The sequence below is a fragment of the Lycium barbarum genome, chromosome 6 (assembly GCF_019175385.1).
Source record: "Lycium barbarum isolate Lr01 chromosome 6, ASM1917538v2, whole genome shotgun sequence".
NCBI lineage: Eukaryota > Viridiplantae > Streptophyta > Magnoliopsida > Solanales > Solanaceae > Lycium > Lycium barbarum.
The window spans coordinates 131,137,120-131,209,208 of NC_083342.1; the positions used below are offsets into that span (position 1 = coordinate 131,137,120).

The 72,089-nt window shown below is 36.1% G+C and overlaps 4 protein-coding genes, 1 long non-coding RNA gene and 2 pseudogenes across 6 annotated transcripts; 3 read left to right on the forward strand and 4 right to left on the reverse strand.

Annotated features, from left to right (window-relative positions):
• Positions 1 to 2,008: 2,008 nt before the first annotated feature.
• LOC132599016 (scopoletin glucosyltransferase) lies at positions 2,009 to 3,745 on the reverse strand. Its single transcript, XM_060312215.1, has one exon. It carries the CDS (start codon positions 3,565 to 3,567, stop codon positions 2,134 to 2,136), a length of 1,434 nt encoding a protein of 477 aa, XP_060168198.1. The 5' UTR covers positions 3,568 to 3,745; the 3' UTR covers positions 2,009 to 2,133.
• A 21,615-nt stretch (positions 3,746 to 25,360) lies between these two features.
• Positions 25,361 to 25,975, reverse strand: LOC132600226 (uncharacterized). Its single transcript, XR_009567160.1, has 2 exons — positions 25,805 to 25,975; positions 25,361 to 25,724 (listed from the first exon to the last, which is right to left on the reverse strand). It is a non-coding gene; the product is annotated as an uncharacterized LOC132600226 (long non-coding RNA).
• A 1,223-nt stretch (positions 25,976 to 27,198) lies between these two features.
• LOC132644676 (uncharacterized) lies at positions 27,199 to 28,469 on the reverse strand. The gene is made up of 5 exons (XM_060361274.1): positions 28,071 to 28,469; positions 27,967 to 28,002; positions 27,699 to 27,922; positions 27,529 to 27,604; positions 27,199 to 27,486 (listed from the first exon to the last, which is right to left on the reverse strand). Exons 1-5 carry the CDS (start codon positions 28,467 to 28,469, stop codon positions 27,199 to 27,201), a joined length of 1,023 nt encoding a protein of 340 aa, XP_060217257.1.
• Positions 28,470 to 33,663: 5,194 nt separating this feature from the next.
• On the forward strand, positions 33,664 to 35,058 carry LOC132599019 (scopoletin glucosyltransferase-like; annotated as a pseudogene).
• Positions 35,059 to 37,399: 2,341 nt separating this feature from the next.
• Positions 37,400 to 39,235, forward strand: LOC132599020 (scopoletin glucosyltransferase-like; annotated as a pseudogene).
• A 152-nt stretch (positions 39,236 to 39,387) lies between these two features.
• On the forward strand, positions 39,388 to 41,791 carry LOC132599018 (uncharacterized). 2 transcript variants are annotated; one of them, XM_060312217.1, is made up of 3 exons: positions 39,388 to 39,557; positions 39,654 to 41,147; positions 41,404 to 41,791. In XM_060312217.1, the coding sequence occupies exons 1-3, from the start codon at positions 39,518 to 39,520 to the stop codon at positions 41,406 to 41,408; spliced, it is 1,539 nt and encodes a 512-aa protein (XP_060168200.1). In that variant the 5' UTR covers positions 39,388 to 39,517; the 3' UTR covers positions 41,409 to 41,791. The 2 variants fall into 2 exon arrangements, with proteins under 2 accessions (XP_060168200.1, XP_060168199.1); XM_060312216.1 differs by having other exon boundaries at positions 39,654 to 41,791.
• Positions 41,792 to 43,448: 1,657 nt separating this feature from the next.
• On the reverse strand, positions 43,449 to 51,159 carry LOC132599021 (CBS domain-containing protein CBSX1, chloroplastic-like). The gene is made up of 8 exons (XM_060312219.1): positions 50,801 to 51,159; positions 49,724 to 49,811; positions 49,535 to 49,599; positions 46,740 to 46,788; positions 45,199 to 45,251; positions 44,473 to 44,588; positions 44,130 to 44,187; positions 43,449 to 44,035 (listed from the first exon to the last, which is right to left on the reverse strand). Exons 1-8 carry the CDS (start codon positions 51,017 to 51,019, stop codon positions 43,961 to 43,963), a joined length of 723 nt encoding a protein of 240 aa, XP_060168202.1. The 5' UTR covers positions 51,020 to 51,159; the 3' UTR covers positions 43,449 to 43,960.
• Positions 51,160 to 72,089: the final 20,930 nt, after the last annotated feature.

Consider the following 72,089-nt stretch of genomic DNA (forward strand, 5'->3'; position numbering starts at 1 on the left):
AGCCGACCGCCCTTCGTCAAACTCATTTTGTGTTTATCTTGAACTCATTTAAGATTTTAATAATGTATTTTTATTTTCGCTCGTATTATACAAACTCAATTTTCATCTTCTAGAATCATCTAACACAACAAATATTTTCAATAACTCTAAATTAATACTACAACATTTATAACCTTAGTTTTGAGTATATACACATATTAACCTAATGATCAGTATATACACATATTAACCTAATGATCTTACAAAATATTAATAAACAATAATTAAAGTACATCAATAAAGTAAAAGATTTTAAAATTATGCTTAGAAATAACTTTAGGACATATCTTTATAAGCACATATGAGCTCACTAAGAAGTAAAATATCGGAGGTTGAATAAAAGATATAGTAAAACCTAATAAATGTTTCAGTTGTAAAAAGAAAATTTGACTCCAAAGTTGTGTTAATTTTACCTGAACGTATAAGGGCAAATAATATATTCCTTGCGTTCCAAAATATTTCTCGTGTTTCGTTTTTCGAAAGATAATTTAATTAATTTTCAAAGTTAAATTGGATTAGATTAATTTAAAATTAAAATTTAGATATTCAAAAAGTGTATGAAAAATACTATAAATTTTAATTCTCCTTCGATACAGTGAATTTTCTTGAGTAATATTGGTTAATATTTATGCAATTTGACCCTACGCGACATTCAAATGGAGGAGTAAAAATTAATTTAATAAAGGAGCAAAAAGTAAATTCACAAAAAAATAACTACAATATCAATATAAACCAATCCAAAAGCCGACGTGGGAAGTCTTAGGAAAGAGAAATTTAAAAGGGAAAAACAACAGTGAAGTATGCAACGTTAAGGTTTAATTAATAAAAAAAAAAATTAAAAAAAAACGTTATTCCCCTGTGGGTCCCTTTGAGTTGTGAGGACGACAAATTCTTTGAATCCTTGCTTATATATATTAGTAATAATAGAAATATACGTGTAATTCTCGACAAAAGAAGCAAAAACATTACGTAACGGAAAAGCACGCTTGTAGAGCAAATGTGGTCAGAAATGAATGACAGGAATTGGTAGACCCAGAATATGACCTAATTTTGAATACTTCTATTCATTTTCAAGGAAACACGAAACTTCTTTGAAGTTTATAGTCAATACATTGTTGGGCGACTTATGACAACTTAAATAAATGATCCAACTAAACTGAAATATCTGGCGTCTCATAATTTGGCAGCTTTCACAAATATCTTCGGTCTTTTGAATGTGTCCAAGTTCAGAGACAGATCTAGAATTTTAAGCTTGTGGATTCCTAGTAAAATGAACTTATATGCAAATTAGGACAAAAAGACTCCAAGGGGAATTGATCCTACGTCAAGAACATGAGCGCTGCCGTTGAGCCAACAACTTCTTTTAGTAATGGATTCCCAAGTAGCAATTTGTTATATAATTAACAGACTCTCAATATAAATAAAGGGTTCGGGCTATCGGGTGTGGGTTCCCGGGAACCCACATCCATTACACTGGATCCGCCCCTGAGTCCAACTACGGGAACCCACATCCATTACACTGGATCCGCCCCTGAGTCCAACTACTGCTTGGAAATATTTCAATCAATCAAATAGTGTTATTCAATTTTGATTTTATTAGTTATTCACGTTCCAAATTCAGTTTCTGTGAAGGAATTGACTACAATAGGAAAACATTGACCAGCAGTAGCTACTCGTCTTTGGAACAATTAGTGAAGACTGAAGAGTCTCTTTTTATGTCATAAAGAGATCATTTCATGCAGAAATGGACAATAAAACCACTGCTTCTTTCTTTTACTTACCAGCACGATCGTGGCATTAAAATTTGCTGGAGTAGTTTGTTTTACTAGCATGGTACATACATCATCTTCGTATAAATCAATATGCAGCGCGACGAAAGTATAATGCTGATAATCAAGATATCTGGTACGTTGAAAATATCAGTAATGTTGAATTTCGGGATAACTGATACGATGATTTCGATCTCATCTTGGGCAGAAATATTCTTTTTAATTCATTAATCATTAATATTAGAGGAAGTGACAAAAAGTAATGCTCAAATTAGTACACAGAAAACGTACAAACACACAGTATGGAAACCATACATATTTTTTTTCAATCACTACTTAATGACTCGTATGAACTTATATCTTCCAGCAAAGTAGTCAGTCCAGTGTAAGATGATCCTCCTTCTTCAATAGCTTGTCTTGCCATTTCCTTATACGCCCTAGCTCTGTTTCTAAATCCCTCTGCTTCTTCGCTCACCATTACTCTCTTTATCGCCTTCGCGATTGCTTCTTTTTCCACTCCTTCACTGGCTGATCTCTTCCATTGCACCGAACCGACGCCAGCCCCAGTTCTCATAACCTGAGTCACCAACTTTTCATTGAAAAATTGCTCAGCAAACACTGGCCACGTCACCATCGGCACCCCTGCCGATATTCCTTCAAGCGTCGAATTCCATCCACAGTGAGTCACAAAAGCTCCCACAGATTCGTGATCAAGAATCAGCACTTGTGGGGCCCATCCCCTTATAATTAATCCTTTTTCTTTCGTTCTTTCCTCGAATCCTTCAGGCAACCAATCTTCGTTATCTGCTCTAACAGCCCAAATGAAATCCAGTCCAGAAGCTTCGAGTCCCAAAGCAAGTTCTCTCATCTGAGTTACAGTAAAATTTGCGACGCTTCCAAAACAAACGTAAACAATCGAACTAGGTTTCTTCGAATCAAGCCATTCCAAACACTCGTGTTTGTCAATAGAGGATTTCTTCCCTCTTTCAGCTTTATCTTCAACGTCCCTGTTGCACAACGAAAGCGGGCCAATAGCCCAAGATTTTCTACCCATAACCTTGGTATAATGTTCAACATAATCTGGTTCAAGCTCATAGAAACTATTGAAGATAACTCCATAGCTCTTCAAATCCGATTCCCTGACTTCTTTTAGCACACGAGACATAACTGACTCTTCATCCGATTGCTCAAACGGAGACACCTGAGTTCTAGTCAGCTTGATTTCATGAGGTAAATTCGGTACAACAAAAGTTTCAGAATCAGATGAGACATTCTTGAAAGGCTTATTACGCCTCATACTGTCTCCAACACAAAGGGCAAAGTAGTTTGTACCATGGAAAACAATTCTTGGAATGTTAAATTTAGCTGCAGTATCAGTTGTCCAAGGAAGGAACATATCAGAAACAAGACAATCAGGGCGACATTCTTGAATTAGCTGCTCTAATGGTTCTTGCATCATAGCTGCAGCTTTGAAGAAGTTGGGAAGATGGGCTTCAGTAGGGATGAGATCAAGTCGCTCGCAATCTTCAGGCAAGTCATTCTCCAAAGCTGGGAATTTTATCAAACGGATTTCGATTTCGATTTCGATACCCAACTGTTTGTTTCTTTGAATTGCTTTGGAGAAAACGGATTCATTGAGAGGGGTAGTGATTATAGTGGCCTTAACACCACGAGAAGCGATGAGCTTGGCCATGTCAAGTGTAGGAATCATGTGGCCTTGAGCCATCATGGGAAAGAGGAAAAAATGGAGCTGACCCATTTTGTGAAAATGTTTGAAAGAAAGAAAAAGTGTATTAGCTGAAAAACTGAAATAGAAATAAAGTGTGGTTCTTTCAGTTCTTGTCCGATGATTAATTGCATGAGGGTCTCACTTTTTATATACGTGGAGTTCTTTGTGACTTTCGTTGAAGCTGCAAAAGAGTGGCTTGGCCTTGAAGAAAGTTTCATTTTTTCTAGTAAGTAAATTATTTTGGTTTAAGTAGAGTTCCTACGTAAGCACTCGCATGATTGATTTCACGGAAAAGAGTCAAAAATACCTCTGAACTTTGAAAAATTGTTCATCAATATCCTTCGTTATACTATTGGGTCAATTATACCCTTACCGTTATACTTTTGGTGCAAATTTGCCCCTAATATAACGGAGTGACACGTGCCAGCTTTAGAATAAAATAACCCATCCCCAATTTTAATCAAAACCCACCCCTCAATTTGACCAACTACCTGACCCAATTAACCCTAAAACTCAGTGAATTAATAACAAACAACCAAACACATCTTGGAAAATGTGGGACCCACAATAAATCATCATCTCCTCGAACTCATTCCCACCGCCGGCTCCACCACCACATTCTTCATTTCTCAACAATTTGTTCAAAAACGGAAATAAGAGCAGGACATTCAAATCAACAAGATCATCTCCTGGACCACCTCCTCCACCTCTAGCTCCACCGCAATCAGATATGTCACTGAACTCTGTTCGGCGATATTCAGTCACTGCCAGCAAACCTCCGTTACCAACAAAAACAGCCACCAGTTGAATCAGTGGCTCTCAATCGCCGTTGATACCTATGCCACCGGTTGAATTTATGTTAACTTGAATTCAGGGGAGACTACCTAGCATGAGTCAAATTGATAATTGTGAGCCATGTCTTAGTAGCAGTCAGCAAGCACTATTTATCCCCCTCCGTCTCCGGCGATTTTCTTTGGGTACGGAGCACCCACGACTCCCGTTGCAGCTCGCCCTAGCTAGAAGATGTCGATGGTGAAATTAAAATTTGTTTGGTTGCAAAGGATTGATTGTTGATATCATCAAATATTGTTCCTTGATTTTGGGCTGCATAAAGTGAACGAATTTCAGGTTGAAGATACATTCAGGATTGGCAATGGTGGGGAATTTTGAAGAGATGAAGAAGAAGATGATGTTTTTTTGTGGGTCCCACATTTCCAAGATATGTTTGGTTGTTTGTTATTAATTCATTGAGTTTTGGGGGCAATTGGGTCGGGTCGTGGACCAAATTGAGGGGTGGATTTTGATTAAAATTGGGGATGGGTTATTTTATTCTAAGGCTGACACATGTCGCTCCGTTTATATTAGGGGAAAATTTGCACCAAAAGTATAACAATAAGGGCATAATTGGCCCAATAGTATAACGAAGGGTATTGATGAACTATTTTCCAAAGTTCAGGGGTATTTTTAACCCTTTTCCGTTGATTTAAATGGCGAAGTCAACCCCTAAGAGAAAGTGGGAAATCTGTATTTTTTGTCACACAATTGATATTAATAGCATGAAATTTCTTTTTGTTTTATAAGTTGGAGAAAAAAAATTGGTTTGTGTTTCGAAAATATAAGATTTGGATTTATTAATTTGTGGGACAAAAGAAACTTAGTACCATTTAAGGGGATGTGTAATAATGTTTTCGAGAAAGTATTGGGGCCCTTGGTGTGGAGATCCCCAATTTCTTGAGATGCAACTTACAGAACAGAGCATTGTAATAAGACCAAGTGCAGATGCAGGTGACATATGCTCTTCCGTCACAACTCACAAGTCATGACAGACCCAATTTTGATAGTATTTCTTCACCTTTAAGACCCGTGTTTTATTCAATTAGATTGTGACATTGGATCCTATAGTATGTAACATGTACAGTCATCTAGAAGAAGCATTTTGTTTATTACTGTAGTTGCTAACTTATAGTACTAGAGGAACCAATAACTATTATGAGGTGGAGCATTTGACAGTGTATCGTGTATCCACTGGCCAACTTGACACTCTTGTAATTTAACGGCGCTTTCACTATTAATTAAGTCGGCTACGTTCTGAAAATCTTCTAGAACCAGTGATGAACATTTACACTGCCGAAAAGAGATCTATGTTACAATTATAAACATTTCATGATTTTTTATATGGGATATCTGTATCAGAGTTGGCTCTCTTCAATTGTAAGATTGTAAATGACTATGCTTCAGAAGGTTATGGCATAATGGTAGGAATAATAAGATTTCAAGTTCAAAAGTAGATTGAGGCCAAAATAATTGGTGATTTCTTTGCATCTTTTCAAAATTTTAGTAGACATAATTACCCGTATCTATTTAATGGAAGATAACAAATACCTCATGAAATTAATCAAGATGCAATCAAATTAGTTCGATATAAAAAAAGACATTTTTGTTGTGACTGCCTTAACCAATATTTAAGATGGCTTAGACTCAAATGGGCATATGGCAATACATGGACTAAAATGGGCTGCGTCATGACCCGCCCAACTTGACCCAGTTTTTTGAAGGGTCTATTTTTTAGAAAAATATTTTTTTGGAAAATATTTTCTAGAAATACATTTTTTGCAAAAAATATTTTCCTGAAAATTATTTTTACGGATTTTTCGTGGAAAATATTTTTTAAGAAAATAATTTTTGTGGTAAATATTTTTCGAGAAAAACATTTTTCATGAAAAATATTCCCTTCATATTGAACACACCACAAACTTATAAGATACATGATACAAGAAAAGTGTATATATTAAACAAATAAACTAAATCTCAAGCAATAAACCTAAATTTAAGTAAATCTTAAAATGGGCTTGTATTGGGCTAAGTTGAAAATCACTTTAAAATGGGCTATGTTGGGTTGGGCTAAATCAGCCTAATATAAAATTTTCTTGAACCCAACCCATAAAAATTTGGGCAGGTTGGGCGAGTCATCACTTCTTGGGCCAAATTTGACACCCTAACACGGACTATTAAACGGTTAACATCCTATTATAAGAACTAGTATCTGTGTACGTGCATTGCACGTGTTAATAACTTACAAATTTTATACGAAAAGAATAAATTATGTGAAATAACAATGAATGTTAAAATGATGCTAACATTCACTTAAATGACATAATAATATTATTACATTGACTTAGTTGCTGAATTACCGGTAATTATAATAAGGATTTAGATTTTTCCTCGAGTCCTTTGATATGATAAAATTATAATCTTAAATAATATATTTCTTCTTCTCTAAGGTTAGATACATTTTGAGAAAATGAGAATAAATATATTTATCTTAAAAAATAATACTTTGTGTAAGTATTAGATGTCTTACCAATAATAATTTGACCAACGATTTTCGCATTATGATAGAATTTATGTAATTGATTATTTCATCAAAGTATAAAATTTAACTTCTGGATATAAAGATATTATTTGTTTGTTTATTCGTATATACACTGTGATATCTCTAAATATTTATTTCTTGAAAATTTAATCTATTAAATCCTGCAATTTAAATATTCATATAATTAGAATCTTGATAAAAACAATAATGGGTTAGTGCACAATACATCAAATTAATAACATGAACAAAAACATAAAAGTTGAGAGTGTTATATTATTCACGTCAAACATCAAAAAAGAAGTTCAATTAAAGAAACATGTCTTGGTTAAAATATTTCTTTTATTTTTTTCTCTCGGGTTGGTTCTTATTTTTTTTTTCTTTTGATATTTATATGTCTATTCTTAACATGGTGAAGAAATTTGTTCATTGTAACCTATGATGCATAGAATGCTTGTTTGTTCATTCAAAGTACATCAAAATCATAGGTAAGTTAAGTTGACATCTTGGTCCACTTATTTACACCCTCTATCACATTCATCCTAGATCAAATAAAATTTTAGGCTACCCTCAACTTCGAATCTTGAACCTCGATGGACTCCGCCAATACACAACTTTAAGAATTCAAATGTTCACATTGCTTAGGATGATTTTTCAAAATTATGAAAAAATAAAATAAGAGATTTATAGTCATTTCAAAGCTTCAAGTATTAATTGTAGTTACAATCTTACATAAAATGCTTGTCGCTTAATTCATCTTTTAAATTACATGTATCGTGTTTGTTGACACCCAATTTTGTCCCACCTTTCCTCCAAAATATCTATTTACGGTTCTAATATTTTTGGCAACTTAAGAAATAATTATTTATGCTTTACTATAATTATTAGCTTTTTATTAATACCGGCGTTTCGTTATCCTATTGCGGTCACTAGCTGTTATTATTTTTATTACTACTACCACTATTATCATTATCATTATCATTATCATTATTATTATTATTATTATTATTATTATTATTATTATTATTATTGTTATTATTATTATTATCATTTTTTTTTGTTATTATTATTATTACCAGTATTATTATAATTCGCATTATAATCATTTCAGCATTTTTTACCATCCTATGCACACGCATCGCATTTATTTTCGCACAATTAAATAATAGCGTTTATTTACTGTTGAACTTTAAAAAAAATATTATCGCATGGCTATTACGACGTCATTTTTTATCTGAATACTAATAAATACATACTTTTATATTATGTAACATTTTAGCACATGTTACTATATAGTTAATTAAAATGGGTCCTTTATTTAAATTTAAAAACCCAAATTGGTTCTTTCATTAGCCAAATTATTAGCCCAAATCCGAACCCAATTAACAACAAACATTTTCGGACCAGCCTACACAATAATTGACCCAGCCCACACTTTAAATTCACCAACCCAACCCAGCCCACATTTTAATTCACCCATCCAGCCCATTATCCATCATCCGACCCGGCCCACACCACTATTATTCATCCCTAAACCTAATACCCATATGAATCCGCCGCACCCTCCCATTTCTTTCCCCTTCCTCTCCTCTCTCCATTCAGAGCAAAACCCTAATGCCCTTTCGCCGTGGATAGAGTTGTCCATTCCCCCTTCAGTGGAAGACTTGTTTGTTTTCGAACCCTAACAGATGCGCCCTTTTCTCCTTCCTCTCTCTCTACTCGACGAACTTGGAAAATTCGCAGAAAACTTTTGCAAATACAGGCCATGCATGACCATTTGAGGGAAAGGAATTAATGACCTCGTCCCTCCTCCTTCAGATTTGCAGCCGTTGACAAGCTTTGTTTTTGTTGTCTTCCCCTCCCTTTTGCTGTCAATCTGAAACCATTTTTAATGGGTTTCGTCCGCTTGTAGGTTTGAATCTGTTCCCTTTTGCACTTTTTCGTAGTACAAGTTTTATGGGATTTGTCTTCTTCATCCGTTTCTAATCGAGGACAGAGAAAAGCCCCTAACGTTTTGATTTGAAAAGATTTTGACCAGAAATCCCGCCCATTTTTTTTAACCCTAGAAAAACCCTAGATGTTTCCTATAAATGAGGGCTTATTAATTCATTTGAAAAAAGTTGGTCAGCCGCCTCAAATTCCCCTAAGAAATATTAAGTTTCCATCAGTCTTATATTCTTTGATATCAATTAAAAAAATTGAATCATTTTCTGTTTTCTTTCTGCCCTTGGTATTACTTCGAATCCGAGTGCAAGAAAGCTCGGATTTCATAGAGTGCGAGTGTATATCGGAGACCTCGAAGCCCCTGTTCGCTGCACCTGAAAAAGGTCAGCAATGTCCCCTCTTCTTTGTAGTTCATTTTTTATTCCCTATTTGATGTTTATGTGAGTTATTTTCTGTAGTTAGTTAATCTTAGTATTACTCAGTGTAACACCATGCATGTTCAGTGTGTTAATCGTGTTGTTTGATTGGTAGTTGATTCAGATTAGGCATCAAACCTGTTTGTATGTTTAATTAGGTACCCCTGTTTAGTGTTGATTCGTATCCATCTGCTTAGTTCAGTGATTATCATACTTACTGTTTAAAATTCTGAGTCAAATACGTTTGATATGTCCAAACTTGTTTGTAGAAGGTTATGCAGAGTCAAACTGCGACCATTATAGTCTAAAATGTGATTTGTGTATAAATGGTATGTTTTTCTTTTAAGACATTTGTTTGTCTTGAGCATCGAAATAGAACTGAAGATATGTTAAATAAATAAATGCATACATCTCTTAAGTGTAAACATCTTGTTCGACATATTTCAACAAAAATAGTAGTTCCAGTACCTTTTTTTATAATATCAGAAACTTTATTTTGAGCCAAGTAGAAATTCTGGGAACTATCTCATATATGGATTATAGTCAGCCTTTCATAAGGTTTAAGTAATAGTAATGATACTGCTGCTTTCCTCTTCTCTTTTCTGTCACCTTCCTGTCTCTGTTAAGAATTCCTAGATCATGTCTGGGATCTTATTTTGTTTAACATGCTGAACTAATGTTTTTGACTGAATTGTACTGGACCATTGAAGTCCATGATCTTTGCCTAAGTGCGGAATTTGCTTCAGTGATTAGTGTTATTCCTTTAAGTGTGCGAACTTCTGAAATAAGAAAGAAAGGTTTGGAAAACACTAGTTGAATTGGGATTCTGTTTGAGTGTAGAACCGGAAATGTTTTGTTTGAGTACAGTAGTGTATCGCAATTTGTCTCTGCTTCTAAAGTGGCATAACAAATCTGCTGTTTTTCCCCTTTTCCATTCCTTCCTAAAATTGATCTTGAATGAGAACAATAACAAGTTCAGTGATCTTTTTGCCTTTAACTAGCTCAGCTTGCTCCTCTAATCTGTTATGTGCTATGTTAAAATCCCTTTAAGTAAAGTTCTTGGGAAGCATGCATTTTCAAATCATGAAATAATCCTGTTTTAACTGTTGGTGTTTCTTTGACTTTAGTTGTATGTTTTCTGAAGACTGAATCTAACGTTCAAGTGATAGTTTAAACTGGCTAAAACCAATTAGTTGTCATAGTAGAGTTTCGCTCAACTTTCATTGTGAGACTCTTCCTTTTTTTTTTTTTTTTTATTTGATTGCTTGACTAACATTTACCTTCTCTTTATTTTTTTAGTTTAGATGGATCCTAGTAGAATTAGTGGGGATAAGTTTAGTGATAATGGGTAGAGGTGTTTGAGTTTGCTTTCGAAATAACATACTTAAAGGTTTAATAATTTAACCAATAACGGATTCAATTGCTTCTCGCTTCGGAAATGGACGTTATTCCGACATAGTAGCGGAAATGTTTTAAATTCAATTTTCACGAAGTATTTATGTATATCTTTGAAGGAAAGTGGGCATTATTTCTATATGATAATGGAAGTATTTTGGTATTTCTTTGAAAAGGGAAAAAATGAGTTTTCAATGTTTCGAAGTCTTTATTTTCGCCAAATCCCTAATTTAACCATGGAAAAGAATTCGATTATGAAATTATTTTCTTTCAAATTCACACTGTCTATTTATTTTGTCTGCACTCCTAAGCCGCAAAAAAAAAAATGAATTAATACCTCGCCATTTGATTTATTTCAAATATTTATAAAAACGCTGCACAAACCCACACTTTCTTTTACTTATACGCAAATTATTATATTTTCTACAAGTCTTATTTTAAATAGCATTTATAAGTCTCATTTTAAATAGCATTTAAAGTCTTCTTTTATGCAAATTATTATATTTTCTACAAGCCTTATTTTAAATAGCATTATTATTTCCTTTAAAACCTTAGCAACATTTACAAGCCATTTTCTTAAAAAATTTAAATGCTATATTTGCATCTTTAGCCTTAATTAATTAACCTAAGTTTGACCGGTTAACCGTAGTTGACGGATTTTAAAGGATGCCTAACCCCTTCCCTTTAGGATAATCAACAATGTCCCCTCTCCTTTCCTTTATTCTTTCGTGCTTTCTTCATTTCTTCCTCAGTTGGCTCATATCCCAAACCAAATGTAAACTGTTGCGCAGGGAGAACCACAGGCTCAACCCGCCCATTTAATGTCTTCCCTAGCCCAAATCCAGGTTGGTACCCATTTTTCAGCATTTCCTTTGCAACCATAATTGCGGCGCATGACCTTTTAAACTCTTGAGTTTGACACACTTCACCCACTTTAGTGACATTCACAACCTCCCAAGCATGGTAAGTTGCTCCATCGAACCCTCCTTCTGCCTCGATGAATGGGATGGATTGCTCTCGATAGATAGACGAGTCCCCTTCTCCATGTATACATATTTGCTGTTGATCCCACTCGAATTTGACAGTTTGGTGCAAAGTAGATGGTATAGCTCTAGCCAGATGGATCCACGGTCTTCCTAACAGCATGTTGTATGTCGTGGAAATATCAAGTACTTGAAAATCCATAATGAACTCAACAGGCCCAATCAACACTTTCAACTCTATTTCTCCAATAGGACGCCTTTGAGCCCCATCAAATGCTCGAATATTCACATCACTTGTCTTGAGCTCGCTAACATTATATCCGATCTTCTTCAGACTTGTTAATGGACATATATTAAGTCCAGAACACCCATCAATCAACACTTTAGCCACAAACATGTTACGACATTTGACAGTTATATGGAGCGTTTTGTTATGATTGCATCCTTCTGGCGGCAGTTCTTCATTATCGAAGCTGATTCGATGACTGTCCAACACGCGCTCGATTATCCCAGCTAACGTCTCACTAGTTGTTTCGCTTGGGACACATGCTTCACTCAAAATCTTCAAGAGTGTATTTCTGTGCACATCCGAACTCAAAAGCAAAGAGAGAATAGGAATCTGGGCATTGGTCTTTTTTCAACTGATCCACAACTGAGTACTCACTAGCCTTAATCTTCCTAAAAAATTCTTCTGCTTCTACTTCTGTCACGACCCTTTTTGGAGGTACATTGGTTTCCTTAGTTTGCCCCAATCTAGCTAGCTCTTCTGGAGTATAGCATCTTCCAGACCTTGTCATTCCTGACGTCTTAATCTTGTCAGTAATCGCTTCCTTTCCTCGACACTCCATCACAGCTGGTTGATAATTCCACGATACGGCTTTAGTATCGAGCACTGGTAACTGATTTGGTGCTTGAACTACTTCCACAGGCGTCGACGAAGCTCCTAATATCTCGATAGGTACACAACCCCTTATCACTACAGCCGGAGAAGCAACGGCTACAAGACCATGATCTTCCACGCTATCCACAGGCACTATGAATTCGGCTGGATCGTCATCATTCTCATCTATTCCAATCATATTTATCATGGCCCCATCATGGGTCGAGAGTGGATTGTTAACCACATTTGGTGCCGGTTGTTTGACCATGATCTGTTTTGCTTCAATAAGATCTTCAACCTTATGTTTCAGTGCGTAACAACGATCAGTGGAATAGCCTTTTACCCCCGAATGATATGCACATGTTTTAGTGGGATCAAAACTTCTAGGTAGTGGATCCGGAATTCTACCTTCCACAGGATATACTAAGCCTGAAGCTTGCAGTCTTTCAAAAACAACGCTCAATGGCTCTCCCAATGGTGTGAAATTGCGAAACGGTTTATTTGGGCGAGGTGCGGATGCATTGTTTGGATGATGAGATTGTGATGGTGGAGCTGGGTACGTTGGTGGTCGTGGAGCTCGGTATGTAGGCTGGGTGTTGTAGACGGGGTAGGAAATTTGTGATGATTGAGGCGGGTAAGATGACAAAGTTTGGTTGTATGGATGTGACGAATATTGGAAATATGGTGAGTGGAGAGCGTTAGAATTGTATCGCGGAGGTTGTTGATGGTGGTATGAGGTGCTTCCTAGAGCCATTACCGCTGCCGCGTCCTTTTCTTTTTTCTTTCCATTTCCGAGAGCACCAGTTTGTATAGCCCTACTAGTAGACTGTAAAGCCGCTAGACTTGTTATTCTCCCTGTCTTAATGCCATCTTCGATCATGTCTCCAGCTTTGATCACTTCTGCAAAAGTTTTTCCGCCCATTGTCACCAAACGTTCGTAGTATTCTGGTTCTAGTGCTTGAATGAAGAAAGTAACCATTTCCGTTTCCTCCATAGGCGGGTGTACCCTAGATGCTTCCTCCCTCCACCGTATAGCATATTCTCGGAATGATTCGATTGACTTCTTCTTTAATTTTGTAATCGAGATTCTGTCAGGAGCGATCTCGACATGAAATTTATAATGATCCACAAAAGCATTTGCCAAGTCATCCCAAGTACGCCATTTGGTTGTATCTTGCTTAGAATACCACTCCAAGGCTTTTCCACTCAAACTCTGATTGAATAGCTTGACTCTTATCCCTTCGTTCTTCCCCACACCAATCAACTTTTCACAATAGACCTTCAGATGGAAGAAAGGGTTTCCCGACCCATCAAATTTCTCGAATTTTGGAATCTTATAACCTGGTGGCAATTCAACCTCAGGAAATGCACATAATTCTTCATATCTCACGCTTTGGTTACTACCAAGTCCACGCAAACTTCTCATGGCATCCTCCAAACTTTTGAGCTTTCTATTTATCATTTCATCATTAATTGACCGTGCCTCATTTTCAACTTCGACATAATGATCAACATCTGTGCGACATTGTCCTTGAATTTGTGTCATGGGTGGAGCTGTGGTATAAGTATACACTGGCGGAACTTGATATGTATTGGTAACATCATGTGCCGACGGTATGAACTGAGCTTTTGAAGAGGTGGCTGTAAATAAAAAGGGAGCATTTTGAGTGAGGGATTCGGAACGAACCGGCTGAGAAGTGGTAAAATAATTTGCTTGGTTAAATTCATCCAAATTTGGGAATGGAGGTGGCATAGGCAAAGTCTGACGAACCCCGTGAGATGGAGTCGTATGTGGCGGAGTTTGAGAAAATGACCGATTTTGAAGTACCATATGACTTAATTCAGCAACTCGTCGCTCCAGACGAGCAATGATCTCCAAATGTGTTTCTGGTTCATTAGAGGATGTGGGATCACTTGTGATCGGTAAACTAAGAGATGGCTCAGATGAAGTGGTTGCATTGATCAAAATTTGCTCCATTTTAGAACGAGTCTTTTTGGTTAACCAGGTGATTAGTGATGAGCCAGAGTCTAATTTATTGGCTTTAGACTGTGTGAAATATGAATGTTCCGCCAGTCCCCCTTTAGCGCAAGTCAACCTTTTGGTTTTGAAAATAAGTTTAAAAAGAAAAAAGATAAAACAAGAAAAAGAAAAAGAAAGAAAATGAGTCAGTATACGGTAAGGACATATTATTGCATATAAACACATTATTGCACATAATACATCGCGTTTTATAATGCAAGGGACCTCTTTATGCCAGAGGTAGGCCTAACGAATATTTGAAGGACAAACATGTCTTTTATGTATCATTCCCAACTCCTCCTAAAAGTAATTTACAAGAATAATAAAAATTATTACATGTCAATCAATAATACATCTCAACATTAATCTAAGATATCTAATACTTCAATCTTCACTAATTTCCTTTCGTTGTCTTCAACCTCCGGCATTAATTGAATGCTCCACGCAACCTGCAACAAAAGGTCAGTTTCCTTGAAATGTTTATCTATAGAGTACTAGGTCCACATATTCCACATATTTGTCCTCCAAATAATGCACATAAATAGTGAGAAGTGTCACTTAGAGTCATAGACTCATTTGGACGTTTGGTAAGGTTGACTAATGAACTTAATACACCAAGGGTATTAAGCCTCCAAGGTTTAAAATGATGCATGTCCTTACAAGGTTTTTGGTTTTCGCTCTACCCTAGGTAGACTAAGAATGAGTTTAGTAGACATAAGGTTCCCGAGCGGACTGCTCGAGTGAGAAGGCTACGCGGTCCCCGTTATTCGGGCACCCCGCACATACGCCGACTCTCCTAAAATTTTGGATTTTTGAAGAAATTTGCGGGTGCGCAAAACACACCTCGCGTGTACGTGTGATAGTGTGGGTTTTCCAAAAATGGAGGAGATATGAACGGAGCCAGTTTAAGGAAAGCAGTAATAGACATATTACATAGAAAAATGCACATAAGGAATGGAACAATAATAAAAATACTTAAAAGCATATAAAGCAACAATATAGGCAAAATAAAGCAAAACAAACAAAACCTCCAACAAATTATTTATTAACCTAAGTTGTTATGGTTAGAGCCTAAAGTCCCCAGCAGAGTCGCCAAGTTGTTATACCCCATTTTAACCGGGTTGATTTAGAGGTACAACATATTGGTGATTCCTATTTGTTTTATTTAAGGAGTCGCCACCTAATTAATTTAACGGTGAATTAGGACACCTAAATGTTAACTAAGGTAAAGTTAAAACTAAACCTCCATTAATAGTCTGCTTAACCAGTGTGATTCTAGGTAAGGGCTCTATATTATCCTAAAGGGAAGGGGTTAGGCATCCTTTAGAATCCGTTAACTTACGGTTATCCGACCAAACTTAGGTTAATTAATTCAGATTAAATATAATGCCTAAATCTTAGGAAAATAGGTTGTAAATGTTGTTGAGGTTTTAAAGGAAAACATAATGATGCTATTTAAATCAACTTGAAGAAATACATAGTAGTCCACTTAAAAAAAAAAATTATAAATGTTGTTAAGCTTAAAATAATAATTTTATTTGAAAAAATGAGACTTGCAAAATGTAATGATTCGTACATAAATAGAAGCTTTTAAGAAAAGAACTAACCAATTTAAACTTAGAATAAAATTACATCATATGAGTGTAATGGCGTAGAAAATCATAGACTTATTTCATAAATAGAATGCAAAAGATGATGAGTTTTCCTTTTTTTAAACTTTATTTAATTATGCTTGGTTAAAATATATATGATTGATTCAAACTTGAAGAGTTATTTATAAAAATAATACTTGAATTTATATTTGCATATTAATGACGTTTTGAAATGTTTAGATAATAAGAATAAAATATGATTCTCTTCATTTAAAATATATATAATCATTCTATTTTGTAAATCGATTTTCAAATAAAAATAAATGTTAGACATTGTAAATGATTTTAGTATGGGAAGAAAAGAGTGATACTTATGAAATTAATGTCAATATCCCTCTTAAATTTACTACCCATTATACTAAAGCTAAACCCACTAAATTCACTAAAGTTTATTCTAGCTAAATAAGCTAAACTAAGAGGAAGTGTTAGTCAGACAATCAAATACACAAAGATAATAAAATGACGGAAATGTAAAGGAGTTCAAATGGGTTTGGCCCATTTGGGACGTTGTTGTTGTCGCTGCTGTTATGGGCCTTGGCCCAGAATTCCTTTTTTAATTTTTTCGCTGCAAGTGGGCTGACTCGGGAGGAGAGTTCACGTTGGGCTTCCAGCCCAACACCGGATACGAACAGGGATGAGTCCCTCGGACTCGTATACGACAGTCATGCACAAAAAAATAAAAGAAAAGGATTAGACATCTATTAATACGATTAAATAATCTCAAATGGGTAACTAATCCAATAACACAAACCAAACAAAATGCTTAAACATATAACTAAGCTCTAGATTACCTGAACACATCACTAGAGGTTAGCTACTGTTTTAAGAGAGATTATATTTAAAAGGAGTAAGGAGTGATTCAAAACATTTCTAGCTATCAAACATGATCCACACAGCCCATGACAACCTTTAAGAAGCCAAACCATGCACCTTAAACCTATTTGAAAAAATCAGACGGAGAATAGGGAGAGGACAAGCATGAAAAATGAAAGAAATGCCAAATAAATTCATGTTTCATATTGAGTTAGATGGTAAAGTATTCTGGTTCTTATAGCATATAGGCATGACATCATACATATTTTAATTCGATTTTAACTCAACCATCTGGACAAAACCCAGAATAGATGAATGATTTCTTAAACATGAAAATCTAATTCTAACATAAGGAAAAAAATCTAAAGGGGACGGATGTTACTCTTCTACTTTAACATAATAGAGGTTTGACATTTAAGATCCAAACACATTCAGACTCATGAAACAAGTATTGGGAGTAAATACAGACTGAATCGCATTAAAGCTACATCATAGACTTGACCTAAAAAATAGTGTGTGCTGCAAGTATAGGACCAGTAAGTTTAATGTTTCAACCAGCTTAATCATATATAGCAGGACATCCAAACTAGGCTACGATTGCTTGACTTAAAACAAAGCAAATGCTTAGCACGCAAAGACTCAGAACAGGCAATATAGGGAAACGTAGGCAAGTTTGCAGAGGCAGCACCAGCACCAGCAAGACTATCTGTAGATGAAGCAAAACTGAATGCATACTGATCCTAAGATGACAATACTAGCATGATCAGAATTGAAACGAGCAGTTTTACACAATGCAGGGTAACAACCTGGAAACTCCGAATCGAGGCTTAATCCCGACAGTTGTCTGACTTCACATAACTTAGTGTTATCACTTCAAACTTCCAAGGTTAACTCCCAGAGAACTTATAAATAACATCAGATGAATATTAGTGACTAGAGCAGGATTAGTCATGGTTTAAGGTTAAATCATTTTTTAAAACCTATCTAGACTACAAAACGTGTAATGGATTGGAAACACACAAGTTGAGTTGGAGTTAAGATCACCAGTTACTGTTTTGTCACTATTCTCATTTAGGGTCATAACAGGGATAACTGTAAATGTATTTCAAATCTCCTTTTGTTCTTTAACTGTTGGGATTATGGAGGGTCTCATGATCTTGTGATTTAGTATGGAGGAACCCCAGTTGTCCAGGGCAATTATTACTAGGTTGAGTGGGTACTCAAAGCCTTTCTTAAGACCTTAACTCTAGAACATCATTCCTTATCTCTTCACAAATCAAATGACAACCTCCCTGACCCCTTTCACAGTTAGGATGCATAGCACTGATTCATTTTAACACCTACCATGTCATGCTAGTTAACTTATCATGAGACATTAACAGTACACACTTTGAGTTTTGACCTCTTCAAACCTGAATCTCCATTTAACCAACCAGGCAAAATTGCAACAAAACATATCATACGAACAAACTCCAACAAACTCTTACCACAAAAACAGTCCATGGACCCCAACAGTTGAAGCTAAGTCAAGTTCATCATCATTTTTTGAATAAAGCAAACAGTCATGCAATATGTGTAGGGTATTTGTCATCTTTTTAAACAATCACAGACAATGCAAAATGTGCTAATAGATACTGTTAGCCACAGTCTTTACAGGTTTCACTTAACTATGAACAAGTCCAAGATAGTCCCCTTTTATTTAGACTACTCTCATATTGCCACTTGGTTAATCTAAACAGGATGTCTTATAGGGATTTAAATACAATACATAGATGGTAATCGTTTAGAATAGATCATCTCACATAATCGACCATATGATAAAGCTGCTGGTTGATTAGAAGACCATAACCAAAAAAAAGATCACATAAATCAGAGGGTCATTACAATTAACACATATTTTTACTACTGTTTTAGGTCACAAAATGCGTAATCAACTATGTTAACACATCAAAAAGCCATCATGGTACTCCTACCAATATTACGCTGAGCAAACATATGCTAACACATATTCATTATAATCAGATAAATCTAAAGCATACCTAAAACACATACTTGCAATTACATAAGGCTAAGCAAACATAATCATATGATAATATTTATTAACTATGATTAGACTAATCTAACAAATACCAAACTAAACACATGATAACAAATACTCGCTAACCGATATTAAACCAAAAAAACATAAATACATGCCAACACAGAAAATTACTCATACAAACAGAGAATTAAAGAAAATTGCTAAAAGAAATAAACAGAAAAAAAAGGAATTACGGACCTTCTTCGGGTGCAGCGAAGTGGGTGCGGGACTTCGATATCCACTCGAACGCTGCAAAATTTCGAACTTGTGTATGCTCGGATTCAAACGAACATCTACAGTAAAGGAATAGGATTGAATTTTGTGACGATATCGAACAATTAAAAGCCGGTATTTTGAAGGAGGTTTCTGAATCGAAAAATCCCAGTTTCCTGGGGGAATTTTCTGAATCAAAAGCCCTTCTCAGTTCTTGGGGGGTTTTTCACCAAATCAAAACCTCTATTTCTTGGGGTAATTTTGTGAACCAAAAAAAATCCTCCCCTTTGAATCTACTCCACCACTATTTATAGGGTTTTTGTCTTGAAGAAAGAGAGAGAGAGAGAGGAGCGGGGATAGAGTGAAGTGGGGTGGCAGAAGCGTGGGGGAACAAAGGTAGTGGAGAGGAGATGACGATGACGATGAAAGATAGGAGTGGGGGACAAGGCGGAGTGGTGGTGACAGAGGGTACGGTGGGAGTGATGGGTGAAAAGGGGAAAAGGGAGAGAAGAGAGAGAAGGGAAGCGGGGAGGGGAACGAAGGGGGAGTGCGGCGCTGTTGAGGAGAAAATGAAGGAAACCCTAATAGGGTTTCCTTTGTTAAGTGAAAGAGGCAGGCGGGTCGGGTCACGGGTATTGGGTCGGTTTAATCAATTTTTGGGTTGGGTATTAAAATGTGGGTTAATTGATTTGGGCTAGTGAATTAAAAGAATGGGCTGATTGAATTAAAAATGTGGGTTGACTTATGAATTGGTCCGAAAATAGTATGAGTTGATTTGGGCTACTTCATTTAAATAAAAGACCTATTTAAATAACTTGTGTTAAAATATTACTTAATATAAAATATGCAATTATTAGTGCTCAGATAAAAAATGGCGTTGTAATAGCCGTGTAATAATATTTCGAAAATCCACAGTAAATAAATGCTATTATTTAATTATGCAAAGATAAATGCGATGCGTGTGCGTAAGCTGGTAAAATGCCGAAAATGATAATAATAATAATAATAATAATAATAATAATAATAATAATAATAATAATAATAATAATAATAATCAGTGCGGTAATAGAATAGTGAAACGCCGGTATTGATAAGAGGCTAATAATTATAGTAAAATATAATATATATATTTTTTATTTTCCAAAAATATTAGAAGCGTAAATAGGTATTTCGGAGGAGAGGCGGGACAAAATTGGGTGTCAACAATAGTGATCCGCGAAAATCTCTAAACAGAATTTCATGGACTAATATGGAGATATAGGGATACCTTAAAATTCCATGACCTTTCTAATCCTTGTTCTATTAAAAAATCTGGCAAAGAGATTAATGGCAATAGCGTAGGCTCGAACGGTAGCGACAGTTAGAAGAAGTACGATGATTGGATGTGTGATGTTTGCAGACGGTTTATTCTTTTATGGAATCAACCATACAAATATAACCTAATGTAAATTATTTAAATAAGGTAACAATGAAAAAGAATACACTACAAAAAAACTCTAACCTTTTCTGCCTTCGAGCTAGGTAGCAAGGTAGACGAAATCAGCAGGCTGGAGCAATAGAATTTGTGACATGAATCAACCAATCTATGAAGAAATAAGAAAATAGTCAGATCATTAATTAAACATCTATCCACCATAGACAATATTAACACATGTAAATTATAAAAAGAATATAATTGAAAAAGAACACTATTTTTTTTTTTTAAAAAAAGAAGAAGCTAGGGCTTGATACAAGGTCACATCTAACTTGCCTATTGACTATGTCACAGTGTGTGGTATTATCAACTGCTCAGCCTACTATGAATATGACAATAGCTGAGAAGGGTGCTTATCTTGTTATAACACAAGGAGGAATAAATTGGATGGACAAGGAGGATCAAGATCTGATCTGGTTTTCTAAAGAACTGGGAATCTACAATAAGGCTGTTATTGTAGGTACAGCACTGGTGGCAAATACCACAAGCAAAACACATGCTAAGGGAAGCTATTGCTGCATCACATATGCAGTCTATAATGCAAGCCATGCACAGAGGGACCTTAGGATCTGCTGGATGTTTTATGAGAAAGTGGATACATTAGTTAAGTTATCATTTCATTATTTGGTCATTAGTAATCATAGATTAGGATTTATTATAGATCCTAGTTTGCTCATTAGATTAATTTTAGCTTTTCTTAGCCTTTTGGCAACTATGTAAAGACGTGATGTGCTTTGGTTTTGAGAAAAAATTATAAAATCAACCCTAGGCCCACAAGCCTAGTGAATATTGCCTTAAAAAAAAGAAAGGAGATTTTCTTTCTCTATTATTTCACTCATTGATAAAATTCTTTTATAGATTTACAAATGCACTTTTCTAACTCTAATAGGATTTTATTTGCAGATGCACTTTTCTAACCCTAATAAAATTTTATTTGCCATCAAAATATGAAAATAGTACTCTATAACAATTCTATTCCTTAATAATATATGGAAATAACAAAAAAATTACCTTCAGTCCTTCACGTTGTATCAGCACGCCTAGCTTTACCTTATTTCTTTATTTACACAAACTTGCTAGCAAAATTATAGGAATAGGAGTCTTGGATGGAAAGTAATTGAAAGCAATTTTTCCTTTTGTTTTTCTTTTTTTGATTTAAAATTTTGAAATTATATAAATGGAATGTCAAAGTGGCACATTTTTAGTTGAATTGAAAATACCAAAAATATAAGTGCACGTTGATTTTTTAGAGTTTTTTTTTTTGGGACTTCAATAGTTTATATGATACCTAAACGAAAGGCTAAATATTAGGAAAAATCTTAAGTTACATGGAAATTATTCTGAAAAAGGTCACGGACCACTTTCTAGAATTTAATAACCGAGATTTAGATGGTTTTGATGTCCTAAATATTAGGTGAATAATAAATGTCTTTTTAAATAAATATAATTTTTATTTTGAAAGGACTCCTATCAGTGTTAGACTGCTAGGTGAAATATCATATAATTAAATAATAATTTGAAGAAAATAGTAAATGACTATTTTGTCTATTGCGGAGTCTTTTAATGAAGAGCAAAAAATTTAATCAATATTTTTAAGGTCTTTCACACTTTTAATATAATATGGATTAACGGCTAAACATTTATTTTGGACGTAACACTTGCGAATTAGGTGACCACTCCAAAAAAAAAAAAATCTCACTATCGAGCTAGAATTGCAACGAATTGAATCTATATATATCTTAAGAAAAATTGCTCTTACCCATGACATTAAAGAAATACTGATTCAGACTTCAGGTACGGCATTTTTGGATTTGTTTTTTTTATTTCGTTTCACTATGTATGCAAATTTATCTTTTTTCCATTTAGATTAAATTCAACTACGATTTCTTTCTCATGGGACCCCCCTTACGTCAGGCCTTACATGGAAGTCACTAACTTTGGACTTGAAAAGTAATCATTTATTCATGCATTTATAAGATATCTTAGGTGGAATGACCACACTAGAGAAAGTCCCCAAACTAGTAATAAGTTGGCATCGAAAGTTGCATTTAAATCGCACCATTTGATGCTTTCAATCAAAATATGGATGAGTGGATGACAAAACAAGGAAATCAAATAGTACTAGAAAGGATTGAAATTCTTGAATCTTCATTGAAGAGTTCGGCAACAATACGTACAATAGTCATTGCTGGTGCACGCAACCCAACAAAAACGTGCCTCCAGAAAATGTCATGTGACACCCGAAACTAGGCTGATAACTAGATTTTTCATTTTTCTACAGAAGATTCCCATTGGTGTATTATCTGTTTCATTTTGTGTGCCCTTTTCTTCCCAAATCAGTTTTAAAATATTCTTTTTTAATATTTGAGAATAGGTAAATTTTGAAACTATCAATTATTTTAACGTACGGTAGTATTCTCACGACGATTTCATGTGTTTTTATGTTTTACAGGTATCCTAGAAAATTGGTCAAAAGAACATTTATAACAAATTATGTGACGCTGTTTTCTAGGAGATCAGTAAAAATATAACACATCGTAATGAAAACATGAGTGAACGATAAATAATGCACTAGAAATCTTTATGAAGTTATGTATACCGCTCTAAATTATAATTGATTAAAGGAAATCACTCCTTATAAATAAAAAAAATTAAAGTTAAATTTAAAATATAGAAAGGAGAAAGAATGTTATATAAACAGGGTAGTTCAAGTGGAGGCTAGTTTGCCTTTGCTTTAGGCCTTAAAATTTTTAGGGCCCCAAAATTTTTTTATAAAATAAATTTTATGATTTTGTTTTTGCTTAGAAAATATTGAAGTTTGTAGGAAAAAATTATAAAGAAAGGAAGAACGATTGCATATTTTTTTAACTGTAATTGTTTTGTAGAATTTTGAATTAAATTATCCAAATCTCCATATTAATAACTAATATTTTATACAACAAAGATAATGTATTACAAAGACATGTCAAATATCTTATTCAATTAAATTAACTCTTACCAATATAAACAATAATATTACTATAAGTAAAATATGACACTATAAACAACAAGTACAAAAAAATGATTTCTCTTGGGGTTTACGGTCACTTCCTTTATTTTGCATTTTTTGTAACAAAACTTGTTTTAATGATAAAACTTATCTAACATTTCAAAGTTGTCATTAATTATTGAATACTAAATTTTGGGACATTTTTTTTTTTTTGTAATAATATAACTTTAGACCAGAAATATTCTACCTATAATCCTACATTGCTCATCTCCGCACCATCATTCACGAGATACATTTATTTTATTTTCGTTTAAAGTACACAATTTGCTATTACTCTAAACATATTAAATTTTGAGACGTAATTTTTTTCCACTTATGTATCATTATTTTTAGTATCAAAAGTTGTTAATAATTTTATCATAAGTAAATACAATTTAGTACCTAAAAAAAATCACGAAATATATTCACTGAAAAATCAGCAGAAAGACACGGCAAAGTCGTAACCTAAGACAAAGAACCGTCTCATCTTTCTCTTTACTGAAGAACTGAACAATGTCAAAGCAGTGAATCCATGAAGCATCAGCTATGGAGAAAATAACCAGCCACCATTAGAACACACTTGCATACAAACACAGGTCAATGAAATTCATACATAAGCAAGAGTAAAAATCAAAACCAGTAGTGAAGAAATAGGATTCTGTACTGGCCATGGCGATGAAATCTACCGGAGAAAATACTCAAAATACCCCCCAACGTTTGATCAAAATCCCAACTACACACCTAATCTTTGCGGGGGTCCTATTACCCCCCTGGACAAAAAATTTCAGTAGCAAAATGACCCTTTTTTGCTGATGTGGCAGAGAGCGTGAATGCACCGCTCAGTGGCGCGTTATGGACTTCAAAAATCTGCATCTGACGTGTTTTTGACGCCAACTAAGCTGCCACATATGATGCCACGTAGATAAAATTTGAACTCCCTCCATTTTTACACCAAACAGCTATGTCATCTTCTTCTTCACCCATTTAACACCCATCTCCATTATTTTGTCAAAAACAGCTAACAACTCCATAACTTCAACCACTCCAATCGTTATACTCCAAAAATCAACACCTTAATCGCTCCAATCGTTGGAAAGAGGTTCGTTAGTTAGGGTTTATTTCTCATTTATTTCTCTTTAAATTCGTTCATGTGAAATTTATTGTTTTAAATTTCTTGAGTAATTCTTGCTCATATTTAGTCATTTTGTCATTTCTTAAGGTTTGTTATGGAAATAATTGACATGGGTTTGGTCAAGGTTGATGGACCAAAAAAAGAAGACACAAGGAAGACTAAAGGGGGTAGGTTCCATAGGAATTTCGTTTTTTGTTTTGTTGTTTGTATTATTGTTGTGTTCATAAGTTTTGTATTCCGTAGTGGCAATTCAAACAATGGAAAAATCAAATTGCCATAGATAGCGGTAGTGGTGGTAGTGTCTCGGCTATGTTATGTTTTGTTTGCCTTTTGTTATGGCAAATTTTGTAACATATACATCTATTTTATCATGTATGAATGAAGAAGTTTGATGTTAAGGTGTTTTGAAGTGTTTATCCGAAATTAAAATCAAAATCACATCCACATAACATTAATCATTGTCTTAATCAAAATAGTAGCATACATGGAGATGTTAAACATAGACAATTGAATAATAGAGATCTACTAGTCAATATTTATGATCTCTATCTCTTTTTTAAATACATGAAACCCTATGCCATCTCCACACTCACATTTACACACCCAAATCTCTAGCGTGTCTCCCTCTTTCAAACCTTTTGAATCTATAAATTCCTTCCACCCTTGGCATAAACGAGCATTTTTTTTCAATTTTGAACGTCATCTTGTGAACGGTGTCATCCTGATACTTTAACACGGCATGCGTTGTTCTCGTTGGAAAAATGTCATGATGTTCATGTGGAAGTATCTTCAATAAACAAAAAAGATAGTTTACATCATCGGTTTTCACGTTATTGAAATAATAATAACAAATATAAAAAAACTTACAAAATCATCGGTTTGCACGTAAGAACGGGTTAACTTTTTCTGAAAGAAAGCTAGCATCTTATTTTGGTATGATGTAGATGTTATATGTTGTTGTGTTTGTTGTGCTTGCTGCTGTTATGTTGTCGTGTATGTTGTGTTTGCTGCTGATTGCACGTTGATGTTGTTGTTGTAGTTTAGTGTAGTGAATGTGTGATATGGTGTGTGTGTGTATGTTGTGTTATATAGATGCCTTCCAACCGAATTAATAGGCCATTTAATGGTCCTTGACCATGTCGGATTTAGTGCCATTTAATGGTCCTTGACCATGTCGGATTTAGTGCCTTGAATAACCTTTGATTAAACGTTAAACGAACAAGACAAAATGGAATTGGAACACGTTAAACAGCTATGTATTGTAATGGCATTGGAACACGTTAAACAGCCACACTACTGTAATGTTTTTTTCATTAAACGAACAAGTCAAAATACTAAAATGTCAATCCATAAATGTGTACATTTAAGAACTGGAGGGACAATTTTCATCATAATTAGATTTTCCATGGCTGCTTGGACTGTGAACAGGTGCTTTCTTGGCTTGGGTTTGCTGATTTACCTCTACCTTTTGTCATTTTCTCCTGTATCTCTTGTAGTTTCCTAGTTGTGATTGCTTCATTGCCTCTCCATTTCAGCTTACTATTTGCACTTGGCTTGTAGCCAATGTCACCAGTTACCTCTGCTGATCTGTTGACCTTTGCTTTACTAGTTGACACAATCCTGCTGCTTGACATGCCAGGCTGTTCACACAAATAATAACAAGGAGTTAGTAATGGAAACAACACATAAAATAACACTTAGTAATGGAAACAACACATAAAATAACACTTGTGCTTATTAAGGCACTCATATTAACAGCTTTGAACCCATTTTCTGCCTGGAAAACACCCACTCCCATTACTCTAGGCCTTTTATATGGTGCACTAGTGCCACTTCCTCTTCCTCTTTTAGCAGTGGGCTGTGCACTAGTTGCTACAGGGGCAAAACATAAAACATGAACTTCAGCTGGTGCAGGACTATTTCCTACTGCCTGGGCAGTTTTCCTAGGTCTTCCTCTTGGCCTCTTTTCAACAGGTTTCTCTGGTCTCCCCATGACCTTGCTTGAAGATGGTGATTGTGATGTGTTGGCCCTTCCCCTGCTAGAACTTGCTGGTTCTGTCCATGCTGCTGAGTTTTTTTTTTGGACACCCTCTCTTGTTGTGGCCCCTACTATGGCAGTTGCAGCAAGTCATGGCCATTCCAGTTCTTGGCATCTTCCCAGACTTTGGAATTTCACCTGCCTCCTTCCTTCTGGCCTTTTGAGGCTTACCAGACATGTTTTTTATGTCCGGTGGAGCCACACTAGGGTGGGTAGAGACAGGCTATATTTCCATGTTTGTGACTGGTTGAAGAACATGCTCATATGTTCTCATATAAGTCTCTTTGCTGTAGCAATGGTCAATGTAGCCAAGTGGATCATACCTTTTGAACTGAATTGCAGCTAAAGCATGTGCACATGGAATGCCTTTTAGCTGCCACACCCTACAGCTGCACTGCCTTCTAGAAATATCCACAGTGTATTGATATAGTCCTTCCCTAATTTCAAAACCAGCAACTCCATTAAACTCAATGTTACATTGCATTGAAAGTTTAGCATTTTCCTCTAACACCTTCGTACACATTGGAGATTAGTTACATCTCCAATTGTTTACAAACTCCCTCAATGTTCCAATCCTTGCCATCATTTTCACCCTAATCACCTCAAGCATTGTTATTATAGTTTTGTGCCTACTAGTTAGCCAATAAACAAACAGTCATATTGTTATCTACAGACAGTTTGTAAAAACAAACACACAGCAAGGTAAATATGCATTGCTCATACCTGGCAGCCAAGATCCAAGCATTAAAACACTCAGCCATATTGTTATCTACAGAATCTACTTTTACATTAGTGTTGAAGTAGACCTTACACCAATAATCTATGTTGTAATACATCAGTTTGTCCATCATTTTCGTTGGACCAAGAAACTTCATCAGCTCAATATTTCTCCTTAGTTGAGACTCAACCAAAACTGCGGTCTTCTCTGTAGCCCTCTCCATTCTTTGCTGAAGTTAGCCAAGATGTGCCTAGCACACTTTCTGTGTTCAACAGCAGGTAAAAGATCTTGAATAGCAACAAATAGTCCCTGAAACAGTAACAAATACACATGAGTTTTCATGAAAAAAAGTTGCAACAAAAATCAAGGAAACATACCTTCTGCATATCTGTTATCAATGTTAAATCTGTCCCATCTCCAAGTGCCAAATCTTCCTTCAAAATTCTGATAAACCAAGTCCAAGTGCTCTTGTTTTCATACTCCACCACAGCCCATGCCAAAGACAACATTTGGTTATTACCATCTTTACACACAGCTACCAATAACTGTTCTCTACAAACCCCTTTCAGAAAACAACCATCTAAACCAATACATTTTCTACAGTGCTGAAATGCTTTCTTCAAAGCATCAAAACAGATATAAAAACTCTGAAAAACAGGCCGACTATTAGCATTTGGTTCAGCAAGTTTAACTACACAAGTGGAACCAGGATTGGTCCTTAACAATTCATCCCTGTAGTCAAGGATTTTTCCAAACTCCTGAATGTGATCTCCCATGATTTCTTTCAGTACTTTTGCTCTTGCTCTTCTAAGTGTGGTCTTACCAACATAAAGATTAAACTTTGTCCTAATTAGCTTTTGCAACTAAACAACTTTAATGTTTGGCTGCTCATTTATTCTCTTTCTATAGGTCTCAACAATAAACTTGGCATTACACAAGTAGTTTCTGGTAGTTTGGAGGCAAGTATGGTTTGGAATGTAAGTTTTAATTTGGAAATCATTTGTGGTTTTATCAAGCCTAGCATACAATATCCATGGACAACCATCCTTGCACCTCACCCTAACCCTTGTAGGCTCATTCACCCACTTTTCTACCTTAACCCTTTTCCTAACAGCATATTTTGTTACTGCTCTTCTAAACTCATCAACATCTTTAAAGACCATACCCAACTGCCATACAACTTTCTTGGCAGTGGGGTCATGAATGATTTTGTTCTTATCATTCTTCCTTCTTGTAAACCTTTGTCTTCTTGGCAGATCCAACAGATTCAATGTCCTCTTCATCATCCCAACCCTCATCCTCATCTATCTCAAAGCTATCATCAGCAGAACTATCAATGTAAGGTTCATCACCTCCTAACCTACCCTCAAGACTAACCTTACCTGTTGTAGTTTCATCAAATCCTAGATCCACACCATCTTCACCTGCTGGAACCTCTTCACTATCAGGTTTTGCCCTCTCACTTCTTTTTCCCCTCTGAAACTCAATCCTCCTTTCAGCCCTCAACTCTCTTACCTCATCAGGCTCATCACTTGCATATTCATCCTCACCTTCCCCTTCTATGTCATCTACAGATTGTTCACTATCATCAGTTGAGAAATCAGAACCCTCATCTAAGGAATCAGATCTAACTGGACCTACATCTTCAAGATCTTCATGACCATCAGGTGTAGAAGATGAAGGACCTGCTGTATTTTCAGCAGCACTAGCAGCACAAGTAAAAGAACAATGGGGTGGATTATTTTCAACTGAAGCTGCAGGTCTAGAAGAGGAAGGGCCTGCTGTATTTTCAGCAGTAGTATCAGCACAAGGAAAAGAGGAATGAGGTGTTGTTTCTTCAGGACCAACAGCAGGTGTAGGATAGGTAGGAGGTGTTTTTTCTGGAATTGAAAAATTTGAAGTAAAAGAGGAATGGGGTGGTGTGTTTTCAGTAGTAGCAACAGGTGTATAGGAGGTAGAAGGTGGTGTTTTTCACAAGTTTGAGTAGAAAAGGACAAAGGTGTATTAGGACAATCTAAGGGCTCCTCAACAACCCTTTCATTACTACATCTTTCATCAGCCCCTATGTCATCAGCCCCTTTATTAAAAGGGGAACAAGATTCCTCCCTATCCCCATGACTCACATATTCTAATAAAGGTGGGTCAACAACTGCTTCATCAACCATGTGCTTGACAAAAACCTCCACAGTATCCCCATCATTCAAACCCACAGTCATATTTAAAATAACCTCATCATTATCAATATCTACCAAAATGCCACTGTGAGGTGGCTTAATACTGAATGTGCAAGTAGTTGTGTATCCTAATTCTTTAATAAAGTCTCTCAACTAAAAAAAAAAAAAACATATCAACATCGACATCGAATATATCGGTAAATTCCCCACCTTCATATATTGGCTTCCCATTATTTAAGTGTAACTCACCTCCATAGTACTATCTTAAGGTTACATACACAAAATCAGCCATGTACTACCTAAATACAAAATAAATAAAAAACAAAGAATAACAACTAATTCAACTTAATGTCAAACGGAATAAAAAAAAATGATAAGCACATGCACAGTAACTGAAAACCCTAAACTACATCGTTTTTTGGGGAAAAAAAACCAAACACTATGCACAATATGATGATAAATATGTTGATTACAGTTGGGGAACTCTGAAAATTTGTTCTTTATAGTCCAGCTTTCAAACAATATGCACAAAATCGTAGTATCATTTTTTCAAAACAAAAAGATGTAACGAAACTAACCGTTACTAGATGAACAATGAGCAGCAACGAAAATATAGTCGTGATAATATGTTGACAACGATTGGGGGTGAAAATGGTGTTTACCGTCGAATTTGGGGCAAAAGTCGTGTAGGGTTTTGTTGAATATGACGAGTGAGGAAGAATGGGGCAACATTAAAGAAGTGGGTACGGGTCGGGTTCCGGGTCAAAAAATGGGGCGAAATTAAACACGTGGCACGTGGGCCAGGCGCGTGTGGACAACCGCCATTTAATATTTGGGGGTTGGCAGATTGGTCTGCCACATCAGCAAAAAAGGGCCATTTTGCTACTGAAAAAATTTGTCCAGGGGGATAATAGGACCCCCGCATAGGTTAGGTGTGTAGTTGGGATTTTGATCAAACGTTGGGGGGTATTTTGAGTATTTTCTCAAATCTACCGGATCAAGAGAAATACGGATGCTGTATTTTAGAGCCAGGTGGAAAGCCAAACTAATACGTGGTTGTTCACTTTTAACGCAAGAGACACGTAGCATAAATGGATAAGACGTTGTGTACTCAGGTGGAATGCCCTTGGTTATTTATTGACATGAGTAAATGACTAAAAGGTCCTTGATTGCAATTTTATTCACTTAGAAGCAGCCATGTCGAAACTAGGCTTTTATTATATATAAAATACAATTTACTACCTAAGAAATAAAACATTATTTGGGCATACATGAAGACCATATAATTTTTATTTTTGAAGATGATTTATTATTTATTCATAAGTCTAAAAAATTATCAAACTAAAAATTTATTATCTCATATTACATGGAAGAAGTGATGTTTATATTAATAAAAATATAGGCCAATTACAAATCCGGACACATGTTTTATTTTTTACCCAAAAAAAGATTTACCCGTCGATTAATACTTATAATTTCTTGTGGTTTGTGTTGTTTTTGAAATATAATTTACTTATTTTCATAGGCTGATTTGTCTTATGAATCCAAATCAAATTAAAGCTAAAAACCAAACACATCGATCGATACTTATAAGTTCTTGTGGTTTGTTTAGATTTTGAAATATAATTTAATTATTTTCATAGGCTGATTTGTCTTATGAATCCAAATTAAATTAAAGCTAAAAATCAAACATATTGTTAGAAAGTTGAACAAAATATTGTTCCGATCGCCAATCTAGTAGGAGTTTGATAAATTCATGGGTATTAACAAAAAGATCAATACATTAAATATTAACTTTCAACTCGAAATACTGAAGTGCAGCCTGACGTTCTTTGTGATCAAATACATCTTAAGGGGGTTCAAATCATCCAACGTTTGAGAAATACACTACTAATGACCCTTGAATTATGGAGAAAATTTAGGAGAAAAGAGTCAAGGGATAAACAGAATTGTACCCGCACTATTTATTAATAAAATATATATGATTCTTCATATTTTATTAAAAAAAATGCCACAAGAGGGTATTTTTGGAATGTTATTGAAAGATATCATATAAATAAGCATGATTACAAAAAGTTTAAAATAAGGGAGGTAAGTGTAATATTCAAAATCATAAGGAAAGTGAGTATTATAAGGCTAAATCCGAGGTCTCTGAAATTATCTCTTAAAAAAAAATAAGGTCTCCTACTGAAAATTGATTTTAGACCCCTAACTAATTTTATTGAGCCTCCATTGAACATATATGGATAGTGACAACATTACTTTCGAACACTTAGGCATAAATTTAAGGGAAAAGGGTCAAAAATACCCCTCTACTTTGAAAAAAGGGCTAAAAATATCCTCCGAACTTATTTTGGGTCAAGTAGAGGGGTATTAAAGACCAGCACAAAATAAGGGCAAAAGTGCAAATGACCCCTTAATTTATTTAGTCTAAGCAAATAAAATGAGTTTTAGGAGTGGAGTGGAGGAGTTAATGAGTTTTCATAGGCTGATTTGTCTTCATCAGAATAAAAACAAAAACTATACAAGCAAGAAAGAATCTATGACAACTGTAAAAACAAAAATTATACAAGCAAGAAAGAATCTATGACAACTGTGAAAATGGAGAAAAATATACAAATAAAATGTGATATGGTGCTCTAATCTTTGCAACAAAGGATAAGGCAAGGAACTATAATCAAAAACACCATACTCAGTATATCCTTGATTAGATCTAGGGTAAGCCTCATCTTTGTACAATAAGATTTTACTAAATGGAGTAATACAAAGATCAAACAGTTGATTCAGTAGATGTTGATCATATTTGCAAAAATTGACAAGCAAAGACATTTATCTTGTAAGAATCTCAAGGTAAAAAGCCGTATCAGATCTAGATCTGATTTACGGAAATCATTAATCAAAAAATAGATCCTAGGAAAAAACAAACAAAAATAAAACGTTAGTAGTAGGAAAACATTAAATTGATTTAGCATCATTGATGCTCATTTTCACAAACACTTGGTGTGCGTGGTATACCAATTGTGCGAGAAATGTAAGAAGGCACAAATTATTTTATATACTACTGCCTTAAAGGTTCTCTAGAACATAAGAGGATTGCTAAACTAGAAGTTGGAACAAATTGTGTATGTGGACGTCATGATCCATTTTTGAGTACTAAATTGGAATTCTCTATATGTCAATATAATGTTATAGACATTCATTACGTGATAGTTCAACATTATTGACTGCATGTTCGATATGAGCGACTCATTTTACTTAAAGACAATTGGTTACAGGTAATTTAATTGATTGTAATAATTTAGTTTACTTTTTCTTATATTATCAACTCACTATTTTTTTTTATGACAAGGGAATCGCAGCCGCTACCCTTCGAGCGTGCACAGGGCAAATTCCGCTCTGTGCAATAACCCGCACTTTACCAACTCACTATTATTTCAAAAAAACTAACTATAACTTTTATGTACATAGATAATAAAAATATTTACACTATTGAAGCATAAAAGTGAAGCCTAATCAGATGTTTAAGATGTATCGTTAAGGTTTCCTGTCCCAAAAACAACAAACATAAACATGTCATTTCCATGTTCCAACAGACTAACCAACTGAACTACTGAAAGCAATTCTCTTAACCATTCCTTTGTTTTTAATAAGCTAGGGGATGCATTTTGTAACTCTAGTTCTGATTTTGCTGTACAATTTCAAGCAGGTGTGTATTAAAAAGTGAAGTGGACTATTACTTAGTTCGTTTTTGCCTTTTGTTTTTTGCTGCCACTTATTTCTTCCAGATTTTTCACTTATGAGTCAGCTCCATTTTTTCTTCTTTCCCATGATGGCTCATGGCCACATGATTCCTACACTTGACATGGCCAAGCTCGTTGCTTCAAGTGGTGTTAAGGCAACCATAATCACCACTCCTCTCAATAAATCAGTTTTCTCCGAATCTATTCAAAGAAACAAGCATTTGGGAATCGAAATTGACATCCGTTTGATCAAATTCCGAGCTGTTGAAAACGTCATGCCTGAAGAATGTGAGCGCCTCGATCTCATCCCTTCCGATGACTTTCTCTTGAATTTCTTCAAGGCTACAGCTATGATGCAAGAACCACTAGAGCAGCTTATTGAAGAATGCCGCCCCAATTGTCTTGTTTCTGATTTGTTGCAGCCCCAATTGTCTTGTTTCTGATTTATTCTTTCCTTGGACAGTTACACTGCAGCCAAATTTAACATTCCAAGATAGGCTATTCATGGCACAAGCTTCCTTGCCCTTTGGGTCAGCGAGAGCATCAGGCTTCATAAGCCTTTCAAGAATGTGTCGTCTGATTCTGAAACTTTGTTGTACCAAATTTGCCACACCAAATCAAGCTGACTAGATCACAATTGTCACCGTTTGATCCTATAGAGGAAGAGAAAAATATACCCCTGATGGTAAAAGCAGTCAGGGAATCAGGCTTGAAGGGCTAGGAATTATCTTCAACAGCTTCTATGAGCTTGAACCAGATTATGCTGAATACTACACTAAGGTTCTAGGAAGAAAAGCCTGGACCATTCGCCCGCTTTCGTTGTGCAACAGGGACATTGAAGATAAAGCTGAAAGAGGGAAGAAATCCTCTATTGACAAACACAAGTGCATGAAATGGCTTGATTCAAAAAAATCCAGTTCCGTCGTTTACATTTGTTTCGGGAGCATAGCAAATTTCACTACATTACAAATGCAAGAACTAGCTAAGGGAATTGAAGCTTCTGGACAAGAATTCATTCGGGTTGTTAGAACAGACAACGAAGAGTGGCTGCTTGAAGGGTTTGAGGAAAGAATGAAAGAAAAAGGTTTAATCATAAAAGGATGGGCACCCCAAGTATTAATTCTTGATCACGAAGCTGTGGGAGCATTTGTTACGCATTGTGGATGGAATTCAACACTAGAAGGAATATCAGCAGGGGTGCCAATGGTGACATGGCCTGCATTCGCGGAGCAAGTTTCAATGAAAAGTTGGTAACTGAGGTTTTGAGAACTGGGGTTGGCGTTGGTTCTGTCAAATGGCAGAAAACATGTAGCCAGGGAGTGAAAAAAGAAGCAATAGCCAAGGCAATAAAGAGAGTAATGGTAAGTGAAGAAGCAGAGCTAAAGCGTATAAGGAAATGGCAAGACAAGCAATTGAAGAAGGAGGATCCTCTTACGCTGGATTGACTACTTTGCTTCAAGATACAAGCAATTGAAGAAGGAGGGTGTCAATGGATGTTTATTTTACTGATTGCAATGTGTCAATTTAAGCTTACTATCCCAAACTATAGAACTTTTGTAACACTGTTTGAATATTAAAGGTAGTAGTTCCTCTCCATGCCAAAGTTGCAAACAGAATCCAGGGATGCCTTCTATGACTAAGATTCTGTGCTATACATGAATTCCAACAACTATGACGTTGCTAATGGAATACATGCATAAACAGCGAAAGCAAATAATCAGGATTGAACTTGCATGTAATATAAACAATACATAATCAAACATAAAATTGATACTGATCTCTTGAAGCGTGAATGCGGTCACGTATCTAGCCTTCAAGCACGAGCAAAAGTTGTCCACGCGTTCATCTTTCAGTTCCACAGTCTTCTGTCGTGTAACCCGAATAATACCATAATTTACGAAATTCGTGTGGGTGAATTTCTATGGAAAAGGTATAGAAACTTGTAATGGCCGTCACCTCCTTATGGAATAAAAGCCATGTTATAATGTGTTAGGTATTTCTTTTCCACCAACAAATAGGATTCCATTTAATTCTTATTATTCGGGCGCAGCAGGGACCACAAAATTTAATTAGGAGGCTTCCTATTATGAAATTAATTCGAAGTATTTGAATTAATGCTACCATAATAAAGTACGAATTATTCCACTAAAAATTGTTAATTGCACTACTCAGTTCAATTTTAAAATCTTTCATGAAAACTCATTCAACTCCCCCCATGTTAAGATTACATATACCAATCAATTAAATTATATTACTGACAATCATTGACTAATTAAAGCCTTTATACTACCGCTTAACTTATTTCATGTGACGGATGCAAAATCCACCTTCAGGGTTTTCACATGAAAACTTATAAGCATCCATAAAGGGGTATCATCAATCTCAAAGTCAAGACATGTATTCTATCAACTAATTATTATTTCTCAAATGTATTTTTCCATTATCCAATTTGCCAGGAATAAATAGACCCACAATTGAGTTGTACTTTTTAATAGATCAAAATAATGAACAAATCACATTGATCATAATAATCATATCAAGATTAAGAATATAAGTACATTTAATGAGCTAGAGATGTTGTTTTATGTATTCAGTACAAAAACACTTATCCCTACTTGATCTGTTCAATACATACAAAATGTACTAGCACAAGAAGTCGGAAATATACCGTTCCCATAATAAAGATAGTTATATTTAATCATGTGCTACAATCATACCGATAGCTTTGTCTAATTTCCATCTTAGATTGTGAATATAAACTTTTTACTTATAAGAACTGATGATTTAATCTTACATGTATAAGCAAAACTCTATACTCTAAATCATCTACTATACAAGTAAAGGACACACATATTAGTACATGATCTATTTAACTCTTTATTAAAATTGAATAGATAATTGTTCTATAACAAAATACTATATTCAAACACATGATTAATATTATATATCCCAACAATTGCATGAGTGTGTTAGGAGAAAGTCAGGATTCGAGGTTCGAACACAAAAGCCCACGAGCCGGGACGTTGCTACATCGGAAAGTGAACATGATAAGCAAGGACTCTTCTTTACAAAAGCAGGGCATGCATCTGATTGACGAATGAAAACATACAAAAATATATTAATAAAAATGCATAAAGACAGACCAATTATGAGGTAAAACTTACCTGTATCTGTTATTTACACTAAACTATATTAATTTATTATGATTAAGTCATAAATTAAGGTATAAGTAAGCATTACCTAACAATAATTTAGTGAGACGAGTTTATGTGAAAGCATTGGTCATGCATTCATTAGCTTGGTATAAACAACTCGTGCATGAAAGAAAAATTACTCACACCAAACAATAACAATTAATTTGCACGACAAAGAAAGCCGTTGATGAATGATGACTAATGTGTAAAGGAATTTTATCTTGCATGCTTAGGATCAGAAGACACAACTGAATTGAAAGTTCTAATCTTTTTTTCTATAGAAACTCTTTCGTCTTTTAATAGAACACGTCTTAATAGACTAAAAAAGACTAGTCGGTCCTTGACTTAAATAACACAATTAGCACCTTCATCCTGACTTGTCTTTTTCTCAATGCACCGGAAGTTGCATCTCATAAAACGCTAGTCTCCACCGCCTAGCCCATTTAAGTGATTGCATGTGCCTATTCAACATCTTCCCCTAGAAAAGTCAGCCTCAAATTGCTTTGAAATGAAAGGTCAAAAATAGTGTCCAAATTAAACTTCTCCACAAATCCCCTATGCATGTGATTTTCGTGTATATATACAACGAAAATCTGTGGGAGCATTAAAAATTCTTGCAGTCCTTTAAAATAAGAATTGAAAGGAACTAACGAGCTTTACTTCGCTATCCGGTTTCTGCTGCAACTCCTTGTTTCTTCCTAGTTTTAGCATATGGGTCAGCTCCATTTTTTCTTCTTTCCACTGATGGCTCATGGCCACATGATTCCTACACTGGACATGGCCAAGCTTGTCGCTTCTGGTGGTGTTAAGGTCACCATAATCACCACTCCTCTCAATGAATCCGTTTTCTCTAAAGCTATTCAAAGAAACAAGCAAGTCGGAAATGTGAAGGGGAGCCGTGAAAACAGCCTCTTGCAGAAATGTAAGGTAAGGCTGCGTACAATAGACCCTTGTGATCCGGCCCTTCCCCGGACCCAGCGCATAGCGGGAGCTTAGTGCACCGGGCTGCCTTTTTTTTTTTTTAAGCAAGTCGGAAATGAAATTGACATCCGTTTGATCAAATTCCAAGCTGTTGAAAATGGCTTGCCTGAAGGATGTGAGCGCCTTGAACTCGTACCTTCAGATGACTTGCTAAATAACTTCTTTATGGCTACAACTTTGATGCAAGAACCACTAGAGCAGCTTATTCAAGAATGCCGCCCCAATTGTCTTGTTTCTGATTTGTTCCTTCCTTGGACAACTGATACTGCTGCCAAATTTAACATTCCAAGATTGGTTTTTCATGGCACAAGCTACTTTGCACTTTGTGTCACTGATAGCATCCGGCGTTATAAGCCTTTCAAGAATGTTTCCTCTGATTCTGATGCTTTTGTTGTACCGAATTTGCCACACCAAATCAAGCTGACCAGAACACAAATGTCCCCGTTTGATCGAATTGAGGAAGAGAAAAAAATGTCCCCGATGATAAAAGAAGTCAGGGAGTCAGGTTTAAAGGGCTATTGAGTTATCTTCAATAGCTTCTATGAGCTTGAACCAGATTATGCTGAACATTACACCGTGTTCTAAGTAGAAAAACCTGGGCTATTGGCCCACTCTCGCTGTGCAACAGGGACGCTGAAGATAAAGCTGAAATAGGGAAGAAATCCTCTATTGATAAACACGAGTGCATGAAATGGCTTGATTTGAAGAAACCGAGTTCCATTGTTTACATTTGTTTCGGAAGTGTAGCAATTTTCACTGCTTCACAAATGCAAGAACTCGCCATGGGAATTGAAGCTTCTGGACAAGGATTCATTTGGGTTGTTAGAACAGACAACGAAGAGTGGCTGCCTGACGGATTCGAGGAAAGGACAAAAGAAAAAGGACTAGTCATAAGAGGATGGGCACCCCAAGTGCTAATTCTTGATCACGAAGCTGTGGGAGCTTTTGTTACTCATTGTGGTTGGAATTCGACCCTTGAAGGAATATCAGCAGGGTTTCCAATGGTGACATGGCCGGTGTTTGGAGAGCAATTCTTCAACGAAAAGTTGGTGACTGAGGTTTTGAGAACTGGGGTTGGCGTTGGTTCGGTGCAATGGAAGAGAATAGCTAGCGAGGGAGTGAAAAAAGAAGCAATAGCTAAAGCAATAAAGAAAGTCATGGTGGGTGAAGAAGCAAAGGGATTCAGAAGCAGAGCTAAAGCGTACAAGGAAACAGCAAGGCAGGCTGTTGAAGAAGGGGAGTCATCTTACTCCGGTTTGACTACTTTGCTGCAAGATATAAGTACATATAGTTCTACAAGTCATTAAGTAACGATTTATTCCTATCACTCCACTAGTAGAAGTCTAAAAAGAGATGAGAGCTAAAAAAGAACGCATATATAGGATGTATATCATCTTTGTATTTGTTGGTAAACTCTCTATATGTTTATTTCGTCGTTATTTCTTAGAGAAAAGGTCATAACTAGTCCCTCATCTATTAGAGTAGGTCTAAAATGGTCCCTTAACTATACACTTACCGATTTTAGTCCTTGAACTATCCAAAAACTTATCAAATTTAGTCTCCTTGTACTTTTATACAAACAGCATACGGAATCTATACGCCTACGTTAGATAAAATGTTAAGACACTCCCAAACTTGTTTCTCCCTTCCCGCTTCTTTTTCCTCATGTTCCTTTTTTTCACAAAAACCCTAGGTTTATTTTATCAAGTTACACCATAGTTGAAAGCTCAGGACAATGATTTTACGAACAGAAGGTGGTACAGCTCCTCTCTATGGTGAGTTTTTTTAGGGTTAAAGTCTTTATTTGTGTGAGACTGTTGTAAAAAAAAAACTCATTAATTGTTCCTCGTTTTTCTTTTTTTTTTCTACAGATTCTATACATGATGCCTCAAAAATCAGCATCAAAGTAACCCACGGTGGTGTTATGAAGCATCAGCCTAGAAGACATTATTCTGGGGGTCATGTCCAATTCATTGACCATGTTCATGTTTCAGAAATAAAGCTATCACAATTCAAGATTATGGCTGAGATATGTGGATATGGTAATGATTTAGTCGCATTTTGGCACAAGTATGGTAGGCTCGGTGAAAAGATGAGGCTTGTTTCAACTGATCTAGAGGTTAATTTAGTATCCAAGAACATCCCTGAAGATAGAGTAATTGAGGTTTGCTTTGAACATTTAGACTCTTATATTGGAATGGATGTCGGGAAATACTTCAATGCAGGACAAAATAGCAATGGTTCAAGTGAACATCAACAATCTGCTATAGGTACTACTAAAGAGGGAAGGGCTGATTGTTCTTCAAGTAGTGACGATTTTGAAGACTCGAATAATGATTTTTCAGATGAACATGATATCTTAGGAAGGAGTGAAAATGGGGAGCATAGATATGAAGTTAGTGACGAAGTGCGAAAAAAGATGGCTCGTGAAGATGGAGATTCTGATTGTGTTAACTCTGAAGGGTTCAAGAGCCTAGAAAGCGATTCTAATTCCGACAGTATGAACTTTCCAAAGTTCAATCCAAAGACGGATGGGTTGTATCCAGTCTTGGCACTTGAATTGATATTCAAAAGCAAAAAGGAGTTCAAGGAAGCTGTGACAACTCATGAAGTCAATCGAGGGAGGTATATACAATGGCGCAAGAATGATAAAGAAAGGATGCGAGCAGTTTGTGTGAAACATCCAGATTGTGACCGGGAGATTATGGCTTCTAAAATGTACAGAGATAGTACTTTTCAAGTAAAGACATATAATCCCAACCACAAGTGCAAAAATTGGAATCATAAAAATAAAACCATTACATCTTTGTTTATAGCTAAAAGATATCTTGATGAAATAAAAGCAAACAGGAATTGGAAGATCTCTGAATTTAGAGATCATGTTAGTGTTCAGTTACGAGCACATGTGACATTATCAAAATGTAGAAGGGCAAAGAAAGAGGCAATTGCAATGATCGGTGGAGATATCTCTGATCAATTTAAGTTGTTGTGGAACTATTGCAATGAAATAGTAAGGACAAATCCAAATACTTCCGTTTATATGAAGTTGGTTGAAAATGAGGATCCCGGCAAGCCTAAAAGATTTCAGAGATTCTACATTTGTTTTAGTGCTTGCAAGGAAGGGTTCAAGAGTGGTTGCAGAAGGATAGTCGGAGTAGATGGTTGTTGGCTGAAGGGCCCAATGCATGGGACTCAATTGTTAACTGCCATTGGGCTTGATCCGAATAATAATATCTATCCGATAGCGTATGCAATTGTGGAGAAAGAAAATCGCGACTCATGGGGCTGGTTTCTGGATCATCTTAAGCTTGACTTGGAGATAGATGATGGAGCTAATTGGACCTTCATGTCAGACAAGCAAAAAGGTTTGATAGAAGCATTTAATGATGTATTGCCATTTGTCGCTCATCGATTTTGTGTGAGACACTTGCATAGTAATTTTAAGAAAGCAGGATTTAGTGGTAACACATTGAGAGATGCACTTTGGAAAGCTGCTAGTGCAACAACAGTGAAGTGGTTTGATGAACGCATGGTTGAAATATTTAATTTATAGCAAATTTCACTTAATTCATTATGTTAAAATTGTGTAAGGATTTTCACTTAATTCATTATATTTCACAGGTTAGAAGAGGTCCAGTTTGTGCAGTTTTTTGTGGCGATTGCACAATATAGTTGCTGTTTTTTGCAGTTTGGTTGCTGAAATATTTTGGGCAGTTTGTGCAGTTTTTTGTGGCGGTTGCGCAATATAGTTGCTGTTTTTTGCAGTTTGGTTGCTGGTTTCAGCGGTTTGATGCCCATTTTGGTGTTTTAGTGCTGCAACTTGGGGAAGTTTGGTGCGGCTGCTGTTTTTTGCAGTTTTAAGCTACGTTCTGCACAAAAACTGCTGGAAACAGGGCATTCTAGTTCAATTTAGTTGCTGGTTTTTGAATATTTCTCCATTTTTATGCAGTTTCATTAATGTAATGACTATTCATTAACGTGGAAATAGAACTACATTTTTTGCTCATAATGTTTGCTCAATTGTCCCTACTTATGGGATTGCACTGGGTTTGTTGTTGTGTTCTTTACTTTCCGCTACAACTCAAATAAAATAATGACCAATGACATAAAAATTCAGGAAAAATGGACAAAATAGCCAACCGTAGTTGCAATAGCATTATATAATTAAGTACAACGTTAAAAGACTACACAATTTGTTCAAACTTATACCACCAGACATAGCGACCTTTTTTTTTTCATTAATAAAGATCAACCTTGTCCGTCCTTGGGCAGCCCTTTGATCCAAATAAGAGATGAAAATCGGGCTAACAGTCGTGCACGACCCAAAAACAGAGTGTCCTCACTGAATATTCCCTAGAGTCACGCCAGAAAGTAGAACAACAATCCCAATCAGAAGCAACAACGAATTTCAATGCCTCAGTGATCAATTTTTCTGATGCGACGGAATTTTTTTAAGGTATGGATCGTCCTTGTACGTCAAGTACTGAGGAAGTTCGAGAGCTCTTTCTACAATCTTCATGTCCGCATGAATTTTTGCTATCAAACTTCTAGTGATGGAAATTTGGCCTGTAATATTGTAAATAGATGCTAATATCGGCAATTGTATAAGAAAGAAAAAGGTAAACTAAGAGTAACTAGGACATAATACCTCTAACCATATGCAGCCCACAACAAGTAGATGTAATTCCTCACCATAAAAGTCCTCATTCGAATCATGAAGCAACAATGGTTCTAAATTATCTTACAATAAACCCAAAAAGATTCAAGAATAAGGAAGAAGCATTTGTTCAAGATGTCTTCAATGATAATAAAAATCTGTTCTTCAATCGAAATTCGCCGTTAATGTCATCTTCTCCAGAACATAGCATATTCAGGCCATTAACAACAATAATATGCTTCCTATTATGCTCCATTGAATAGAATTAAGACTTGTATCTCCTTTCTCTGAGGAAATTCATGACGAATCGTTGGGGTTAGGGTTTTTTTTCACAAGAAGAACGTGAGGAAAAAGTAGTGGGGAGAGAGAAATAAGTGGTGGAATTGCTTAACGGTTTAATCTAACAGAGGCGTATAGATTCTGTATGTTGTTTGTATAAAAAGTACAAGGAGACTAAATTTGATAAGTTTTTGGATAGTTCAAAGACTAAAACCGGTAAGTGTATAGTTAAGGGACCATTTTGGACCTACTCTAATAGATGAGGGACTATTTATGGCCTTTTCTCTTATTTCTTATCCCTTCATTTCGTAACATTCCGGATAAACCTTGAGGTTCCCTCAAACTGCAGATTTGTGATGATATCTTGATGAACATGAAAATTATGAGATGAAAAAGGTTGGAAGAGAAGAAGAAACACATCATATTTGAGAAGTCTCGTGTGTGACATATATTTATGTATACCTAGTGTATTCCCACAAGTGAGGTCTGGGGAGGGTAGTGTGTACACAGCCTTACCCCTACCTTATGAAGGTAGAGAGGTTGCTTCCCATAAACTCTCAGCTCAAGCAAAACCTATCAAAACAAGTATGAAAAGGAAATACAGTAGAGAAGAAGTCATGTTGAAAATAATGAAGAAAAGAACAACACCAACAACAAATAATACGATAACCAAAGCAAAAGAAACAACATGGGTGACGCGTACGACAAGTGGAAATATCTTTACACCAAATTAAACAATAAAATCTAATTTTGCCATTGCGCCATAACGTGGCAATCGAGTGTCGAGTTGTCAAACTCTTGTGTTTCCTTACAAAGTGTAATAAATTACATAGAAAATATCATTAAAGTTATCATACGACTATAAATTTGAAAACTAACAAATGGTACTATCGGGCATTGGGGTCCATCCATATGGGAGCCCCCCTTATAACAAATGTTTGCTACATAGCGAATCAGACTCTGTAAGGGAAGCTCGACTTGGTGAAACCCACAGAAATAACCAGATATGAACAAGGACTCCAGACGGATGTCTGTCTTGGATTTCGAGCTCACGGGCATCACGTTTTTTCTTACCAGCAGGTATCCTTGGGCAAAGTAATCCCCTGCTTCCCCCTTCTCCCAATGATGCCATACTTGGCATAGTAGGAAGCCAAGGACGCAGAATGGAAGAGAATATATATTATAATACGGTAGCATCATGACTTGACATGAACAGATAACGTACGCACTGGAAACCAGGTGTCATTGGATATTATCGATAGTGCGTTTTATTTGCAGAGCGGCTCTAACGACATTGCCCCTTGTGATAATCCCAACCTTCACATTTCAGTTAACAGGGTTTAATCAGAAATTACATGCTGCTGACAAATTCACCAAAAATCCCAAAAAAGAGAGCGAGAAGGCAAATTACCAGTTTGCCATCAACATCTACAACAGGCAGCCGACGGTACTTTGTTTGAAGCAACAACCTAAAATCAGCAAAATATCTCATGAAGTCAACTTTACAGTTAAATTGCTAAATGAATAATCCAGATTCTCATTTGATGATAAGCAAGAATATTATGGTCAAGCAGAAGGAGAAAAGATTAGCGAGAATCCTCTGCCTTACATATCAAGTCTCTAGCAGCCTTCCCAAAAGGATATATAAAACAGAAATAGGCATTAAAAGAAGTTGAATATCACATATTGCATTAGCTAATTAGAATCTTATAACAGCTTAATGAAAATCAGCTGGCAAAAGCTTGTTTGCTTACCTTGCAGCATCTTCAAGGTTGGTGTTTTCACGGACAGACAATGGAGTTGGTGTCATGACATCACCAACAACTTTTCCATTAGTTTTGCTCAGTAGCTTTTGGACCTCATTGAATGTCTACAAAATCAAGAATCAAAGCAAGATAAAGAGGGAGCTTAAACATAATTCATGGACTGAGAATTTCCATGTACACTACAAATGACACCTATTTAATGTAAGCTCCAGAAAACTCTTTTCAGTCATTTTTTTTTTTTTTTTTTTGATTTTTTTTTTTTTGAGAGAGAGAATTATCTTAGAATAGTCTTAAGTGGATACAATCCTAATTCCACCCCGGAAATGAGAGCCAAACACATAAGTAACAATGGCCTGAATACTTGTAATATCTTGCACTCGCCAAAAACTATATCCTAGCATGATGACATTAATTCTTCATGTCCAAAAATCTGTGAGCGTGGCATCCAGTCACATTGTAGGAATGTACTTAACTAAGCAAATTATTTACTGATGGTCCAGCTAACTTTTTCAAAGGAAAATGGAATGACTATTAGAGCATTCTTCACATCAAATTTATGTCTAAACTATTATCCCAGCTCACGCCAAAACAGCAATATAGAATACAGGTACAAACATAAAACCATATTACAACCCACGACATGTATAAATATCAGTAATAAAAAATGTTATCCAACTTGGGCATCCACTATTAGAACAAAAAATTATGACATACCGTCCAAGTACTGTCAACATCAGGAAACAGATTTGTGTCAGCTTGGCCAGCTCCTGAGCAACAACATGAAAAAGAAATCAAAAAAATAGAAGAAGAGAAATTGAGGTGTAACTTCTATTAGTGTAGGGGAAATTATACTTTTAGCAAGGGTTCAACTCAAGGAAGCATACAAAGAAACAGTAGCCACACATACATCAAAAGTCAAACCGATGACTATATACCACTCATCATAGTCATTCGGGGAAAAAGTTTTTATATGCATGATTAAAAGCTAAACAATTAGATCTCAAAGTTGTCAAGTAGTCAAAGCAGATTTAACCACAAAATAGGGACCGAGCCTGATCTTTTTCTGCTTCTCTTAACCCCTCCCACTATCTCTCTCTCTCTCTCTCTCTCTGTTTTTTTTTTTTTTTTGGCTTCTAAAGGCAGAAACCTCAAAGGTGTAGCTCAGCAAGACTACAACAATGTTGAATCTGAACTTCTGTAATCATTAAGGTAAGTGTCAACTGATTAAAGAAAACATCTGCTGATGCATTCAATAAAAAACTAATGCAAAAGGGCATTTTAGATTACAAAAGCTTCCTGCTGTACCTTCTGGGAGATATTTCTGAGCTATCTGTGGAATACTTAGACAATAAGGTACTAAATATTATGTGTAGATAGTGTTTCTATTTATAGAATTTGTCCACCCAATAAAAGAACTTCATGTTAGTTATACATTCGAGGCAATTGCAATCGTACTGTCGCGTGCCCCAAAATACAGGAGAAACCTTACAGCTTTGCTTCTTTAGCAAACAACCCTTGGTCTTGTTGCTCCTTGATTATTATAGTTTCAAAGCACTACATAAATGTTACTCATCTCAGCCCCTTCCCCCAGGACTCCAATCATATTTTCACCAGCAAAACCTGAAAAACTAAAGCACCAAAGGACGTGTCTGCATCTGTCCAGATTTAGATTCCCCATTAAACAAGAGGAAGAGACCTCGCTTGTTTAACATTACAAGCCTCGTTAAAAATTCAGAAGTCACATACCACCAATGCAGTCTCAGCAGTATGTTGTGTGACCCTACCAGAATAGGCTAATATCATCCTTGTCAAGCTTCTGGATTCCTAGCTCCCATTGCAACAACAACAACATCCCCAGTGTAATCCCAAAAGTGGGGTCAGGATTCCTAGCTCCCATTAAGACTCGATATTTTTATTCATAATAGTCAACAACTCATTGAGAACTTTGGCAGCTCGCTTTGTGAATATAATGAAGGACAAGAATATCTTTCTTATAAGAATAATGAAGTATAAATATTATCCTCGATATTTATTTATTTTCCTTGAGACTTTAAAAATGTGACCAATGTGACATTGAGATATTTAAAGATTCAGTAGTGGAGTCAAGAAAACTACCCCATCATAGCTACTCTATTATTGCTCATGAGCGTCACTTAGAAACATGCTTAACAACACAATACAGCATTCAGAGAAAAGTTCCCAGAAGAGTAATAAGGTTGCAAAAATTATAAATTTATCCAGAACCTCTATGATACCTGATATAGAGTCAAGTGCCAGTAGGTCATAATCAGAAACAACGCCAACCTGCAGCAGAGTGTCCTCTTCTGTCAGTGCATTTATAAATTGATCCAAAAGAGAGCATTTTATTAAATTTAAAATTTAAAAAAATGTAGCGAGAGAGAATTTCATTTTAAAAGATAACAACCAGGATAGCTGTCACAAGCAAGACAAGTTGTCTAATATATATGAAGATAGCAATCATACTACAACAACTACTACACCTCAACAACTACTACAACTAAAGATTCCTAGTGAAAAATTGACCAGCAGTAACTGTACCAACGCGACTGAACCTTAATATAAACTAGTTAGTATCGCTCATATGGATCTTTCTACTCTATTATTAGAGCTGTCAATATGGGCTTGGCCCGCGAGGCCGGCCCAACCCAACCCTTCATTTAAGTAGGGTTGGGCTAGGATTTCTTTGGCCCATATAGAAGTGAGGCTCAAAAGCCCAGCCTCTCTTGGCCCGCCGGCCTCAAGGGTTGGGCTAAGGCCAGCCCTTGAGGCCAGAAAAGAATAATAAATTAATTAATTTAAAAAAATATATATAAGTAAATTAAACAAAAAGATAAAAGTAATGATTAAAAAAGAATGTACTTACTACTAAGTAGTAAATTAGAAAATAAAGTAATACTTTTTAGTCTTAGAATTTATATTATGTTTAATTTCTTTTGAACGTGATCTGAATTAGTGATCAAAAATAATAATTTATATTTGTTCTCTTAAATTTTTTTCTTCTATGATATGATTTTGCTTAAGAATGGTGTGGTAGAAGATTCTATTTCATATTGCATAAGTTTCATGTTCAAATTGTACCAAAAATCACTTAGAAAATGTTATTTCGGAAGACGAAAAAATTTAAAGGGTTGGCCCGTCCTAACCCATTTAATTCTTTGGCCCTTTAGGGCTGGGTTGGGCTGCCATTTTGTAGGCCCTTCAATTAAAAGGGCCAGCCCGTCCTAGCCCATTTAATTCTTTGGCCCTTTAGGGCTGGGTTGGGTTGGGCTGGGCCAGCCCATATTGACACCTCTATCTATTATGCTCTCTACTCTGCATGGATTTCAAGAGAAGACATTTTCTCTTTGCAATATTGCAGTAAATGATTACATACTTCTTATGGATCGAAGCAACAACAACCTGAATCTCACTGGATCATGGCAGCAACACCACTCTGACACTTACAAATACCCCGTCGTTTATTGACGTTGTTTGCAAACAATTTTATCTGTAGCTCGACCCAAAATTGTACTTCAAGACGGTCAACGCGACAGTTCCGCTTACAATGACTTAGACAACAACATGTACCCTTGGGGCCGGAATATGGGTCAACAAGCGGACAGCAAGTGCATACATCACATCTAACTTGGATCCTTGACTTAGAGGAGTTCAGCTATAATCTAACATGCAGTAGCTTTACAGCACTGGCTTTTCAACCTCACGAGATGACCAATTTGTGTGAATCAAAGGTGCCTCTAAATTACTATTGAGACATCGATAGGTAAAATTTGCATGTCTCACCCATTAATATTTTTATTCTAACATGGATATATTTATCCAGCGCACAAGAAAAAGGATACATACTAACTATTGCCTTTCTACCAGTCCACCACAAAGCTTCTCTACCCCCAACCCCAACTCCAACCCCGTCCTCTTCCAGTTATTGCAACAAGATATTTGCGCGCCAAATTGAGAAGTTAGCTAGTATAACATCTCTGAACTGCTTTGGTTACCATATCCTCGTAGTTGCAATTAGCAATAGGATTTCATATACCAGGAAAGCATCCCGTTTAAAGGGAACTAGGGAGAAGCGGAAAGACCAAGTCGGAGTACTAGGTGATAAATGAAGTGTCTGTCACAGGGGAGCCTCCAGACATCTCTCACCTTCTATCTAGGGTTGCTTAAACAGTTTGAACAATACCAAGTCAGATCAGAGAAGTCAACAGAACTCCCATTGGACTACCCAGCAGCTCTCCTTCATAGTTCTAAGGAAAAGCCTGTTTAATAATAAGCTTGTTTATTAATTATTAGCCACATAATGAAAAGATGATAGAAGATATGACATATCTTCTGGATTGACTAATCCGAAGAGTTGTCCACACCCTCTCAGCTCATTGTTTCTTCATCAACATGGCTAACATGAAACTTCGCGTTGCAAATTGTTAACATTCAGCTTACACTTGGCCCATTGAAGAGACATCCTGGCACAAGGTATCACCTTTCTTTTCTTTTCTTTTTTTCTTTTTTACCCCTCCCCCCAGGACCTCCCCCCTTTTTGCTCCCTTTGGTGACTCGAACCCACAACCTTTGGGTAGGAGGTGGAAGGTGCTTACCATCTGGGCAACCCCTCTTGTCGGTATCACTTCAATACAGGAATAAACTTCCCTCTCATCTCTTCATGGAAGAAGCAAACTGTCAGGATGATTTCCCTATGCCCCAAAATAAGGACACAAAATGAATGCCAAACCTTTCACATATTAGTATCCCTTGCTTATACTTTTCACCCACAAAGCTGAGACTGTACTTGTTTGCAGAATATCTAATGCAATCATGAATTGACATTTTCCAGCGCTCATGGAACCAATTTATGAACATTGCAAGAGTATAATCCCTTTATCGAAGCACGGCTTAGAACTGAAGGATAAGAGAAGAAATATGCACTGAAATAAATAGAAATACTGATCATCCCACACATGAAAAATAGTGGACTATGTAGGCAATTAACACACATCTTTCCAAGAAATTATGGAAGTAAATTAAGAGGAATTACCAATTTCCAGTCATCATCAACTACAGGAAGCCCAGTAACTCTTTTTTCCACAAGCATCTCAAGGGCTGCACATCATATTGCAGAAATAAAGGAAAACAGAATTATTAGCATGTCTACGCTTTAATTTATCAAAAACAAATTTCTATATAATCTTTAGACTTTAAACGGGGGAAGCAAATCCAGAAGTACCTTCACCAACTTTAGTTGTAGCTTTTACTACATGTAAATCTTCTTTCCTAGTCATAAAGTCACCAACTGAGTAATGTCCGTCTCTTGGCTGAGAAGTGAAAAGTAACTCATTAGGTTGAGCAAGTCACAACATTGGAGAAATTTCTCCTACCGAAGAAACTAGTGAAATAAGGATAGGTTAGCGTCAAAGAAGTTCTTCTACCTCAATCCTGACCTCCCTCTCCTCCTACTCTTGACCACCTTTGTGCGTGCTGATGTGAAATGTTTCGATATTGGGTTAAATTTTAGTTTGTTGTAGATATCAATGAAAAAAAGTCCACAATTGGAACTGTTGCTACTCCTCAGTTTAAAGGAAACAAAAGGAGCATTCGGGTTATGAGGCAAAACCTAAGCATACGGTGCCAGGGGCGGATTTAGTGCCTAAATTATGGTGCACGTGCACATAAATCCATGGTCTTTCCGACAAACTAGTTATTTTAAAAGTACATAATTGATCTAATATTATCTGATGGCACCCATGCTACAAAAAGGCGGAATGGTGCACTTGGTTGAATGCTGAGTTATTACCCAAAGGGATAGGGATCAATTTCACACGTAATACTTCCTTCTTTCTCCTTTGTTTAGTGGTGCACCCATGTTCTAAAAATCCTAGATCCGCCTCTGTACGAGTGTTGCACGTGTTAATTATAGGAGAAATAAAGCTAGACATCTGATGCAGCAGACTAAATTATACCCCGAGATTAATTATTGCTAATCACAGTAATCTGTTGAATATGAATATTTGTTTTGAAATTCTCTGGTGAATATGAATATCATAACTTCATGGTTCTGCTCGATCAACGGGAACGCAGCCATGAATTTTATCTAATATAATTTTCTTAAAGAAGATAACCTGTGTTCTCTGAAAACCAGGTATAGATAGTAACAGCCCGTTACACGGATCAGCATAATTAAGAAATTTCATTTCACCGTGGTTAATATTTACAGTAAATGGAGACATTCTCTTGTGTAAATCCGAAACATAACTAGGAAAGAAAAAGAAAAAAAAAAAAAGGAATAGCAAGGAGAGTCACTTACAGGCTGAGAATTTGAAGAAGTAGCAGCAGCATTAGCTGACGTGGAAGGAAGAGACGCTACCCGGAAAGATCTAGAAAGTTCTCGTTGAGGTAAATATCGGCGAGATTTAGCAACGGAGAGATCTCCTGTAACGGGACGGGCCGTGCAAGCGGACGGGAAAAGGCGATAATTAAGGACGGAATTTGGAGAAATTGAGTTGAAATTGAGAACGGACTCCATTATTGGAATTGAAGGATGAGAAATTCGGTTTGTAGAATTGTTGATCTGATTGATTCAAAGAGAACTAACACATTTTGCGCGGAAATTATGTTTAGTATGCCTTTATAATTAATGTCGCGATTGACAAGAATCGTGTGAAAAAGAATAGTCACTGTTAGACAGCGGAATAAAAAGCGTGTGAGGTTTTCTGTTTTACTTTTTCATAACGCCGTGAGAGTGACGGTTAGACTCATAAACCGCCAAGTGGGTCGGTGGGAAACTGGGAATTAGGATTTTGTTAGTCTACCGCCCCCGCCACGCAATCAGATCATTAGTTCGTTTGTCGTTGTTTGATCAAATTTTTAAAAATTTATTTTCCATAAGTTAAAATTTTAAGAAAGTAAACAAAAAAAAAACAGTTCGGTGCATCATGCTTCTATTATGCGCCGGGTTCAAGAAAAAGCTGACCCGCAAAGGTTTAGAAAATGATGGTTTGTATTTGACCAAATTATCTTAAAGGAGTGTAAAAAAAATTGAAAATAGTTTAGGGGTAATATGACCCCTTCGAAGTATCGGAAATAAGGTGAAATTAATTACACTTCAAAATAATTCAAGAGGGTAATAGAACCCTTCAAAGTATAAGTGTGTCGTAGTAAATTCGAGACAAGTTCAAGGGTATCTTTATGCATTTTTCTCATTAATTTATCTAAAGATTATTTTTAAATATCGAATTATTAAAAAAGGTGACGTACAAAAGTTAAAATCACAAAATAGAAAGATAAAGCGAGCTTATAAAAGTTGGGTAAAATATGTATTTTTGACCATGCATGCGATTAGTTTTTCTCTATACTGTACATGGTAATTTGAAAAATATAAAAAGTTTAGTAAGATTAGCTTTGACTTAATATTTAAATTTATTTTATAATTATGCTTCGAGAGAGAAACATTTTTCAACTTTTTCGCCACATGAGAAAATTATTTTATTATTATTCAAAAGTATTATGCACTTTCGAATTCAAAAGTGCACTACCCACGTGAAATTTGCTTCTATTATATACTGATAAGATATATCATGCCAGAAGTCATTTGCAACATTTGCAGGCTCAAATGCAGGATCACTTGCACCAACCTGATCTATTTGAGGTTGGAAAAGAAGCAAATGGTCAACTGGAGAAATGGCTGCTAATTAAGAAAAGCATTTTGCAGCAAAAATCTAGGTATCAATGGTTCAAGTTGGGTGATTTAAATAACTCCAATTTCTTTGCTTGAATGAAAAAAGACAGGCAAACAAGTAATGGGATCAAAAGTCTTACAAAAGCTCACGGAGTGATAGTTGTAGATGAGAGGAGCATTGAACATGAAGTGACTAACTTTTATAAAGGTTTGCTCGGAACTGCTATTGACCATATACCTGCTATCAATCCAGAGGCCATGAAAGAGGGACCACTTCTGGCAAGGACCCAACAGCTACAGCTAATTGAAAATGTCTCAACAGAAGAAGCAGTCACTGCTCTGAAGAGTATCAATGACCACAAAGCACTTGGGGGGATGAGCATAATGCCTTATTCTTCAGAAAAGCATGGTCAGTGGTATGAGAGGATATCACCACAGTTGTATTGCAATTTTTTGAAACATGAGAGATTTATAAACCTGCAAACTATGCTGCAATTACTTTGATTCAAAAGGTGAAGAACCATTCAATTAAGGAGTACAAGCCCATATATCTCTTGTTGTACTGTGGTGTATAAAATTATATGAAAGACTCTCACTCGTAGAGTCTAAGGTGTTATGGATTATTTGGTGGATAATAGTCAATCTGCATTTGTTCATGGCAGAATCATCTCAGATAATATTATACTTAGCCATGAACTCGTTAAAGGCTATGTTGCGAAAGGTGTATCCCCAAGATGCATGCTAAAGATTGACATTCAGAAAGCATATGATTCAGTGGATTGGAGATTCTTAAAGCAGGTTTTGCAGGCTCTTAACTTCCATGACTGGTTTGTTCAATAGATAATGGCATGTATTACAGCGTGTCCTATACTATCCAGATAAATGGACAATCCACGAGACCATTGCCAGCTAAGAAAGGACTAAGGCAGGGTGATCCACTGTCGCCCTTTCTGTTTGTCCTATCAATGGAGCGTCTAACTAAAAAGCTTAAACTGCTCAGAAAGATTCCATACTTTAACTTCCACCCTAGGTGTGAGAAGTTAAATATAATTCAACTAAGCTTTGTTGATGATTTGTTGTTATTTTGTACAGGAAATAGGGGTTATTCCAACTACTATATGACAGTTTTATGTAATTCTCAATAGTGTCTGGACTTTAAGCAAACCTAGACAAAAGCTCCATATTCTTTGGTGGTGTGGATGTGGAGGTGCAAATTGAGATACTGGATCTATTTGGGTTTGTTAAGGGGGAACTACCAATTAAATATTTAGGTGCCCCTCTTAGCATCAAAAGATCGTTATTATGCAGTGTCATAAGTTACTGGACAAAATGGTTGGGAGGATCGCTTCTTGGACAGCTAAGGTGCTTTCTTATGCTGGAAGGCTCCAGTTGATCAAGAGTGTGCTCTTTGGCATTCAAATTTTTTGGTGCCAAATAATTTTAATGCCAAACGAATTGGTTGAAAAGATTGAAGCAATTTGTAGGTCATTCCTATGGATTGGAGAGGCGAGCATCTCAAAGAGGACACTTCTAGCTTGGGAAAGAGTTTGCCATCCAAGAATAGCAGGAGGGTTCAATGTTATTGAGCTACTTTCCTGGAATAGAACAACTATAACTAAACTCTTCTGGAATTTATGTAAAAAGAAGGACAAGTTGGGGGGTCATACATATTATGGGAAGGGTAGAAACATATGGGAAGATGATATCCCTAAACAAGCTTCCTAGATGATAAAAAAGATCTCGAAGGCCAGGCAGTTTGTAAGTGAAGCAGGTATGACTATTGATGAGCTGCAATTGAATGTTGTTTCTATAAAAGCAATATACCTGAAACTCAGAGGTGATTCTTCCAAGGGAGAATAGAGACAGTTGAGTTGTAATAATAGAGGTTGCCCCCAAATGGACTATTATTTACACCTTAGCTGCACATCAGAGACTACATGCAAAGGATAAGTTATTTAGTTGGGGTACCATTGATAACCAAACTTGTCCTTTGTGTAACAGAGAGAATGAGGATGCAAATTATCTCTTCTTCAAGTGTGACTGGGCTAGTATAGTGTGGACAAGGATCTTAGCATGGCAAGGGGTTCAGAGGAAGAACTGCAAGAGCATAAGTCCTCAGAATGTCATTAACATGCAATGTTTACTAGGTGTGGATGGAGAGAAACAGAAGAATCTTCCAACAGATGGTCCAAAGTGTGGATAGTGTCATCAAACACATTGTCCAGGAGGTGCGCCTCAAAGGAGTTGGAGATAAGAAACTACAAAGTCAACTGGAGCATTTAAATTTCTATTCTTAAGTCTTTTTTTTTTTTTTTTGTAATTGCTGGTGTGCTTTGCTGTAATAGTTGATAGGTTGTTTTTCATTTGATTGGGGGATGTACTGAGCTTGTTGCTCTAGTACTTAGAATAATTGGATGTTTGGACGGAACTAGGACTCTGTCTAGTTTCAGCCTAAGAATACATAACTCACACTTTTGGAAATATAACATATACTAGTGCCAATTGGCCCGTGATGAGCTCCGGCCCAAACTACATTAAAATTTATAATTACTTTTTTTTTTAATTTGCTACGCTTGATTTTTATTTTGTTTTTGTAACACTATATTAGTTGTAAAGGTAGTTCGATAATTCTCAATGTTTCTAAAATATTGAATCATATAAAAGTTTTTGTAAGTTAGAAAACAACATTTTTCTTAGAGTATATTTAGACTTCCTTTTTATTTTCAAAAAAATGCATGCACCAAAGTTCTTCTCCTTTTTATTATACTGAAATCTTTTGGGGTAAAAGTCTCTAATGATTCAAATTGAGTTTTACCTTATGTTGGATTAGCCTGTTTATTTTTGGGGATTTATTTACCTTATGTTGGATTCAAATTGACTAAACCATTTTTGGGGGAAAATAAAATATTTACGGTAACAAAAAATATTTGATGCTACAAATTGTTGTATGATGACGTCACTGAAGTTAAACTTATAAATAAAAATAGAAATTGAAATTAAATAAATAAAAGTCTTGATATGACGAAATATTTTTGTAGATGTTACTTCAAATTAAAATATTCAAAAGGAACTGAAAAGTTAATAAAACTATTTTTTTTCTTACTTTAATCTTTCCTTTTCCTTAAAAAAAAACATGTTAAGAAATGATATTTTTTTTTCATTTTTATTAATTTAATTTATTTATTAAAGAAATTTATATAGTAATTTCTTAAACGTGTATATAACTACTCTTGTCAAATATTTTTATCTATATATAAAAATAATTTTTAATTTAATAATTAAGCATGTACTGAGGTAGAAAGAGAATGTCATGATAATTGTTTTACTTGTATATAATAAATGTATAGGAATAAAATAATTTGAAACAAGTTTAATAATCAGTTCCACATAAAAATAAAAATAAAAGACAACAAACTCTTTGAACAAATTTTAAATTTGGTTGAACAAATAATTTTTTTTACATTGTCACTGTCACCTTTTCCACATCATCACTCCTTGCAGCATTAAAAAAAAAAAAACTATAGTTATTCAAATTTACCAAAATTAAAGCTTCAACTAGGGGTAAAATGGATAAAATATATTTAAACTTGGCTGAAGAAATAGATTATTTGTAGTGTCACTATCACCTTTTACACATCATCACTCTTTGTAGTATTAAAAAGCCCATATAGCTTATAACTTTTAAGGTAATTAAAGCTTCATTTGGGGGTAAAATGGACCAAAAAATCATGTGAGGACTACAGAAGTTAGGTATTCTCCCTTATTTTTTTATTTTTTAAAGAAATTTATATTGTATTTCTTAAACGTGTATGTAATTACTTTTGTTCAAATATTTTAGCTATATATAAAAATAATTTTTAATTTAATAATTAAGCATGTACTGAGGTAGAAAGAGAATGCCACGATTATTTTTTTACTTGTCTATAATAAATTTTATAGGAATAAAATAATTTGAAACAAGTTTAATAACCAGTTCCTCATAAAAAATAAAAAAGATAACAAACTTGTTGATCAATTTTAAATTTGGTTGAAAATAGATTTTTTTTATAGAGTTACTATCACCTTTTCCACATCATCACTCCTTGTAGCATTAAAAAAATAAAACTATTGTCATTCAAATTTACCAAAATTAAAGCTTCAATTAGGGGTAAAATGGACAAAAAGTATTTAAATTTGGTTAAATAAATAGATTTTTTTTCTAGTGTCACTGTCACCTTTTACAAATCATTACTCTTTGTAGTATTAAAAAACAGTGATAACTTTTTAAGGTAATTAAAGCTTCATTTGGGGGTAAAATGGACCAAAAAAGTCATGTGAGAACTACAAAAGTTTGTGGATTCTCCCTTATATACGGTAGTAATTTGCCAAAAACAAAAAAGCATTATGTACATGCAAAAACTTGTCAAACATCATAAACAAAATAACATATTAAAAATAGTATTTCTAATTGAGAGAATATATAAATACCCCCGGAGATGACACCTTTTTTCAATAAGACATCTAAACTTTGCGGGGTTCCTAACACCCCCTTAATCTTGTTTACAGTGGATTTATCACCCCCTTATGAGCCCACATGGCATATAGAGTGTATTCACTCTCCAATAGCGCGTGAGGTAAGGTTTTTTTTTTTTAAATTCATTTCAACATTTGTTTCATTAAAAATACCTTTTCCTTTTACTTTATTTATTTTATTTAATATTTTCTTTTTCCTTATCTTCTTCACCAAGAAGACCCAATTGGTTACCCTTTTTTTTTTTTTTTTTTTTTTTTCCTCTATTTCTTCAAGATAGTTCTTCTATGGACTTTTCCGAATCGTCCTTAGTCTCTGTCTTTTTTTGCTTTTGATTCTTGTTATGGAGCTTGGGGTAAGTCATTGGAGATGGAATGGTGGTTTAAAGGCGATTTCTAATTTTCAAAGTTTGATTTTATGATGGCTAATGCTATTTTGATTGGAGATGGAATTGTGGTTCTTCCAATTCTGGCTGGTTTGAAAAACAATACTTTTGTTTTCTATCTTTTTTTTTTTTTTAGTTGGGTTCATTATTATTTTTTTCCTCCTAAAAATGGAGGTTGAAAGTGGTGAGGTTAAGGGATATTGATTTGGGAGTAAGAAGTTGGATAGATGTCGATTTAAATTTCAGATTTGGTTTGGTGCTAATTTTAATAATTTGGTGGTGGTTTGGAAACTTTCGGTGGTGCTGTGGTGGAATTGGTGGTGCAGTGGCGGTGATGGGGTGGCTAAGGTGGGGGGAACTTCTATAGAAGCTGAGGTGAAGAAGAAGGGGGGAAAGAAAAATAAAAAGAAAAGGAAGAAAAGGATATTTGGTGGTGGTTTGGCAACTTTCGGTGGTGCTGTGGTGCAATTGGTGGTGCAATGGCGGTGATGGGGTGGCTAAGGTGGGGGGAACTTCTATAGAAGTTGAGGTGAAGAAGAAGGGGGGGAAGAAAAATAAAAGAAAAGAAAGAAAAGGAATCAAATAGGAAAAATAAAAAATAAAAAAAATCAATTTGACACGTGGCAAGTGATGATTGGTGCGTGAGTTGCACAGATCTGCTTATACTTGGGGTTGATCGAAAAAGGGTGAATATATACTATTTTGAAGTTGTTCGGGGGGGTCATAGGACCCCCACAAAGTTAAGGTGTCTTATTGAAAAAAGGTATCATCTCCAGGGTTATTTATGTATTCTCTCTTTCTAATTTATGAGAAGTTTGTCCAAACATACATAATTTACTTTCCAAAATTGAATTAGGGCATATATTTATGGCACCATATATTACTTTGACATGTCAATATATTACATTAATCTATCTCAGACTACATATATACATGATTCAAATTACAGATCTTAAAAGCATGAAGATATTTTAAAATTTATCAATGTAGTTTAACTAATCAAATAATTGTTTTGTTTTTTTTTGGTCTTTGAGCACTTATTTACCAAAATGAAGTTAATTCTTTCTCTTTTGTATTTTAGCCTTTATCCCTTTATTTTTTGTTTATCTTATTTTAACGAAAATAGGGTCAAAATGCCTATAACGTAGTTGAAATAATTTAAATTTGCTCTCCTTCCGCATATTGGACTCAAATTGCCTCTAATGCTGATTTTGGAGTTAGAAATGCCTTTCTTTTCAGTTATAGGACTCCAATTGCCCTTATTAATTTTCGGGTTTAAATGTGAATTAAAATATGGCACATATGGGGCTTAATTAAATATGTGGCACTAGTTCATTGGTCCAGTGGCCCCAACAACAAATAGCCCAACTCATCCGTGTTGACCCAAAATGACAAGAAAAATTAATTCGTATCCAGTTCCTTCAATGCTTCATGTTTTGCCACTGAACAAGTTTAAAAAATCCCAAAGTCTTCTCAGTTTGAAGCTATAATTTTTGTTCAAAACGATGCAAACAAGCTCCAATCAATTTCAAATCTAGGTTCAACTCAGATTACTTCTCCTTTAATAATGGTGGATTCTTAAAAATTCAATCCCAATAATTATTGAACAAATAAATTTGAATGGTCGATTTATTTATGGGTTGGTCTAGTATCCATGTAGACTAATAAGTAGTACCACCTATTTATTTAAAGTCCCACGTGTGGCATCTCATAATTCCGTTAAAATCAGTACATTTTTCACTATGAAGGGCAAATGGGGTCCAGTAGGTGAAAGGATGAACATTTTTAACTCGAAAATTGACGTCAAAGGCAATTTGGGTCCAATAGATGTAATTATAAAAATTGACGTTAGGGGCGTTTTAACCCTTTTTCATATTTTTAAAAGTCTATTTTTTAAAATTACATCACTCATTTAAAGAGGAAGATATCGGAAAAAGACTGGATGATGAAAAGTTTGTCGTTTGTATTTCAATAACTTTCCTTTTTTCAGGATTGTTCATTTTTCATTTACGTTACCTTTCATTTTCTTGTATAAAAGGGTTTATGCGTTTATTTAAATGTATAGATTTTTCTCTCGCTTAAAAAAAAATGACTTCGAGAACAACATAATTGAAGAAAAAGAAAAGATACATAGATGTGAAATTGATTTTCGAGTATCGTTGTTTTTGGTAGCCCTTGGTAGTACTACATATTCTTGAAATTGATTGCCCTTCATTTTCTTCTTCCATCATGAAATCATTTACTTATATATTTTTTTGGTTTCTCGAAAAGACTTCATTTACTTGTATATGCACGCTTGAAGTAATTTTGATTGTTATTCTTATTTTGTTTGTTTCAGGAATATCAAGGAAGAATTCGGTTGTACGATTGTTTTGGTGATCACAATAAAACAAGAAAGCTTATGATGGCAGGGACTTCTTCTGTCAAGACAAATATGGGATCTGGAGATGACTTCTTTAATTTTGTTATATTGCGGTTTCTTAATGACAACTTTGATGAAAATATATATCGATGTCAGGTATTTTTAATTTTCTACCTTATCTTTTGCGTTTAAGTACTGTTTACCCCGATTTTAGATAATCAATTGAATTAGTAAGTGAGGTGTAGAATATGTGGATCAATTTCAATCTATATTTGGCTAATATGGAATGTATATGAACTCGTGTTCAAGGTAAGAATGTGTATATGAATATATGTATCAACAACTTGAGTTAAGATGTAAACGTTGATGATTAAAGCTAATATGATATCGAATAAAAGATCACAACTCCACATATTCGGACTAAAGAGAAAGAAAGACAATGCTTTAATGTATTTATTGCTATTACAATATTCTAGATCTCAAGAAGTCAACCCTTAAAAGTAAGGAAATGCCCCCTATTTATAGTTTTGCCTTATGGGCCTTGCATACACCATAAAGCCCTTTTAGAATAAAGAAAACCCTAAAAGGATAAGGTTGGGTCGTACGGTCTGACACTCGTACGGTTGTCGGTACAATGTGACAGAACGGTCTTGACGCGTGGCAATTTTGTAACTGATTAACCGGACTAACGGCCACGATCAACTCGGTCATGGAGAAATCGGACTAACGACCACAATCAACTCGGTCATGGAGAAACTAAACTGGCTATGATGCGGAGTTTGGTCCGGAAATACCGGACTAAACAGATTTGCTTCACTTTTCTCCGATCAGCCGCAGCTGGTGCAATTCCACCAGTTCGAAGGAAAGACTCGGTACTCATGCCTGTTTCTTCTTATCCCCGGTCTCACTGGTCTTGCATACATCCGATTTTTACCGTATACAGATAGTCTCCACACTTCCAGGACCGTAGTTTTACCGGAGTAACGGGAAGTGGATGAGTCACCAAACCGGCGGTTTCATAAGCTCGTTCTTATCTTTTCATTTTGGCGGGAACAGTTATGTCACGTCCCTCTGCCATCAGCCACGTGTCTCATCCCGAACGGTCGACTTCGGTAACCGCCGTAACACACGTCGTTTCAAATCACGTCTCATTAATTGTGGGACACGTGGCACCCCCGGTTGGCCAACCTCTGCAACCGCTACAGTTACCACGCCTATATAAGGCCATGCACCCATTCATTTCACCATTTTACTTCTTCACTTTCTTACTTCTTCTGCTGATCACTTTCATCTCATATTTTTTGCTGGTTTCAACCGTTCTCATCCCCCAACTTGTTGTTTATATTGATTGTAAGAAAACCAACTTTGTCAACCTTTCATCTGCTGTTTTTCGATTGAAAGTGCTGTTTTGTTTCTTCTCTCACTTTGCCATTTTGAATTATTCTTTCAACTGCTTCTTCACTCTTTCTTATTTTTTAACTTGTTCCTTCTCCCTTATCGAATTCACTAAATCTCCTTTTCCATTATCGAATTCACCAATCCCTTTTTCCAAATCTTCCGAATGTCTGCCAACACCGAAACCACCTCCCAGGATGTTCCCTCGGTTTCTTCTCAAGGAGCCGAGCCAACTTCACAACCCAAGGGAAAAACCGTCGTTGAGCCCACTGCTTTGGACATAATACCGTCCAAACCCAACTACAACAAAGAATTTGAAGTCGAGAAGCCTTCTCCGGTTACGGATAGAGAGTTCGATGTAAGACGATATCCTTCGTCCATTACCGAGGATAAACTTGACCAGGTCCGGGCTGATTGCGGATGGGATAACCGTCTGGTGCAAGTGTTCGTCCCCGGTCCCGACGAGTCCATCACCGATCATAGGGAAGGCTTCTTGTATGTTTACACCTATCCCTTCACACTCAAGCTCACCCCCCCCCCCCCAATTGACCCGGTTATTTGGATATGTGTCGGACATACAACGTGACCTTGGCCCAAATTGGTCCGATAATCTGGAGGACCAAGGCCTGCTTCCGGATGTTGGCTAACAACATAAATAGGGAATTTACGATGACACACTTCATCCGTTTGTATTCCCCGAGATTGTTCCGAGGGGGTGTGATAAAGCTCGCCAAGCGAGGCCGAAACCCGATCTTGTCGAAGATAGACGAAGACAGAGACCAAGGTTGGTTAAAACGCTACGTCCGGGTGAGGACCGCGGACATTAATCCGGCCGACTATATGCCCTTCCCGGAGAGGTGGAACTATAATCGTAAGTTTCTCAGTTCTTCCTTTAACTATCCTTTGATGCTTTGTCAAACACTTGCTCCTTTGAATTAATACGATTTCTTCTCCGCTTTCTTTATATCAGCCGTAGCATAGATACCTCCGGCCGTCCGAAACATGAATAAATGGGTTGGGGCACTCCTCAGCCAACACACCCATGAAGCACGGACGTGGGGGAACCTATCACGTGGCCGATGGGTTTCTCAAAACCACGGTAATACTCTGCTTGAGCTGGAATATATCGTCTCTTCTACCTTTTTTTTTTAAAAAAATAACCTTTTCGGTATTCAGGTTTACCCAGGGGCTCAGTGGAGCCAAGACCGGAGCCAGTAGCCGAACCAGCTGTGCCAGTACATGAATTTGATTCAGCGAGGACATCACGTATTATTGTTGCTGCCAATAAAAGGCGGAGAAAGCCCTCGGACAAAGGGCAGAAACCGAAGAAGAGGGAAAGAAGCGTCGTTCGGACTCTAAGGAACGAAACAGAGCCCGATTTCCTTGTTCGGAGGATCGTGTGTGAGTGTGACACCCTCCGTCACTTCAGTTCCGCGGAGGAAACCACCACTCAGTCACTTCAGTTCCGGGGAGGAAACCACCACTCCGTCATTTCCTTCAACCGAGGAAGGACCGTCAGCTCCGGCTTTGCACACAGGCGGGGAAGAAGTTCTTTACCTGACTCCTCTAAGGTCAATTGAATATGTTGACATTTCAGGTGATGCTTCATCCGAGGAGACCCTCTTGCAAAGGACTAGAAGATCCGGGCTCGCGTCGACTGCTGAGGCCGAACAAAAAGCTGAGTCGGTCCATGAGACCGAGGCTCCAATGGATGCCGGTCCACTGCCCGGTGATGACCCAGCTGCAACATCCGAGGTACCTGCCTCTACCGAGCTCGCTGGGGCCGCTCTAACTTCTCCTGCACCGAGGTTAGATAACCTCGATGACATGTTCTCGAATGCCCCACCTGCAACCGGAGAAGCAGCCGGCTTTGGACATCTCCCTATCCCACGAGTCACGAGGGCAGCTAATCGGTCCACCGAGACTGGTTCAAGGCAAAGCCTTGTACGCATCTTTTCGGCCCCGAGCGTGGAACCGAAGAGGACAAGGTCGGCCACGATTACTGTCCCCGAGGATTGTAGTTTCTTGTCTCATCCTATAGGAATTGCAAGCTATCTAAGGCCCCTCATCTCGGACTCGAATAAGCGGAAGATGACCGGAGTCCCCTGGCAGAGTCTTATTAACGAGGGCATGCATGCAGGCAACCGAGTAAGCTTATCAGTCGATCCTTCCATAATTCAACATGAATTTTAGCTTCTTGTTTATCCAACTTTAACTTCTCATTTCTTTTACAGAGTGTGGTGCTCGTCAACGAAGCCTTTATCCGTGCTCAGCAAGAGGTTGACGACCTTAAGGGCCAGCTGGATGCCCAGGGTCGGGAAACGGAGAAATTCCAGCACCTTTTGCAAGTGAAGGAGGATCAATTGAACCGAGCAGCTGCCCTTTCCAACCTTCAACCCGAGCTCGAAGCAGCGAAGGCCGAAAACCTTCGGTTGAAGGATGAGTTGGCCAGAATGGTTGAAAAGAACCGGCTCCTGGAAGCAGACAAGGTCGGCCTTAGCCAAGATAACGCTCGTTTTTCTTCGAGGCTCGGCGAACTCGAAGCCACTATCTCTCAACTTCGAAGGGAACTTGACTCGGTCAAGACTGATGCCGTGAACATGGTTGAGAGGCATAAGTTGCTTGCATCCGAGAATGCGGAGTATAAGAACAAGTTGAGGGTATTCGAGCGTAAAGCCGAGGATAGGGCCCGGATATGCGACGAGATCAAAACCAAATTCGAGGATACGGCCGAGGCCAGTGACATTCTCAAGGTCGAGCTCGAGTCGGCTACTCAAGTCCAAAGAATCCTCGATGAAGGGAGAGATGAATTAGTGGCAAAACTGGCCCAGGCTGAGGACGATTTGGCAGAAGCCCTTAAGAATGTGGAGGCTGCCGAGGCTCATACCACGATTGCGGTGGAGTATGAACGGTGAAAGTCCCGGAGGGCCACTCTTGAGCAAGCCGAACAAGGTTTTGGGGACCTCCCGGCCCTGATACTTGCAGCCAAAAAGACCGAGGAAGAAGCCAAGAGAGCCCTCGATACCGATTCTGAGGATTCCGAGCGAACAGTATCTGAGCATTCCTGTTCCAGCTGCACCGGATAAATCAAGGCCTGCACTTAGCCTTTGCCTTTTTGGCTTTTTTTTTTTTTTTTTTTTAACTTCGTAGGAATTTCAGGTGTAAAAAACCTTACATATATGGTGTTGACACCCAATTTCGTCCCTCCTTTATTCCTATTTATTTCTTCGGGCTTCTAAATTTATTGACGAGCTAAGTATTTTTTATTTTCACTACTATTTCTACTACTATTAATGTCATTACTTTCATTTTCACTATTCTACTATCAACATTAATAGTGTTACTTTATCACAAATTTTAAATGATTCGTCATCGTTTCATTTTAGGATTTGTACGCGTTAAATTAATTTTACTTCTATTAAATCCTTTACTTTCTACATACTAATTATTATTTGTCTTCACATAATATATATTGTACTAGTTATTAAAATTAGAAGCCCGAAAAATAATTAAAGTAAAGAAGGGAAAGGCCAGGAAATTCGGAACAAATTAAGCCAAATTAATGGCCCAAACAACAAACACAATCAGCCAAATAATTACCCATTACCCCTTTCACACGACCAGCCCAATACCCACTACCCGCCTACTTCTACCCGGTCCAGCCCAACCAAAATTCACCCGACCCGGCCCATTTATATTCTAAAATCAATTGAGACCTAATGTTCAACCTAGCAGCCGCATAAGCCTTTCTCTCTCCCTTCCCTTCAAACTTCACGTCGCCTTCTCCCTTCTCTCCTCCATTTCAAGTAAAACCTTGACACTCTTTAGCCATGGTAGATTTCACCTCGCCATTTTTATATACGATCTGGTCAACAAATGGCCAAAATTGTTGAAACTGCTGAAAAAGGAGATCAATCTTTAAAGAACCGATTCAGATTTCAAACGGCTAATTCCACTCGAGATCCCGCCCAATTTCGAACCCAAAAAAACCCTACAAATCAGCCTATAAATACACCCTTAAGTCATAGCCGAAAGGGGGGATTTTTCTGGAGTTTTGACCGCCACCTAAACCATCTGAAAAATCCTTAGCGTTTCTTTCTCTTATGATTTTGCATCGTTGGATCATTACTATAAACTTTAAAATCATTTTAACTCTTTACTCTGCCTTGGTAGACTTTAACCGCGACAGAGATTTCCGAATTTATTGGTGTGGAGTTCGGGTCTGTCAACACGAGTAAGTAGATCCGAGGCCATGGACCCTCAGTTCACTGCACCTACAAAAGGTCGGTGAATCCTAAACTTTAATATTTCCTCTGTTTTCTTTCACTGATAATGCGAAATGAATTTCCCCGTTTGAAATAAAAGCACGAATTAGAGTTTTTCTAGTGTAAATCATGTCTTCGGAGCATGTTAATGTTGTATATTTGATGTTTGCGTTGATATATTGATGTCTGTTGTGTTGATGTCGAGCATTTCCCTTGTCGATACTTGTGTCGTGTTATGAAGTTAAATAAGGATTCCTCTGTTTGGTTCAAATGTAGCGAAACGATTATATAGTATGTCTATGTTGGTTATTGGCCTCATTTAGCCTCAAGTCGTTATTCTATCTTAAGCTGCTGTTGAAACAACTGATGCTGTTAAAATATCTGAACCCCTTTTTATAATCAATCCTGAAAATGAAGATGTTGGTCCCTTATTAGTCTTCTATTCGGAAACGATTTTTGGTAGTACTTTAAGATTAATGTCTCCCTACAACTTGTCGAAATCTGATTTCTGAGTTCGTTCGAATAGAAAATGGAGAATCCCTGCTTTGAATAGATTATTACTTGAAGGTGTTTTCTGTTGCAAAGCGTTAAATCATTTTTTTTATTTCGAACACCAATGTCATCCTCTGTTCAAGTCCCAGCTTTTCAGTGAATACGTTTTTGTCACGGGCTGCAATTGGTTTCATTTAATCTTGGTTGATATTTGAAGAGTTTGATTTGATGCTGCTAAATATTAGAACTTGCTTCAAGTGGCTGCTGCTTTGCCTAGATTTCCTTTTAAGTTTAACAACGTGTGGCTGTCGGTTTGCAGACTCAGCGTGTGTGTGTGTTAAAAAATATAAGTCATTGTTCTCATCTAATTTGAACTTGCGGTCACTGTATAAAGGATTTTCTACCATGTATCTAGCGAGAAAGAAAGAAAAGAAAGGAAAGACTTATCAAGCCATTACTTGAAAATAGAAGTGGGTCGAATTTTGTTCAATGCTGACAACTCATCTAATATTAGCTTTCTTTTGTTTTATAAATGACTATGCTACATAGTTATAGGACTCTAATGATATAAGTTTCCTTATACCTGCACCCCTCTTGGACTGTATCACTTATACATTTCTGCTTCTGTCTTGTTTTATCGAAGTGTAATATAATACTAGTTTCCATTGCTCATGACTTTGTGATGTTGCTTCATCTAGCCATAGAAGAAGATATGGTTGACTCAGCTAAGAAAATGTTTACTGACTGGAACGTAGATAATATGTCTTTGTGCTTGATATTTTTATTTTGTAAGGTGTCTGATTCAATGAAGAAAATACTGTATTCGAACCACTTTGAGAACCTTGAACGATTAACTAGATGTGTGTTGTAATGCCATGTATATGTCTATGTATGTGCGTACTTCATCTGGATTGCCTACTAATCTTTATCTCTTTTTTTTTTTTTTTTTTTTTTTACATGTACACATCGGAAAAATGGAGTTCCAATTCGGGACTCGTCATCCTCCACGCTCGATGTTGGGCTAAAAGCCCAGCGTAATTTCATCTTCCCTCAGCTCTGTCCGCAGCACAAATAGAAAACAAAAATCTGGGCTAAAGCCCAATAAACAGGGACAGCCCGCAGCAGCAATATAAAGAAATTTACTGGGCCTTAGCCCAATGACGTGAACAGTTCGCAGCAGTTGGGCCTTAATAAATGGGCCCGATCCATTTAACCTTTTCCTCTCTTCCTTATTTCATTTGTTGTGTATTTTATTTGCTTTGTATGATTAACATCTTATCTTATTTTATTTTCTTAACTTAGATGAATTTCTAGTAAATTAATGGGTTTAGTTTTAGCATAATGGGTAGTTTAATTTAAGAGAGAAAATCATAATTAGCCCCGTAGATTTCATTCCCTTTTTATATTAAAATGATTCATAGTCTATAATATTTATTGTAGAATAATGGATTTTTAAAATAGCAAGACTATATATTTTAAGTTAAAAGGATCATGATTCACTTTTACTATCTTAAAAGATTTAAGACGTCACTGATATGCGAATATGAACTCAAATATACTCTATAAACAATTTTCAAGATTTACCCGAGTATACATATTTTTAGCCGAAATTGGTTAAATAAAGTTAATAAAGAAAGAGGAAGAAAACTCACTTCTTTAGCATCCTATTTATAAAGATGAGTTTAGATTTTCCACGTCACCATATCCATATGACATAATTTTATCAAAAGATTTAAATTTGCCAAATCTCTTCTTAAAAGCTATTATTTATATGATAACTATTATATTACAAGTCCTATTTTAAATAACATTCTTATATATATTGTCATACCCCATTTTAACCGGGTTAAATTAGAAGTACGACATATTGGTGATTCCTATTTTTGTTTGTTTTAAGGAGTCGCCACCTAATATGGTGAATTAGGACACCTAAAGTTCATTAAAGTTATTTTCTAGAGTTAGCTCTGTTTAAGGTCTGCGAAACTTAAGATTCTAGGTAAGGGTTCAATTAGTCTAAAGGGAAGGTATTAGGCATCCTTTAAGACCCATTAACAATGGTTAACCGACCGGACTTATGCTATTTAATTAAGGCTAAAAATGTAGATGTAATATTTAAATGTTTAAGAAAATATCTTGTAAATACTGCTAAAGTTATAGATAGAGATAGGATGCTATTTAAAGTAAGACTTGTAGAAAATAATTATTTGTATAAAAGAGTTTAGTTAAAAAATAAACTAAAAGAAGCGGGACATATAATGTTTATATGTATTTGGAGAAAATGACTAGCAAATTTAAAAGAGTTATTTAATAAAAGTTTTAAAAGGTTGTTTCAAACAAATATGTATTTCAAGTGTTGGAAAGGAACTAAAATGGAAAAGTTATCCGTTGAAACTAGTTTGCCTTTTATTTCCTAGAATAAGCTAACGTTAGTGTAAAATTTGTGACGTTTTAAAACTTCTAAAATAGTAAGCATAAATTATGATTCTTTAAACCAAATGATATATTCCACGTTGTTTGAAAAGAAAAAAAAACAATTGTCTTAAATATGGTGAATGTTATAAGCAATTCAACTAAAAAAAGAAACTAAGATTAGGGAGTTAATGGATTTTGGTATAGCTTTCTTTAGAAACTGTGAATTTTGAGAAGTTAAATATATATACTGCTGAACTGAGTCATGGTCAAATGATAAATTTCTATTAGAATACACAGGACAGGTCTCGGTGAACATATTCTCACTTATTAGAGGCGACTAAAATCAGCTTCCAAGATATAATAGCATGCACACTAACACATTTAGAAAGGAGATCTTTTAGACCACGAAAGCTATTCTCCCTATAAACCTAACCACTGTTTATGTAAATCACGTCATCTTTGTGCAAAATAATGTTATCAAATCACCTCTTCGTTGTGCAAATAAACACCTGAATTCTCGGAACGTTGAAAATATTATTAGATATTTTGAACTCTAAACAAAGAACGTTAATTGTCGACTTCCCCTTATCATCTAACCAGTTAGGTTCCAAATCGTTTTAGGCTGTTATATCTAAACATATCAAGCAAGCAGACATAAGCAGAGGGAGTGAAATCATAAAAAAAAAAAATCCACGCCAGTAAGATCAAAACGAAAAAAATGTTGCAACTATCTTTTCCTTCCTCTGGTTGCTTGGGTTCGGAGGTATTTCGACGAAATGAGACAGACGGGGAAAATGGATGCAAGTTTGGGCCTGGCAGCATCATCGAGTCTCAACGAAACTCCTCACGGCTCCGGCAAATCATGAAACAAAAGAAAAGACATTAGAAAAGGGATAACGGCATGCGATAGATGAATGAAGGAAGAGTAGAATATCACATAAAGTATATAAAGTTGTGCATGAACTGATACCAGAATTGTTGTTGTGCAACCAACAGCCAAGTTAGTGGATGATATATTTTTTACCACATGGAAACAACCAGTAGCTGATCCCACATAACAAGGCTGCGACTTTGTTTCCTAAATCAGTTCCTACACTAAACAGTGAACAAACCAACTCCTATCTAATCCCACATAACAAGAACAGAACCATTTTTAAGACAAATACAATCTTGCAGCTTTGGAAAAAAAGAAAAAACTCAACAGGGCATAGATTGATCCTTTCCCCAAACAAACTAACTAAGCTAAAACGTTTGACATATTTCTTTATTTGTTCTAGCACAGACAGAATAATATGTTCTTGACACAACTTTCCCATTGAACAAACAAAAAGTTGTGGTTTCGACTTAAAAGAGTAAAACAACATTCATATTCTCTTTAATGAGCATACACAGTTCCAAACAGACACGCGTTAAATAGATCGAATCAAACCAATCCTTCATTTTAAAATTAGGCATACGATCATTCATGTTCGAATAAAGAGACAGGACTCAAGCTACCTAAACACATAAATCACATATTTCTGCTGATAGCGGAAATTGTCGGAGCACGCATTCTTTAACTCAACAGTTTGACGATATGAGTTTGTTCAAACAACACTTACACTAATAAACAAGGTACTGTTTGATCACATCATTAAAAAAAAATGTTTTAATCAATGTCTTCCATATCAACATTTAGCCTAATCGTATTTTAACCAAAGACACTGGATTGATATTATAACCCAAATAACGTCGACCGCATAAATTAGGCTACTAGATATGATTTCATATATTATATTTAAACACCATCAATAATCAACAAAGAGACATTCAAAATTCCACGATGCTTAACACATAAAAATCCGAAGAAAATCCAACAACCTCAAGCACGTAATGGATCATGAACACATCAGGAACTTAGATTCGAACTAAAAGAGAACGCACTGACCTTTTGTTGGTGCAGTGAAATGGGGAGTCGACGACGTCAAATCTACTCTCGTGTTGACAGATTCGCAACTCGAGTCAAAAATTAAAGAACCTCTGTCGTAGTTAAAAATTTTGCCGAGCAACGACGAAAGTTAATCGAACCGTCAAGAATTCAACACAAAAAGGGTATTTTCTGATTTAAAAGGTTCAAGATCAGATTCAAAAAAGGAAGGAAACTCAAGACTTTGATAGAAAATGCTCATGTATCAGCAATCCGTGTCGTGCTTCAGGGTGTGAGCTTATGGTCTTGTAGGGGGATTTTTTTGGGGTTTTTCGATCTTGTTTGTCTAAAGTTGATTCGGCTTTATTGCTCCAAAATCCCCTCCCCTAAACGATTCAACTTTCGCTCCATTTATAGGGTTTTGTTTGTATTAAAGTAAAGATAGGAGCGTATGAGAGAGAGAGAGAGGAGCGGGAACAGAGGCGACAGAAGCGTGGGGGACAGGGATAAGTGGAACAGGTGTGGGGAGAACGTGAGGAGAGAGATGAAGATGGGGAGAAGAGGGAGGCGGCTGTGAGATGAAGGAGAAAGAAGAGGAGAAAAAGGAATGAGAGGGTTAGGGATTTAGGGTATGTTTTGGTGGTGATGAAGAAAACGAAAATGGGATGGGTCAGTTTAGTGAAATGTGGGCTGGACGAATTGGAATGATAGTGGGCTCAATTGGTCCGAAAATTTAGGGGTAATGGGCTGGTCGTTTGAATTAAATGTGGGATGATACAATGTGGGTTGAGTATTAAAATGTGGATTGTTTATTTGGCTGAAATTCCTCCTCTATATTAATCATTTTTTGGGCTTCTAATTTAATAACTAGTACAACATATACTATATAAAGACAATTAATAATTAATATGTAGAAAAATAAAGATTTTACAAAGTGTTGTCTTGTAATTAATTTAACGATTCCGAACCGGAAAAAATGAAATGATGACGAACATTTAAAATTTATGATAAAGTAATGCTCGTAATGTTGAAAATACAAGTAGCGCAAATAATAGTAGTGAAAATAAAGTATTTAGCTCGTCAGTAAATTAGAAGCCCGAGTGAATAAAATTAAATAAAGGAGGGACAAAATTGGGTGTCAACAGATGCCCCTCTTCGACCGGAGATGATGTAAGAGTCTTCGAGCGAAGAAGTTGACGTAGTAGCCAATTTTGTTTGGACCAACGGATATGAATTTGTAAGAAAGTACGGTTTAGGAAAATATTATTAGGACCAAAGGAATTATGGAAAATTATGGCCGAATCTCAGTTTCGAGTTGCCTATATATCTAGGGATGCACGAGAATCAGGCTATGTGTAGTTCGAAAGTTTTTGTGGATTCATAGTCTTGCGGGGGTTGTAGACAGGTGACGAGAACGTTCGAGAATGGAACATATGCTTATAGCCTCCTAATTATAAATGTGGCGCGCAACACACCTTTAAGTAGGACTCTACTAGACACGATGTGAATTCTCCAAAAATGCCCCAGTGTTGAGTTATGGAGACGCTGGGGATGTAGAAAGGAATATGAGATTGTGAAAAGAGTAGATTTAGTAGAGTTTTAGCGGAGGATGTGAAAGAGAAATTAACCTACGTATCACGTGTTTGTGGACATAGGCGGAATTGAGTTCGAGAATAGATCCGTGACCTTTGCTGAAGAGGACGTGACCTTTGCTTGTGAGTTTGATATTCCTCTTCAGCAAATTTGCCTCAGTTCACTGCGTAAGATAAAGTTCCACGTTGTGTTGCGTCTATGCAGGTTGTACTTTCTGCCGAAACTGAAACTCATGTCAAAATTAGTAATAAAGTTAAAAAATGTAAAACTAAAGAGTGTGAAATGATAGTAAATATGATTGGGGAAATGAAAATGAAGCCGTGTGGCTAATGTTGTCTCTGGTTGTCTTCAGGGACTTGAATGAATGCGCGATGCGTATGCTGAGGATGTGATAATGTCTCTAGTTGCAGTTGAAGATGATAGTGATAAGGTCTCCGGCTGTCTTCCGGGACTCGATGATAAATGATATCTGCGAAATTTAAGGTAAATTCGTTAAAGTAGGTAAAGTAGATGATGAAATAAAGAAATGAAGTAAGGAGTAAAGTAAGTGTATAGCCGTTTGGCTTATGCAGGTGAGGCCGTGTAGCCATGCGATATC

Excerpts from the sequence above, each read along its gene's own strand:
- LOC132599016 (XM_060312215.1), bottom strand. The coding sequence starts at position 3,567 with ATGGGTCAGCTCCATTTTTTCCTCTTTCCCATGATGGCTCAAGGCCAC.
- LOC132644676 (XM_060361274.1), bottom strand. The coding sequence starts at position 28,469 with ATGGGAGATCACATTCAGGAGTTTGGAAAAATCCTTGACTACAGGGAT. Across the intron at positions 28,003-28,070 it reads TGATAACAGATATGCAGAAG|GGACTATTTGTTGCTATTCA; the intron begins GTATGTTTCCTT and ends TTACTGTTTCAG. Across the intron at positions 27,605-27,698 it reads GCTTGGATCTTGGCTGCCAG|GCACAAAACTATAATAACAA; the intron begins GTATGAGCAATG and ends GCTAACTAGTAG.
- LOC132599018 (XM_060312216.1), top strand. The coding sequence starts at position 39,518 with ATGATTTTACGAACAGAAGGTGGTACAGCTCCTCTCTATG. Across the intron at positions 39,558-39,653 it reads TGGTACAGCTCCTCTCTATG|ATTCTATACATGATGCCTCA; the intron begins GTGAGTTTTTTT and ends TTTTTTCTACAG.
- LOC132599021 (XM_060312219.1), bottom strand. The coding sequence starts at position 51,019 with ATGGAGTCCGTTCTCAATTTCAACTCAATTTCTCCAAATTCCGTCCTT. Across the intron at positions 45,252-46,739 it reads GGCACTTGACTCTATATCAG|GAGCTGGCCAAGCTGACACA; the intron begins GTATCATAGAGG and ends GTTGTTGCTCAG. Across the intron at positions 44,036-44,129 it reads TAGATGTTGATGGCAAACTG|GTTGGGATTATCACAAGGGG; the intron begins GTAATTTGCCTT and ends TGAAATGTGAAG.